A 51,704-nucleotide genomic window follows, 5' to 3' on the forward strand; every position below is an offset into this window, starting at 1 on the left:
ACAAAACAATACGTAACAACCTACGCGAGCAAAGGACTGTTTCATTCTGTATGTTATACTAGTTAATGCACAAACAATCGCTTGCTTTCTTTCAAAAATCGACGAGAAATTTTTTGAATAGAATACCACAATATTATATATGAGAAAGGCATCATTACACCACTAGGTGGATTAAAACAGGTTTTTTAATAGTTCGAACCTATTAAGAGAAATTCCATTATTTATTTTGAAGGTAAGCTTCACATTAACAACAGAATCCACGCCTTGTATTTTTGCTTCGAGTCAAAGTATTTCTATTGAAATACTGTTTCTACGAGGCGAAACAAAATTCTCTATTATCAAATCTATTCTAAAGCGAGTGTTTGTTGAGCATTTGTTCAGTGCACAAAAAAAAACATTTTTTTATAACTTGACCAAATCGTTTCGCTAGAATATTATTTATCGGCTTTTGATGGACATACTGAATTATAGTTAAAACATTCAAATCAATCGTGTTAAACTGCTCAAATCATCAAATTCAGTCCAAATCACCAATTAATTGAGTTTTTTAGACTCACTCTCTGACTAAATTCGTTTCAAATTATTTCACCAACCATATACAAACTTTTTTATCTATCTAAATATTTCTTGAGCTTCATTAACGTAAACTCATAACAAATGAGATATTTAGTTATTTTAAACGAGAAATGATCAATATTTTTTATGTAAAACCGGTGAAAATATGATTTCTCGTGTAGAGAGATTTAGTAGATCCGAACAGTTAAGTAATTAGTCTACCAATCTAGGACTATTATTGATTTCGAGACAAAAGTATTACTTGCACATTACCATAGTTATAACAAGGTTTCAGGCACGATTTTCAAACGATGTTATTGAAAGTGTTAATAGCTATAACCGAATATAAAAAATCATTACATAGCATACACGTTCGATGCGCGTTGTATTTTTTTTCAAAGATGGCGACCTATTTGTGATTTTTGTACCTAAAATTTTTTTTGACACTTTAAGTGATTAATCTAAAAACGTCCGGCTGGTTGGAGCATTCTGAAATAGTTCTTTATCTTTTGGATGGTGGCCCTTAAAAGGGCCGTTTGTATGACAGTATCGGGTTTGATAATTTAACCGCCGAAACCGTACAGAGTGCGTCCTTGGCGTTTCAGCGCATAGACGACATCCATCGCCGTAACGGTCTTCCGCTTGGCGTGTTCAGTGTAAGTAACAGCATCCCGGATAACATTTTCTAGGAACACTTTCAGCACACCGCGGGTTTCTTCGTAGATCAAACCGGAGATACGCTTCACTCCTCCACGACGGGCGAGACGACGAATGGCTGGTTTGGTGATTCCCTGGATGTTATCACGGAGAACCTTTCGATGACGCTTGGCGCCTCCTTTGCCGAGTCCTTTACCTCCTTTGCCGCGGCCAGTCATTTTCGTACAGTAGATTGATGAGTAGTTGCTCGTAGAGTGCAAATCGAAAACTGAGATGTGGATTGCCTACAAGCGAATGTTTTTATATGTTTTTCGTTGGTAGCAACCTCACTAATACTCATACATCTGCAATCTACACTTAGACATTCCACACACTCGTCCCCTTCTATATACTTTATGCAACAAACAGCAGATGTTAGAATATTGAAAAGGGCGCGAAATTCCAGGTATCAGTTCGCCTTCGTTTTGGGTATAAAAGGGATCAAGCTGGAAAAAAATCGTTAGTTTGAATTTACACTTATCGCAAGGATAACAGAAAAAAATACTACAATGGCTCGTACCAAGCAGACCGCTCGTAAGTCCACCGGAGGAAAGGCTCCTCGTAAGCAGCTGGCTACGAAAGCCGCTCGCAAGAGTGCGCCAGCCACCGGAGGCGTTAAGAAGCCACATCGCTAACGGCCAGGAACCGTCGCTCTGCGTGAAATCCGTCGTTACCAAAAATCCACGGAATTGTTGATTCGAAAATTACCATTCCAGCGTTTGGTTCGTGAAATTGCTCAGGACTTCAAAACCGATCTGCGATTCCAGAGCTCAGCCGTTATGGCCCTGCAAGAAGCCAGCGAGGCTTATTTGGTGGGTCTGTTCGAAGATACCAATCTGTGTGCCATCCACGCCAAGCGAGTGACCATCATGCCGAAGGATATTCAGTTGGCACGCCGCATCCGCGGAGAACGTGCTTAATTTTAACATTCAACTGACATCAAACATATCAACGGTCCTTTTCAGGACCACTGCATAGTTTAATGAGAGGTTTTGCTCGATATTTCCATTTTTAGTGTGATTGATAAAAATCAATGGAGTTTTGTTGATTTAGAAAGCCATTCCACATCAAAGCTGTCCATGATGTTGTCCGTAGAGTGACTATAATCAGAGTGGCGACAGCTGTTCGTTTGGAATGACAGCTACCAGTTCCAAACGAGCAAACGACCTGTCAATTCAATGTAAATCTAATGGAATGTTTTTAATTGTTGCCAGCATTACGGATGAGATGTCGTCACTCTGGTTATAGGCACTCTAGTTGTCCGTATTGAAAAAGTGACGGTAAGTTATAAACAAAGTTTAATTTTAGGAAGGAAGGAAGTGCAGTTGTTTTTGTTTGATATTTCATCTGCAAAACTGTTATGTTTACGCTACATATTTATGCGTTTCAAAAATAGTTTTGGTGTTTTGTTACTTTTGAAAATCAAGTATAAAAGACGTGGCAGATTGCGTTTCACCATCACTATATTTGAAGCATTTGAAAGTACAGTACAACAACTGAGATGGCACCGAAAGCTAGTGAAAAGGCCGTTAAGAAATCCGGCAAAGCTCAGAAGAACATTGTGAAGGGAGACAAGAAGAAGCGCAAGCAACGCCGTAAGGAAAGCTACGCTATCTACATCTATAAGGTGTTGAAGCAAGTTCATCCGGACACCGGAGTCTCGTCGAAGGCTATGAGCATCATGAACAGTTTTGTCAACGATATCTTCGAACGTATTGCTGCCGAAGCTTCTCGTCTGGCTCAGTACAACAAGCGTTCTACGATCACTTCTCGCGAAATTCAAACAGCCGTTCGTCTGCTGCTGCCAGGAGAGTTGGCAAAACATGCCGTATCGGAAGGTACCAAGGCTGTTACCAAGTATACAAGCTCCAAGTAAACCAACTCAATCGTATTCCTTACAAAATCGGCCCTTTTCAGGGCCAACAATCATTTTAAAAGAATTGAGTTGAATTTTCTTAATTTTCAAAAGTAAATTTGATTTGTGATAGAAATTAGGTTTCACCGATTCCAACGACATGAAAATCATTCGAATGCATAAGTTCTTACATTAGTCAATTATGCTGATGTTAAAGCTTGAGTTTTAGTCAGTCTTTCGTCAGTTTCTATGAAGCGAGAGAAATAAAACTGTGAAGTTCGGAAATCATCGTTAATGTCGTTGACGTGTCCAATCTTAAACAGGATCATTATAAATTCTTATAATTTCACCTTAACGGAAGGCAAAATATTTGAGAAGTTAAGCTAGATTTCAAATTACCGATTGAAAATTTCCTTGTACAATCCATGCTGAAATCCTCCCGAGAATACGGCTGGAAGTGCCAATTTACTGCCAAGAACACGAGCCCGACTGTTGTAACTATTAAGTTGCGGCTTCGATTCATTAGTGCGAGTAAGTTCAACTTGAATCACAATCATCAAAACTATAGTCCTTACACTTTGCCAAAATCGTAAAAATTCTTCTTGACTGAGCATATTTCGCAAATGACCAATCCATTCATCAACTGTACTGTTCTCGATGACGTTCGTGTGAAGAATGCTTATGAAGCATGACTCCGCCTTTCCATGCTCGAAGTTACATGAACTTCCCAAACAAAACAAAATTTGTTATCTTTCATTTTAGTTGTATACCACATACTAACTATAACGATGCAAACGGTTAGTACGACGCGTCAATGCTAGTAATTATTTAATCACTTAAATCAATTACCTAATCGCGCCCCTGTAGCTTTTGCCTGTTAACAATTTCGGAAACGAAGCATTCCGCTCACAGTTCTTTTCTAAATTTATGGTGGTCCTGAAAAGGACCGATTATTAATTGCAAATAATGTCAAATTTAAGCACGTTCTCCACGGATGCGACGGGCCAGCTGGATGTCCTTTGGCATAATTGTCACACGCTTGGCGTGGATGGCGCATAGATTTGTGTCTTCGAACAGACCGACCAAATAAGCCTCACTAGCTTCCTGCAGAGCCATGACGGCTGAGCTCTGGAAACGCAGATCGGTTTTGAAATCCTGAGCGATTTCACGAACCAGACGCTGGAATGGCAGCTTGCGGATCAACAATTCGGTGGATTTCTGGTAACGACGAATTTCACGCAAGGCCACTGTTCCTGGCCGATAACGATGAGGCTTCTTAACGCCTCCGGTGGCTGGTGCACTCTTGCGAGCAGCTTTGGTAGCGAGCTGTTTACGAGGAGCCTTTCCTCCGGTGGACTTACGAGCGGTTTGTTTTGTACGAGCCATTGCTAGCCAGTAGGTAGATTGTTCGACCTTTTCGATAGAGGGATGAACGAGAAATGACGAGAAATTTTCAGAATCAATTCTTTTATAGCAGAAAAAGGGACGCTACCTGGATTTAGCCGCTTATTCCAAACACCAATCTATGCTATGCACCAAAGAGTGGGGAATAAACATGATGTGCAGAAAAATGCAGCATAATAGAATGAAGAAATATGAAAAAGCCATGCTCGGAGGGGAAATTGAAGTCGTTTGAAAATAGTATAAAACAGTCACGTCACAGGCAAACGTCATCTCAGTGTTTGAATTCTGTTTCAAAGTGTAACTGTTACTCATAAATTCTGAAAAATGACTGGTCGTGGTAAAGGAGGTAAAGGACTCGGAAAAGGAGGCGCCAAACGTCATCGTAAGGTTCTTCGTGATAACATCCAGGGAATCACCAAACCAGCCATCCGTCGTCTGGCTCGTCGTGGAGGAGTGAAGCGTATCTCCGGTCTGATCTACGAAGAAACCCGCGGTGTACTGAAAGTGTTCCTCGAAAATGTTATCCGGGATGCTGTTACTTACACTGAACACGCCAAGCGGAAGACTGTTACCGCTATGGATGTCGTCTATGCGTTGAAACGTCAAGGACGCACTCTGTACGGTTTCGGAGGCTAATGCCCCGTTTACACTTCTGCTGGCTGCCAGCATGCTGGTGTCAGTGTACTGCCCTCTTAGGAAAAAACGTTCAACTGTGGTCCAATGATCCAAAGTATTAGGCCAACGAAGGACCACCGTTGAACGTTTTTTTCCTAAGAGGGCAGTACACTGACACCAGCATGCTGGCAGCCAGCAGAAGTGTAAACGGGGCATAAAAGCCGATGAATTATCTATCAGAATGGCCCTTTTCAGGGCCAACAAACAATCAATTAAGAGTTATTCTAAGTATTTTTCCAACTTCATCATTACCATTAACATGAACGCGTTTGAATTGACTAAGAAGCCTATCTTCTGATAAAATGGCTGCAATATGAAAAAAAAAAATGATTACTTGACTTAGAAAATCGAATAGTCACAGGTAGGGTTTGCAGCAACTCTTAACAATGCAGAAGGTGTTATGCGCAGGTAGGTGTTTCACAACAAAAGCCAATGATCTTTATGTTAGTCACAACCACTAAGAACTTGTGATGTCGCACCCACTTTTGCCTAATAACGCGATTTAACTGATTTACAATTCATGGGAATTTAACCCGCACGTCATATGCATTAATAAGTAAGGTTGTGAGCTTTGAAGAAAGTCTTTCAAAAAAAATCGTATTTCATCTTCTGATCAGATAGTTTACTGCTGTCAGCATAGAGAAATGCGTCCCCAAGAAATGTGTACCAGTGTTCCATTCAATTCATGACAGTAATCATATGACAAATGTGCATTACAAACAGATCTGCCAACTAACGATCTGGTCCAAGGTCCAAGATCAATATTGAAGATAATACCATTGTGTTTATTTTATTCAAATTCATTGGATGCAATGACATGAATTCTTTTGCAAACATTGATCTCTTTCGGATTTTGAAGGGAATTCAAAATGTAATAATTCAAATGATGTAATAATGCAATGGAATTGATCAATGAATTATCCAAGGTCAGTGGTTAAGATGATATGTTGTCAACGTTTTTCATCACTTATCGTCAAAAAAACATTAAGAAACTTTTGGCAACATGTTACAAAAAAAACTGTTTAAACAGCTTTGCTCAGATATGTAAATAGACAATTCATATAATACTGAAACGGTGACGATTTTTGAAGCAAAGTTAGACGATTTTGAAGCGTAATTTGAATAAATGTGAGAAGGATAATTAAACATTTTTAATACTCGAAGACGCGCATATGAACTAACATAACACAGCCTATCATCCATCATCAAACGTCATTATATTCTTGCGCGTACCAAAAAACCTATTATCACAGATAACAGATATACAGGCTCAAACAAAAATTTTCAAAATCCTGTGTAAATTTCAAATTTGCTATACGTTGGAAACACTACTGCCACCTACTCGACTATTCGCCGCGATCTTTCAAAACGTTCCACTTCGTTCCGGAACAATAACAAAATCCTCCTGCCTGTTACATAAATATTCGAACTATAACAATTTGAACACTTATCACACGATTTACCTAAGTGTTAGCGACAAATTTATTCCCATGTCGCATTAATCACACGATAATTCGTTCGAAATAAAACAAAAATAAACTTAACATTTGACATTTTAACCAACAGCAAAACAAAAATCTAGCATGAAGTGAATGTTGAGCAAATTTTACACACAGTTCATATGTGAGCCTGTATATCTGTTATCTGTGGTTCATATGTGAGCCTGTATATCTGTTATCTGTGTTCAAACGCTTGGTTTTATCGAAAAATGCGGACTCAAGATACCAAGTCAATCGGATTGACGGTACTGACAATACTTTGGATTGACAATAATATTGTCACGTGTAAGGGCCGCTTTAGTATGTTTTTTTGGCACCAGAGTTGCATTTTAAAATTTGTATTTCAACTTGAAAAATCTGTTTACCATCTGTGTTGCATATTTTCGATCGTTATCTGTGAAAGTCTGTAAAAAACATTTTGAAAATCTCCAAATTTTTTTTGTGAATTTTGATAAAATCTGTTTTCTGTGGCACAGAATCCGTGTGGCAAAATAGTCAAAAAACCTGTGGTTTTACCTTGGGTTTTACCGACGACGTTTCACACTAGGACAGGACCAGACAACTGGCTTCTTTTTCCAGAAAAATATTTCTCTTCTTATTCCGGTTGCTCCCTGCTGTAAATAATAAATGCCTCGGGATCACTGTTGCCAGTAGAGATAATTATTCATTCTGAAAACTTTCTCCCCTTATAACATGCAATTATTTATCATTTGAAAACACTTAGACAAATGTTATATCGGTCAAAAATATAGCTCTGGATTCATTTTGATCAGATGTTTGTTTTGAAGAAAACGTTTAGTTGAAACAGCTTAATAAAATTTTTCTAAAACACTCAATTTTGGGTAATTAATGTTTGCAGCTTTATTAACTAAAGTATTCAACATATTCTATTTGAGAAAAATAATAACATACAGAAGTATCCAAAGATTCGGTGCTATTCTCAACCAACATAATCAATATTCTCGTCCATATCACACTTCGTGATTTCAGGCTTTCTCTTTGTATCATCCAGTGATTGTTAAATGTACTCGTATATTTTCCGCATTGACAGGACTTAAAAACAAATTGAACTTAAATCCTATTAAAATTAATGATTTTGAAAAGATGACCCGAAAAATAAAATATCCAATATCAAGCTACATTGTTACCGACGATACTGACAACACTTTTTCTACCACCCTGCAATAATATTGATTTCAACAACTTGTACTTGCTTATGTCAATTTCAACCAATCACGAGCTGGTCCGAAATTGGTCCTAAATGTGGATTAACAATTGTCAGGTCCTGTCCTAGGTTTTACAGAAAAATCTGTGAATATGGTAACTCTGCTTGGCATCCCTGAGTTACCAATCGGTAGTAACATGCAGGGATGCCAGGTTCACAGATTAATCTGTGTTTCACAGATTTTCAATTTTGTGCACAGATTTTAAAAATGACACAGATTTTCACAGATTTCTGAAAATGATCACAGATTTTCACAGATTCTGGAATAAATCACAGATTTTTACAGATTTTTGAAATCGAGCACAGTTTAGCACCAAAAAGTACAGAGCGGTTGAGGGAAAAGATACAGAGCGTGTTGGTAGTGAGACCTTTTTTTGCTCACCAAATTGATTTTGATCTGCTATTATCACAGACTAACAGACATGACAGTATGAGTAAATTCTAATAAAAATTATTTTTCGTGATGCACTAGTTCCACCTATATTGTACTGCGCGAACTATTTACTATCTGTACACCCCTTGTGTTATGTAAAAGTTTTTTTACTAGTTGGTTTCCCCTCGTTTGTCAACACCGATCAGCTGCTTGCAGGGATGCCTGATTTCATCAAAATATTTGAAAATGAATCGTCACAATGATTTATTGGATTACGTTGATAATATATTTAACTTTTTCTTGATGTTGGAGGGTAACCATTTATTCGACTCAAATTTGTTCATCTAGACTATTTTTTATTGTGTTGGTAGTTTTCACCCGAAATTAAGTGGCGGCAGACCAGAAGCAAGTAAATATTGTAACAAAACGGGTTCGATTTTTTATTGAGTTGGAGGATGAGAAGTAGGCGCAATTATGTATATAGTTTAGGCAATATCAAAGATAAACTCAAGATAGAGTAGTCTGCGATTTCTTAGGTATCATTTGAATAGGACCCCTCGAGTATTTTGAAGCAAAACAACAAGTGTCTGATCACTAGATGCGTCGTAACTATGACAATGATTGTTTATGTTTGGAAAAATATCAAGTTACAGTATGAACGATATTGAGAAATTTCGCTTTATATCAGTGATTCTTAGAATAAGAAAGTGAAAACTACTAGTTGTCTAGAATTTATTTAGTTTGTTATAGCCTCATCCCATGAAGCATCAGTTGTGGCAAGAAATCATTATATGCTGAATGTAAACATATGTGTGCTTCCTTTCTAACTTGTATTGTTTCCATGGCATTTTGTCGGAACTAGTCGACGCTTGTTAACGGGGGGTCAATAAAATTACATTATTACTGAACCAACTGGTTCACGATTACTGACCCAACATTTTTCAATGAAACGTATGGAACATTGTAATCTTCAGTTTATCTTTGGCAATATGTATTAAATCTGTATCCTGCATGAAATTCGCATGGACGTATACAAATCAATACATTACAGGTAATTCTGTATGAATGGCAACTCTGTTGGTAAATGAAAAAAATAAAGACAGTCTAGATGACAGACATGATGTTTTTGATAGGGTAACGTGGCGCCATCATGACACATGTGAGTACTGTCCCAAATAATGGAATATTCGAAATGACCGTTAAAATGATTGAAGAATCAAATTTGAGTGTCCTGTCTGTTAGTCTGTGCTATTATGGTGAGGAAAACGGGCACAGATTTTCACAGACAGGTTTTTGGCTGATCACAGATTTTTGAAAAAATGACCTGGCATCCCTGGTAACATGTGATTAGGTCATATCGCACGTTAGGCCCTTGCGAATGTTACAAAATATAATGCTCATTGCTCGGCTCTACAACCACAGACTAACAGACATGACAGTATGAGTAAATTCTTATAAAAAAAATTTTTCGTTATGCACTAGCTCCACCTATATTGTACTGCGCGAACTATTTACTATTTGTACACCCCTTGTGTTATGTAAAAGTTTTTTTACTAGTTGGTTTCCCCTCGTTTGTCAACACCGATCAGCTGCTTGCAGTGATGCCTGATTTCATCAAAATATTTGATAATGAATCGTTACAATAAATTATTGGATTACGTTGATAATATATTTAACTTTTTCGCGATGTTGGAAGGTAACCATTTATTTGACTCAACGTTGTTCATCTAGACTATTTTTTATTGTGTTGGTAGTTATCACCCGAAATTAAGTGGCGGCAGACCAGAAGCAAGTAAATATTGTAACAAAACGGGTTCGATTTTGTCTTGCGTTGGAGGATGAGAAGTAGGCACAATTATGTATATAGTTTTGGCAATATGTATTAAATCTGTATCCTGCATGAAATTCGCATGGACGTATACAAATCAATACATTATAGGTAATTCTGTATGAATGGCAACTCTGTTGGTAAATGAAAAAATAAACACAGTCTAGATGACAGACAGGATGTTTTTGATAGGGTAACGTGGCGCCATCATGACACATGTGAGTACTGTCCCAAATAAAGGAATATTCGAAATGACCGTTAAAATGATTGAAGAATCTAATTTGAGTGTCCTGTCTGTTAGTCTGTGCTACAACCTTCATTAACACAATAATCGATATAATCTCGTAGATAGAAGCCCAATCTACGAAATATGCTTGAATTGCATGTTTAAAATTTGAGTAATGAGCATTATTTTTTGTAACTTTCAAAAGGGTATATCGCACGATATGCCCTAATCACTAACTCAGAAAAATAAGATGGTAACAGCTACCATATGGGAGGATAGTTTAACCGACGACACGACCAGACACTCTGAATAAATATTGAAATTAAAAGTGTTTCTTAACGGATCACCATCGGTTACCGAATATTGAATGAACCCGTGTTAATGAACAAAAATAATTTCTCGAGCAACACTGTTTTGGTTGCTATACAAAGTGATCGTCAGGTTACCACAGCAAAACAAACAAACAGATCCATTGGTATATCAATTAAAATACGGAATTTATTTTAATAATTTCGCTAGATTAAGAAGTATTTAAAATAAATAACAGAAAAAACCGCTAAAAGGAATGAAGAATCATTCGTCAAGTAGTTTGGAATAATTCTTGTAACACTTTTTTTTTTGTTTTTGTTTCGATTATAGAGGTTTTAACATTAATGTCATTCGCCTCTTCGGGCCAGAAAAACTTTCTGACCCTATGTGCGGGGTTGGGAATCGAACCCAGGCGGGCTGCGTGAAAGGCATCGACTTACCCATCACGCTATACCCGTCCCCGCTTGTAATACTTATTTGTCTTTACAACAAAACCATAGTGTTCCTGATATTCAGGTACCATGATGGTTCTTGGTATCAATTCACCATGGATGATACTTTTGAGTTTTTGGATAAAGGTAAGCTTGTTGGATTCTCATAATATGGAACGGTAAAAATACACTTCAATTACTGATTGTTGCTGACTTTGATATACGATTTAAATATCACAGAAAAATTTCTCTGGAAGCGTTTTGTGGTCTGCTGTCCAAAACAACCCATTCTGACAATGAAAATATCAAATCACCCCAGGTTATCACGGCTTCTAATGGCTTGTAGGGAAAGTTACATCGCAGATATTATTACGATGATGCCCACTATCTGCCGCATGGTAATGTGGTAAGCAATATCGTCTAACAAACAGCGTTCAAGAATGATTTTCTTACAAAAACTACCTGCAGCCGTACGAACACAACGAAAGTAGTTTTCATCAATCTATATTCCTGCATATAATTAGGATTAACAAATGAAATTGAAAATTATATTGCTTGTTAACATAACTCCCCCGGAAATGCATAATCGATTAGTTCCAATATTGTTTTGTTTTAAAGTTTATGAGAAACCAATAATTTATGATCTAAGGTATACAACATGTAAATAAATAGTAAAAACACAAAATATTTATGGATTCGTCTCATTTTCGAAGCAGTGACGGTTTGAATATTGTGGGAATTTCATGTATTTTAAAAGTTATAACTGTAGCGGCACACCATAAACATTCGAGGTCGGAAGCATTCACTTGAGCGTTGCGACGAGAGACCACGAGATTTTTCTGCCCACTGAGTATCACACCGTATCCTGTTTAAGAGGTCGTACGCAGAGATGGCATTTCACCAGAGTGATAAACGCTAGAGTCAGATTTCTGCCACACCGAGGATGAAAAAAACGAAGCACCGCACAAAGAGGAAAGCGCACTTCTTCTCAGTGTCGAATAGACAGCATTTGAGTGTGTGCTTGTGGTTAAAGCAGCTGGCGCGAGTGAAACACATTCTCTTCGCATGAATCGCTCACACGCGCTCTCGTCTAAATACACCCAAGTGACCACTGGCGCGTGATGCTGAGCGAACACTTCTGTGAACTTCAATTAATAGAGAGTAGATCTGGCCTTGCTATGAAAAATTTGCAAGGAAAACCGAAAATTTTACGATAAATTGTTTTATTTTGCTGATTTTGCGTGTCCACGCTTCATCTACGAAAACCATACAGCAGAGTGCTCACCGGCGTGTACACCTCTGTGAAAGTATCTGCATCCACCTCAGAGAATTTATTAGCTAATGCTCTAGCACTTCGGTGCGATTCAGTGGAAGAGGTAAAAGGAAATAAACAAACGCACTCATGATGCGTGCACACTTACACAACAGTGGTGTATAAATGTGAAAGAGAAGAGCTCTCGTTGAAGTTGTCAGTGCGAGGGGAGAAATTTTGCTTGCTCTTCGTCACACAGAGGAGATAGACATCTCTGGTCGTACGCGATATGGAGAGATGCTTTGACAGGCTGAGGAACAACGTAATGTACATCGAAGCAATATTCAGCGTTGAATCGAGCAAAGCTGCAACAGCAGGTCGGCCAATCACCATTAGGACCTAGAACGACTGTTCTTTACCGGTAACAAGATAAATAAATGTAACTAGGGTTACGGAGCTGTTGTTCCGAAAACAACAATTCCTCAGACTGCGTTGCCAGTTTATACCATTTTTAAAAGATTTCATTTTGACATTTCTAGTTACTGAGGGGTAGTAAAATTTACGATGCAGTTTTGAATAGCGAGTGGCACGTCGTGTCGTCGGTTTAACCATACAAGTATAGTTGTTTTCAGCACAACAATAAAATCAGATGATGTTAACAATATGCAACCCTACTTTTACTATGAATGGTTTTAGCTATAGAATAGTAATATCACAGACTAACAGACAGGACACTCAAATTAGATTCTACAATCATTTTAACGGTCATTTCGAATATTCCTTTATTTGGGACAGTACTCACATGTGTCATGATGGCGCCACGTTACCCTATCAAAAACATCTTGTCTGTCATCTATACTGTGTTTATATTTTTTCATTTACCAACAGAGTTGCCATTCATGCAGAATTACCTGTAATGTATTGATTTGTATACGTCCATGCGAATTTCATGCAGGATACAGATTTAATAAATATTGCCAAAACTACATACATAATTGTGCCTACTTCTCATCCTCCAACGCAATACAAAATCGAACCCGTTTTGTTACAATATTTACTTGCTTCTGGTCTGCCGCCACTTAATTTCGGGTGAAGACTACCAACAGAATAAAAAATAGTCTAGATGAACAACGTTGAGTCAAATAAATGGTAAACCTTCCAACATCGGGAAAAAGTTAAATATATTATCAACGTAATCCAATAATTTATTGTGACGATTCACTTCCAAATATTTTAATGAAATCAGGCATCCCTGCAGGCAGCTGATCGGTGTTGACAAACGAGGGGAAACCAACTAGTAAAAAAAACTTTTACATAACACAAGGGGTGTACCGATAGTAAATAGTTCGCGCAGTACAATATAGGTGGAACTAGTGCATCACGAAAAATTATGTTTATAAGAATTTACTCATACTGTCATGTCTGTTAGTCTGTGGTAATATCACAGATAACAGATATACAGGCTCACATATAAACTGTGTGTAAAATTTGCTCAACCAGCGTAGCGAACACTTGCAGATGTCACCACGATCGACACGAGATGCCACCACGATTTGGGTGCCGCTTTCACATGAGCCACAATTTTGGGTGCAACATTCACTTCATGCTAGATTTTTGTTTTGCTGTTGGTTAAAATGTCAAATGTTAAGTTTATATTTGTTTTATGTTAAGTTTTTTTTGTTTTATTTCGAACGAATTATCGTGTGATTAATGCGACATGGGAATAAATTTGTCGCTAACACTTAGGTAAATCGTGTGATAAGTGTTCAAATTGTTATAGTTCGAATATTTATGTAACAGGCAGGAGGATTTTGTTATCGTTCCGGAACGTAGTGGAACGTTTTGAAAGATTGCAGCGAACAGTCGAGTAGGTGGCAGTAGTGTTTCCAACGTATAGCAAATTTGAAATTTACACAGGATTTTGAAAATTTTTGTTTGAGCCTGTATATCTGTTATCTGTGGTTTGAAGTTTCAAATATTGCAACTGAACATTGAAACATTGAGAGAAGAGTTCATTGCACATATTTGACAGTTTCCTCGCTGAAGAAAAAGTATTGTCGGATTGATGAGCAGTTTTGATTTTTTGACAATATTTTCGTCAATCTAATGAGGTTTCCATTACACGATCAAAAGTATTGTCAATACTCCTTGTATTGACAATAATATTGTCTCGTGTCAGGGCCGCTTGACATATCGTCTTCGACTCATTAGTGAATTAAGATCTTGTGCAAAGCAACTGAAAGCTTCACACAGACGTACACACTTAAAACCGATTCTCGAGCTCGGCATAATGAAATGCCGAATTATATCGACAACACTTAATTTTACTGACTATTCAGTAATTAACATGCTCTTTTCCGAAAATCGTTAAAGTTCTATGCTGATATCTCGGTAAAGTGAGTTCTTTTGCTGAAGTTTGGCAAAATATTATGCTGAACGTGTCAGTAAACAACAAATATACCGAGATCAGCAAAACCGTTTGCCGAGATTTCGAACAGCGACTTAGCTTTTACTGAAACTCGGTTAGACACTTGTCATTTAATGTTTCCTTTAGATTTTACAAGCATCACGTCGCCATTACTCGTGGAACTGGAAAACATCTAAACTGGATGAAGGAAGAAGATTTGTATATTTTATTAAAAGATAAGTAAAATCGAAAACTATCTAATTTGCATATATATTTATATCCGCTTATTTACAGGTGAGGTGAGGAGCACTAGAAACAATTGTCTTTAGCCTTGATGTTTTCGTTTGGTGTTTGCGCTTTTGTGGTTTGCTGAATTGAAATGAACATCAATAAAATATTCCTTTCACCAACACTAGCTATTGCTGTTATTAATTTCATGCAAAAATAAAAAAATATCTTTCCTTTTTTCGATTACTGATGACTCGGCAATTCATGATTCCTTCCTGATAACTTTTGCCGAGCAGACAGCAAAACTTCTGCTGACAAGTTCGGCAATAATTGACAGTTGACAAATTTTGGATTGCCGAGATTCTCAGTAATTATACATTTTGCCGAGACGATAACCGAGCACTCGGCTGTGCAAATCTCGGCATTTTTTTGCCGAGATTCAGCAAGAAATTTTAAGTGTGTAAAATTTAACTCTACTTAAGCTACTACTCTACTTTGTAATTATACTCTAGTGCCTTTATAGGCATTTATGTTCGTTGTTTTCTACTTATCAGACAATTTTGAACCATTTGCTAGAAAAAAAACATCTACAAAATCTGGCAAAAGATCTGATTTGTTGAAGGGTCTGTCGAAAAGAGATAAATCTGGAGCATTGGCAACTCTGTTTGTCAGTAATTTAGTTTTAACCAGAGATGCCATTTATACAGATTTATCTGTATTATACAGATTTTTACATCCTCATACAGATCTAATACAAAATACAGATATTATACAGATTCCCTAAATTTAATACAGATTTATACAGATTTCACAAGAAGTAATAAAGAAAAACTGTTTCCGTCTGAGCTATCTTTGGTATTTGATTGCAGTGACGAGATGAAAGTTTATTAATCAACGGACAAATCACAAATTAAGGTGAAATGTAGCGTCATAAAATGCGCGCAAAATTTTATCCGCTTCAGTTGAACGAACCATCGCACAAAGCGTACCAAGAAAAACGGACACATAGAAACAAGTACTTTTTTCAATGATTGAGCGCAGTGGGCTTACCTCTCGTTATATTGGCTTGTAAAAAGACTGCACGTAATGGATTTTTGAATTCTTCACACTTTGAATGTATGCTAATTCAATCATTATTGTTAGTGATTACTCTTACTCTAGAGCTACAAATCATGAGTAATTATGAATGATTAACATGAGGTTATATGTATATGTATTGACTAACTTGCTAACCATGTATATGCCTGAGTTTAGTAGCAAGCATGGATTCTCCTTCAAAAGATAAAATTTACGTAAAAGTTTTCACCGTTAACTTTTTTTCGGAAGCGACTTTCGGAATTATATAGCATGATGAATCTAGAAATGTCTGTTTCAACGATAACGAACCGAAGACCAAACAGCCTCTGGCCTCCGGTGCCAGAAATCATCAATAGTTTAATAATTTCTTAGATTACATTATTGGAATACATTCCAATTATTACTAATAGTTCATCATACCATGCAGTTAAAATTATTTAGTGAATCTGTGAAGCTGACCCTCAATGTTTATCACTTTGTTTGTATATCAGGTTAATGAACGATAATACTTGGCTTGTATTCATTTCATTCAGTAGCTTGTCAATGTTGAAGTTTTAGTTTTGCTAAAAAAATTGCTACAATCTAAAATAATACCTGTTTTACGATATTACACAACCAAGCATTATTGCTTCAGCAACATCAATGCATTGAACACAACAGAATTGGACATTATTAGCATTATAAATTACAGCTACTTAGAAAATAAACGATTTCTTACAATACTCATTTTATTGTATTCAACTCGTTTTTATTTCAACACAAAACCCAATACTGCATAAATTCGCGTCATTATTTGATATGTAATTTTTGCTCACGATATAATGCCACCGTGCCCACCGTGCATTTCTCACACCACCTCAATACGAAACAGCAGCGCGCAAGCAATAAAAAAAATGCGAAAAAGTTTATGTAAACTTTTTCAAATTTCGGTTGTTTTAGCTAAAGTTTTATAATTTTGAGTTGCATTTTCAGATTCTTTGTTAAATTCTGCTACAAACACTACTTTTCAGTTCTAAAATCATCCCCGTGGAACGGAACAGTTACCGTTTATACATTTCAAAAACCAATTACGGCTCGGCAACGCAAAATTTCAAAATTCTAAGAATACTTAGTTATGATAAATTTGATTTCGAAAACTTAAGTGTTTTTGGTTTTTCGAAAGTCGGTCTAGTTTTTGAATAATTGATCAAAAACGCGATTTTCGCATTCCGCTACTTTTCACCTCAAAGTAAAAATTTGTGTGCATATGTTTGATGATCAACACAAAAAAAAACATTTATATTACAATTTGAAGCTTTATTGTTAGGCTAAGGCCGCAGACAGAGTGAGCACGAGAAAGCAGAGCCAAACTTGATACTGACCAAAGTGAGTAATGTACTCACAGAAAATTAATTGTCAGAGGGAAAGCTGAGCAAATTTATCGCTTTATTCTGTCTGCGGCCTGAGAATTGTATGACCTGACTAGAAGTTGCATATTAAGTCAACTTTTAAATCTAGAAAAGTATATGGAATTGAAATTAAATTGTGATTGAAAAAACATTCATATTAAATTTCGTCTTTACATATGTTTGTGAACTACGAAGATATGAAAATTAAATGCTCATTGAAACTCTCATTCTATAACCATAATCTGTTGAGATAGCGTTCAACGTCATTTCATTGCAGAAATCTCATTTTATTAGTGAATACAGATAAATACAGATTTTTCATACAGGGTAATACAGATTTTCTCTGAAAATATCTGGCATCTCTGGTTTTAACTCAGAGGCAGCGTTGCCAGGTTATTTTTTTTTTTCAAAAATTGTCAAAACTGAAATTTATCTGAATTTGTCTGGGTCTACCATATATGTACAAGGAAATTTTCACCAGGATTCATTTTCAGTGAGCAAAAAAAAGGTCCACCACCTATCGTATAGAGGCCAAAACGGTAAAGATCTAGTGAGATCTGACAAAATCTGGGAAAATTTAGAAAATCTGCTTAGTTAGAGTTTCTGGCGAAGCGAGAAAAATATGACAATCTGGCAACACTGCTCAGTGGAATTCGGAATTTAGGTTTCTGCTGTTGCATTGAAGTTCGAAGATTTAGACTTTCAGTAGTCCAAACAATATATTTATCATGACTGACAGTAGCTTTGATGTAGAGAAGTATAAAACCTTTTACGAATGTGACGAGCACTGGGAATTGCGAAAAATGTTCATGGAACGACACAAGGATCGGTTCCCGGAAGATGAACTAGTTTGTCTGGCTCAAGTTTTCACTAATGTGGAATTCCTAGGTTGCCGATACCCAGCAGAAACCATGACATTGATAGCGGAATTATCCAAAGACGTTGCTGCAGAGTTTCGACAATCGAGGGAGAACAAACTGAAACGGACTTTCGTGGCCGCATCGGATGCTGCTGCTGCTAGATATGCTAAGAAGTAGATCAGACAAGGAAACATTTTATAGGATATCGAATAATGTGTTTGATAAAACGGCGATTTATTTTAAATACTGCACATTTATTTTTAATCATTAAATTCAATGATTCTAGGATAATTTAATGACATATTTTGTATATAAGTTGTTTTTTGAAATAAAAATAGGTAGAGGAGCAAAAAGTTGTTTTACTAATGCTAAACTTGCCTTTTATTCTTCAAACTAAATTGCTTCGTTCTACAGCCCAGCGTGTCTGGAAAGTTGTAATTTAAAATAATGCTTAGGTCACATTTAATTTAAATAATTTTTCGTGTGCTGTTAAATGTTCTAGTACAAGGAAATATATGTGTATATTTCAGAATTTAAAAAAAATTTTCTCCATCGGAACAAAAGAAATCAAGAAAATTTTTTTGCTGCATAGTAGCAGACAGTTTACGAACATCAGATTTTCCTGACACGTTAATGGGCAAACATAATTTCTGCTTTTTTTTACCAAAGGCAATCTAAAGATTTAAAAAGTTGCTCTAACAAAAACATACGGACAGTGCTACCCAGCCATTAGTTAAAGTTAGTGAACATGCGACTCTTACATTCTACTCAAAATCCGACAGTATGGTACAGTTGGGTCGCGCTAATTTAAAATTACGCACACCTTCCGCTGTAACTGAAGTTCCGGTGACGTCCAGCAACTTCAGGTTCGGTGCAGCCGATTCCAGGTGATCAAGCGAAGTGTCGGTCACCAGTTTGTAGTTTCGCACGAACAACCGCTCTAGACTGGTCATGTTGGGCCTAAAGTACTCACGAATAAACGCCACCCCACCGAGCTCTTGTCGGGACACACCGTACGCGCAAATACCTCGATCACTCACCAACGAGACATAGTTGGGGCCGGGTGCTCCCGGTCCTAGGTTGAGATACTGGTAGAAAGCGTTAGCCGGTCTCTGTTGGTTGTCCGCCACTTCGGCCACTGGGTTGTTGTTTTCCACACCGCGCACGATGATAACGTGGGGCATTATTCTCGGGTGGTTGTTCTGGAAGGCACCGTGGAGAATGACTCGGACTGGAATACACAAACATTCGTTGAATTAGAAATATAAAGTTGTTAGAATGCATGATTGTATTAATGGCTAGTAGGAATATCATATCAAAATACTTGCCATTCATATCTTCTTGTGGGTGTGGTTCCTGCTCCTCAGCTCCAGCAGGTGCCGGTTCCCCTTCGCCGTTCATGACATTCCCGTTTGCGTTAGCATTCACACCATTATTAGCATCTTCGGCAACACCGTTCACCGGTCTTTCTTGTACTTGTTGCTGTTCTTCATCCGCGGGAGCCCCCTGACCAGCAGCAGGTTCTGCGAATGGACCATTTTCTATGCGATCCCTGTTGCCCGCCTCGAAAATTTGCTGATAGGCTGCTTCAACCGGGCGTGGCATAACCTGAGGGAACGGCATTTCGTTGTTGTTATCCTCGTCATTATTGTTTCGTTCCAGATGATTGATAATGCGTATGATGTTGCGCCGATTGTTATAAACTATGCGCACGTGACGTTGTCGTATTTCTGGATTCTCTGGTAATGGTGGCAGTGGCGCTTGATGAGCTGCTACTACTGCTGCTGCTGGTGGTGGTGGTGGTGGTGGTGGTGCTGGCCGCTGTAGTTGTTCTTCGTTCACCGGAGGAAGCGGTGGTGGTGGCGGTGGATTGTTGGCCGGCTGCTGTTCCGCTTGCTCTTCCGGAGGGTCCATTTCAACACGATTAATGATACGGATTAGATTCTCACGATTTTCGTGCAAGTTCGGGAAAAAGTGACGATTAACAAAACGGAACACGTTGCGTCCCTCGCCTAGGAAGTGCGGCCGAGGTGGCCGCGGCGGGGGTGCAGGATCCGCAGCATTGTCACCTACCGGCTGTTGAGCGTTATCGGGAGGGTTAGCGCCCTCTGCGGCTTGCTCCTGACGTCTGTTGAGCGGATTTATAATATCCTGGTTGGCTATTCGTCGAAGCTGCTCAACACGTTGCCGTTCCGCTTCATTATACTCGCTCAAACCTCGCTCGGTACGCAAGTATTCCGGACATTCTAACAGCAATTCTTTTAGTGATTGAACTATATTGAAACAGCTTACGTCAGAGTCGGAGATCGGCGTATCACGAAGGTCTAGGATCTGTGAAGGAATCGATTAGTATCGGAATAAAATTGTATAGAAAGCAGCAACGTACCTCCAGTTTTTTGAATCCAAATCTTGTGGCGATGCTAGCATACGGAACACTATCTTTCATGTTAGCGCAACCTTTGAGGCTGAGATAACGCAAATGGGGAACTTTCGACAAGGCCATGAAGTCGTGCGTATCAAACCAACTACAGTATTCTATAGTAAGTTCCTAGAGAACAACATAAGGTCGAAAATGTCAGTCGAAGAAGAATCGCATAAGTTGAATGTTTGAAAATTACCTCTAATTTTTGCAATGTTCTATCAATTTTGGACAGGAAACCCATTCGTATTTCAGACGCCATTGAACGATCTGCTTCGCATTTTCTGAAAACCAGCGTCTGAATACTGGGCGGAAAGGAAATGATTGCCATATTGTTTGTGTCCATGTAGCCTTCGGTGATTTCAAAATGTTCCAACTGGGGACAGCGTTTGTTGATTTGTGCTAGTAAATTAGCAGTCAACGTAGGAGTTTTCCATTTATCCAGCGGGTACAAACTGGTCAAGCCACGTATTTTCAGTGAACGAGTTTCGGTTTGCAAGTGCTTTATTTTACGCAGCAGTTCCTGACCCCCCAGTTGTGACTCGCTGAAATCTGCCTTGGTCCAGAGTTTCTTATCTTTGATCAGACTGTTTAACCGAAGGCAACACTCGGACAGTGATATTAAACTGTCGCTGTCTAGATTCAGGAATATTTCCATAAGTATTTCATCACTCAGATCCATCAGTGACACCTGCAGTTCGATATCGGACAATTCCACCGAAAGGATTTTCATATTGGGCTGATCGAAGATAAACTCATCACTGGAAAGTTTCCGCTTTCTTCCGACCGTAGATGCTGCGGAAGTCGAGGGAAGCGACGGTTCCGCCTGGGTCGGTTCCATCATGACCGACTATTCTTCCGTGTTCTATGGGTGGGTTATTGATTTCCAACTATCGCGTTGATTGGATTCTGAAGAGAAAAAGAGTATGTTCATAAATTTATATCTGTTCAGAAAGTGCGAATAGATGTAGATAAGAATCACATTCTTTCCAATAATTTGAAGTTATATTTTTGTGGATTTCAAAAGTCAGCAATTCAACGAAACGAAATGTGACAAGTAACTCGATTAAGCTGAAGCGTATACGACGCCGAATGGTGACAGGTAAATTGTATAGACAAGAAATAACAGCATATTATGTTAAGATTAGAATCAGTTAACAACCATTGTACGTAAATTTTGTTTGTTCCCTATGGTTATACTGAAGAGTAGTTCACTCGCTTGCTTGAAAACAACGCTATATGTGAAGAATTGATTTCTCTGGTTATTTGTGCCTTGCCGTAACTGCTCATCATTTTCCTGATGGGAAGGAAAAAAAGGAAAGGTACCTGGAATGGAACTGTGAAGTGGATGAGGTGAGGAAACAGTAAATCGTTTTGCTTTCCCGAAAGCGTGCTGAATGATCTAAACCCAGGCATCACGCTCAACCCAGGAAGCCAAGTTTGGGGTCATACTGCCTACAATTGGCATGAAGACGAAAATTTTGGTTCTTTGGTTTTCAAATTATCCGTGGTACAGAGTATATTATAACGTGCTTCGATTATATTCATATTTCTTATTTAATGTAAAAAATCGTTAACTATTGATTTCTCTGTTACGGATTCTACGTAAACAATTCCAAACAGGCCTAAATGCCATTGACGGATTCTTTTTGTTCACTTTCTTTTTCGACTATATCTGCGTTATTACACAAATGTTCGTTGCACATCTGGTACTATTAGAGAAACGGAAATATTATCATTCATTCTACACGAATATTTTGTAAGTAAACGTGAAAACTAAGGAGGTATTAACAGAAAAGAAGAAAGTAAAATAAGAGAAACTCTCGTTGGCTTATGTGACCTAATGAGGATTGAGAAACTTATGATTTTCAGTATAAAATAAAGTTAATTTTCACAAACTAAAAACTTAATTTTTATCTCGGCGAAAAAGGACGCCGAAAAATTTGTAAAAAATGAGTAGCGTTCTTTGTGTTGACATAACACTTTGGGTAAACTTACAACTTGCCTAAAATTGGGGAGATGAACTTTCGTTGATTTTGGGTAGGTTTTGACATAAAATTAGGTAGCGGCTGGTAAAAGTGTAATGTATACATTGACTCATCTCATTCAGTAAAAACCATTCAAGCGAAGAGGTTGTGTTTCGATTATCCTGGCTCGTGAGTTAACAGTTGCAGGTAGTTAAAACTGCTGGTGCTAATAGCCAAGGCAATATTCGGGGCGTTTTCCGACTGGAAAGCTAGCAACGAAGGCCATCCCGTTCATACGCACAGAGGTGTAGAGACACAGAGGTGCCAGGGCATAGAAGTGACGATTAACAGTGCAAAGGCACAAAGGTCTTTAAGCAACCCAGTGCTGATCTACCAGGTACCAGAATTTGTACACTGCGTAGGATCGAAAGAGACAACATATATCGTGAGCACTGCAAGGATCACATTCGATCGCCACCAAGAGCAACAGCACTGTACCTGGGGTCAGGTACAGGCAGCACATCAAGTTCAGTGGTGACGACAACGACGGCAGAGCAGTTGAGATAACAGAAAACGACAAAAGACTGCCAATTGGAAACAGCAGAAGACAGCCAATTGGAAATCGTTGGATGAGCTTCACGTCGTTCTTTACGATAGAGGCACAGAGACAACAGCAACAAGATAGATTTCATTTAATTTATTTTTTTATATCTATCATAACTGAAATTTTACTATACATAAGTTTTCATTTTTATATTATTAATTTACAAAAAAACAGTTAATGTAATGGATGATCTAATGGAAGCTCATCCGAATCCGATTCCGGATACTAGTAAATCTTAAATTCTCCAAGGGCTAAACATTATCCAGAGGGTACCACTGGGCCATGGATAGTCTATTTTCGAAGAACAAGAAAAGGTATTAAATTTAATGCAAATTACAAAGGAATTGACATCACATTTTTCAAAAGTTGTAGAAATCTCTAAAGTTAATAGAGATAAAATTCGAGTTGTTGTTGACGATTTGAAACAGGCAAACAATATTGTAACCTATAAATTATTTGCTGTTGAATATAGAGTTTACATTCCATCGAAGGAGGTGGAAATTGGCGGTGTTGTGACTGAAGCAAGTCTGACAACTGATGATTTACTTAAAAATGGAGTTGATCGTTTAAAAAACTCCATGCTTGAGGGAGTTAAGATACTCGAGTGCAAGCAATTGTACTCAGTATCTATTTTCGATGGAATTAAGTCTTATCGTCCCTCAGATTCGTTTCGAGTAACATTTACCGGATGTGCGTTACCTAGCCATGACTATATCGATAAAATTCGTCTTCCTGATCGGCTTTTCGTACAGCTACTTATTGTAGTAATAAATCTAAATGCATAAAATGTCAAGGGCCTCATAAGGATAATCTTTGCGATAAAGATATTGAAAAATGTGTTTATTGTGGGGAGAGTCCTCATGATGATCTTTCAGTATGCGCTGCATTTAAGTTGCGTAAAGACTAAATGAAGCTTTCTTTAAAAGCACGGTCTAAGCGCACATATGTAAAAATGCTTACATCAAACATAGCCTTAAATTTTAATGACTAACATTGTACGTCTCGAAAGAGACTCTCCGTATGGCGGAGTGCTTTTAGGAATTAAGAAATGTTATTCCTTTTATAGATTAAACACTCCTTCGACTTCTAGTATAGAAGTTGTTGCTTGTCAAATAAACATTAAAGGAAAAGTCATTTGCATTGCTTCGGTATATATTCCTCCAAGAGCTCAAGTTGGACAACGACAGCTTAATGAAATGGTCGAAGCCCTCCCTGCTCCAAGATTGATTCTGGGAGATTTCAATTCGCACCGAATGATGTGGGGTTCCGTTTACAATGATAGCAGATCATCTTTAATATATAATATTTGCGACAATTTTAGCATGACGGTATTGAATATGGGTAGCATGACAGAGATCTCAAGACCTTATCTCTTTGCTCGACTTCAATCCGACTAGATTGCAACTGGAAAGTATTTCCTGATTTAAACGGTAGCGATCATTTACCAATCATCATCTCAATTAGCAGTGACAAAGGCATTGCTAATCCAGTTAATATTCCATATGATTTGACAAAAATATTGACTGGATTAAATACCAAAGTAATATTTCAAGTGTCTTAACTTCAATGGAAGAGCTCCCCCTACTTGAAGAATATGACTTCCTCGTTTGTTCGATTCTGGAGGCCGCAGAACAAGCCCAAACCAAACGATTTCTTGGCCCATCGTCTAACAGAAGGCCTCCAAACCCTTGGTGGGACAAAGAGTGCTCAGATGCTAAACACGCGAAACAAAATGCTTTCAAGATGTTTTTAAAACGAGGAGGAGGAACTCCTCAGAATTTTGAAAAATTCTTGACTTTAGAAACCAAGTATAAGAGCATACTTCGGGCCAAGAAATGTAGCAATTGAAGACATTTTGTCGAAGGTTTGTCAAGAGAAACCTCAATGAGCACTCTTTGGAATACGGCCAGACGAATGAGGAATCGTAACGTAGGAAATGAGAGTGAGGAATACTCGAATCGATGGATATTTGATTTTGCGAGGAAAGTTTGTCCAGATTCTGTTCCTACGCATAGCATTATTAGGGAGTCTTCTCCAAATGATGGTTCCATTGATAGCCCCTTTCCAATGATGGAATTTTCCATAGCACTCATGTCTTGTAACAATAACGCTCCTGGGTTGGACAGAATTAAATTCAACTTGGTGAAGAATCAGAATTAAATTCAACTTGGTGAAGAGTGTTAGTTCTGACTCCTACTGCGTCCATTAGTTCATCCAATAGTAACATTTTAATAAAACTGATGTGCTGATAAAAACAAACTCAAAATAGGTTAAGAAATCAACAACAAAATGTATAAAAATTTCAGCTTATTTTATAATTTATAGCAGTTAATCGTTTGGTTCCAATAATATGATATATAAAAAATATGTTTTATTAAACTCAAATCGGTGTGACTATATTAGTATTATATTAGGATAAGAATTATATGTAAAAGTGATGCTACGGCGAAGAAAAACTTATGTAAATTGCCTTAAGAAATAAACGTATTTATATATAAAAAAAAAGAATAAGTGTCGCCACTACGCCACTGACGTGTAACTTCATGGGTGCCACGATCCGTTAGCGCTGTAGGGAAGGGTACACAAGCATGTGGCAGGTTTACTTTGTGCACCGTTTGCCGAACGAGCGGCAACCGAATTGTTCGGAATTTGGCTCGTGGAAATAATTGCAAACTGTGTTAAAAGTTGAAGAAATGGTAACCTTCGGTTCTTTTCAGAATCCAAAGCATTTTACTACAAAGATCTAATGAGATTTTACTTGAAATGAATAATTTATTAGTAGAAAAATAAACAAACATTACAATAAACAATAAACTGAACATTACCTACTACAAGTTTTTTCGGTGAAACCAAGTTCCCAACTTTTTTTCCGGTCGCTCACCACCCTGAGTTTTTTACTCGGTTCTTTTCATCGAAAGAAGCTTTCCAAACAAAAGGATATCTATTGGAAAATAATCCTCGGAAGCGACTGAAGGAGGATCATATACGCGTGTCTCTACAAATACTACTTTGTAATTGACATTTCTCGTTGTTAGCTGCTAATTTTATTTCCTCGCACTCAGATGAGAGTTAAAAGGGAAATATGCACTATTACTTAAGTTCAAATGAAACTCACGTATCCTCTTCAGATTAAGACCATGTTATGACCCATGGTTTTAGAAATCATTTACATAAATCAGAAAGATTTACTACGCACTACTGGCCCAATGAATACTACAGTTTTTTCGAACCATTGTTATTAGAGGATAAAAGAAATTTAAGTTTGAAATCCATTGTAACGAACAGAGATTTAATGTCGCGCCGTCTATGGAAGTACTAAAAGAATTCGAACGCAGTGAACAAGTTCTTCAGAAAGTAAGAGTAAATTCGATATTTTTTATCATAGAATTTTTCAAAAATCTCATTCAAATCAACTATGTATTATGCGTACATTTCTTAGCTTCTTTAAACAGCTGCTATGAATGACAAAAACGAACCTACACCGAGAATCAGACTCAGGGTAAATACCCAAGAATAGAATTTCATTTACTCATACGGGAAAAAATCCGCCTCTGTGCAAAACTATAGCTGGTATTTATTTGTTTGTTTTGATGAACATTTACTATGCAATTATTAGTATTATCATAACTAGGATATTAGTAAAACTGTTTGCAACTTCTGATACGTAATTGTTTCATTTCTGTACGGAGCAATGAATAAGCAATAAAGCAAATACCTAGAATCCAGTAATCCCAAAATATCACGAATACATTTTCTCTGATTTTAACACATATTGTGTGTATCGAGAAGTCTCGTTCCAGTATCGATCGTATGTATTTTGTATCGTTCAGGGCTTTCTGTGCAGATCAAATATTTTAACCATTCGAAGCACAGAAAACCAGCTATCAACAAGAGAAAAATATTCTTTTCGATCCGTTTGTGATTGGCTTACTTACCTCCTACCTTTGCTGATACTCTCTTTACACCCGCACGGGACGAACAACCACACACAAACGCACTACGATTTGAACCGATAGACTTAAGGGGTCAATGATTTTTTTTACTTCAAATTCTCCGGTGTGGCAGTTTCGTTATAGGATGGCCAGGTGCGCTGGTTTATGATGTGCAATTCTTCTGGCGGGGGCTATCGCATATTAGATGCAAATCTGCTGTTTAATTTGTACAAGTTTGCGCTTATTTAGGCGTATTTTTCAATGCACTAAAACTTTTCACTTTTTCCGTACAGACTGTCATTTGCAAACAAAACGAAGAAGCATTTTGACACAATTAGCCCCACTGAGTTTGCTTTACACGAATGCCTGCTTTAAAATAAGTTTCGTCAAATATTCAAAACACTGAGAAATTCGGACTGTTTCCTGGAAAGATGAGTTTTACTTAGAATCGCGGGAATAACTTGCATGCATGAACACCGATAATTTCGGTAATTTCTTTCCAAAAGTGACAGTGATCTCGATAATTTATAGTGTTTCCAAAACGAAAATATCGGTGGATGCAAAAATACCGAGAGTTTCAGTTGTTTTGATGTTTGCCGAGCACTTAACTGTTTAAATCTCGGTATAATTCAGAAGAAAATTTAGCTTACAATCGATGTTAATCAGAGCACCTCAACCAGCTTGATGAATAAATGTCAATAATTATTGTTTTCGATACTGTCTCAAAACTCTAGATATGGATATTTTGGAATGGGTTCGACGAGAAGGTTTGAAATTTAATATTTCAAGCCACTATTAAACCCAAACTGGCGACTTCCAATTTATCGATTTATTAACCATCATATTATTTTTAGTACAGGTATGGCGAACTGATGTCAAAAAGTAATGTTTTGAGCTATTTTCAAATCTATGATGGCGATTTTCTGTGTTGTCGAGTAGGATTTGAAAATTGACGTTTTAAGGTCAGGCGATATTCGGCTTGTCGATATTCAAAAATTACACATTAGCTTTGGCCCCAATATTGATAGAGTATTGTATACCACCCTTCAGTTTTTAACTACAATGCTACAAATAACCTGCATCTTCAAGTTCCATTAGAATGTGGGAGTGGGTAAATACAAACCATTCTGCGCCACATCGACCCTTCACTATTGTTTCTGATATTACCCACCGTTAGTTTTGCTATTAAAAGTCAGAATGAAACGACTCGTTATATCTTTCGTTCAAGCAAATCTACGTAGCTTAAATATCGCTTCGAATATCGTACAGCATTAGTGATTCTAATTTCAATGTCAATCAGTATTGAATCGAAATATACCCGGAAATACAATATAAGAAAATGGATCGCCATGTACTACTTAATTCTGTTGGATAAATGCAGTTTATAAAAAAGTAGATACTGGCTTTGATTAGATTGTGCACGCTGAAAAAAACCCAACAATTGACTTAAATTCACCTAACATGAAGTAATCGAACATGTTTTTTATTGTTGGGTGAAAAGTACTGTATCGATTAAGTAGTTTTCACTCAACAGTGTAGTTTACTTCAATAAGTTGCTGTTAGGTGAAAAAAAATTTGTGTGTTGCATCGCAGAAACTATCGGTCAGATTTGAAGTGAGTGAAATTATTTTGTAAAATTGCAGGTTTTGGGAGAATAATTAAATAATTGTCATCAATCGTAGTGTGAGTAGCTTTGTATAATTTCTTTTTAAAACAATAATTACACCGCAATATCATTTCAGGCGATGGAAAATATTGAGATGCGTTCGATCGCTCAACGGTGCAGTTCCAGCAGCTCAATAGAGCAGCCTTGGCAGTTCAATGATATAGTCTGTAGATTAAATACTGTTGCAGCTCTAATTGCAAAGTACAATGAATATGAACTCCCATAAGTGTATTTTCTTCAATTTGGCATTCAAAAATTATACGATCATAATTGAATAATTCTAAATTTTAAATTTCTGTATCCTAGATAGTGTGTCACAGTGATTTGTCTATTTTTCAAATTTAAATCGTAATGATTGGTCGTGTCTCGTACACAACCCTAATTTTTTTTTGTTCAATTAACGCCTACCTTCATGGAGAGTGGATGGGTGAAATGTTCGCTTTGTCATCTGCTCGATGAATAGTATACTGTTCGGTATGCAATGCGGTGCAATTTGTGGGTGTGGCAAATATGTCAAGCATGTTCTCGTTTGTTGCGCACCGTGTTCGTATGTGCGATTGTTCACGGCACTGCAGTTCACTAGAAGACCTGAAAACGAATAAAACACTTCTGAATATCTAAAATCGTTCTCACAAGTTGGTATATTGTATGAATTGTGAAAGGTTTCTTTTTTTACTTTAAGAACTGTAACGGCGCACCTACACTAAAGTACGACGAATTAACGACACACTTACTCTAACACTTAAAATAATAAGACAGGGCAAAAAAGAGTTCTATTGTTCGATTCAAGGTTGTTCGTCTGCAGAAGTACCCGCGGTATGAATTACAATAATTTCAATGGAAGAAAGTTTTTACATTTTATACCTACTCAGTTGGTAACCCGAAAATGCAATGTCGTTCACTGCCTCAAGCCCGTCATCCAAACAGGAGAAAGGCAAACAAGTGTCATGAGTTTTTCTTTATAATACTCTTTGAGACTATAACTATAGTAAAATGTGAGAGCAGAACATCTCGATAACACGAAGTGTTTGGTGTTGTACGTAATTGCGTGTGAAAATTGATTTCACGTTTTCTTCGTTAAATTTTTGACGAATTTTAAGGAGGACACCTGTGCAACGATACCGATTTCTTGGTATTTATACCAATTTTTGACCTCTACCGCAATACAGATATGTTCTCCTAAAATACCGATAATTCTCAGATCATACAGATAAATACCGATTTTGTATTTTAGCTTCGATAGGAATGAGCAAAGATTTTCACGAGACCTTTTTTTGTTTACTTAAATGAACCCTGCTGACATTTTATTGGTATTTATGTTGCAGAGATTTCGATACCGATAAGCCGCCCTTACACGTGACAATATTATTGTCAATCCAAAGTATTGTCAATACCGTCAATCCAATTGATTTGGTAACTTGAGTCCGCATTTTTCGAGAAAATCAAGCGTTTGGAGCTTCAAATATTGCAAATGAATATTAAAATATAGAGAGAAGAGATTATTGCACATATTTAACAGTTTCTCTCTGGAGAGAAAGTATTGTTGGATTGATGAGCAGTTTTGATTTTTTTAACAATATTTTCGTCAATCCAATGAAGTTTCCATTACACGATCAAAAGTATTGTCAATACTCCTTGTATTGACAATAATATTGTCTCGTGTAAGGGTCGCTATATAGCAGCCCTTACACGTGACAATATTATTGTCAATCCAAAGTATTGTCAATACCATCAATCCAATTGACTTGGTAACTTGAGTTCGCATTTTTCGAGAAAATCAAGTGTTTGGAGCTTCAAATATTGCAAATGAATATTAAAATATAGAGAGAAAAGACTATTGCACATATTTCACAGTTTCTCTCTGGAGAGAAAGTATTGTTGGATTGATGAGCAGTTTTGATTTTTTGACAATATTTTCGTCAATCCAATGAAGTTTCCATTACACGATCAAAAGTATTGTCAATACTCCTTGTATTGACAATAATATTGTCTCGTGTAAGGGCCGCTTAAGGGCAGCTTATGGTACGCCGAATACAGATTTTTGGGAAAATGACCTGGCAACGCTGCACCTGTTTGAAAACAGTCATATTTTAATTCACCGAATATTCACTTATTGACAAATTTTATATTATAAATAAATAATAAACGTATAAGGTTGTCCATGATTTGTGTATAACGTCAGAAACCTCAGCCAAAGAGGATAATTCCAGAATGTCGACGGAAGTTCCAGCCGTAAAGCGCTATCGCCGTGATGAGAAGCAATCCGATGAAAGTGAAGTGGAAGATGATGGCCAGTATGTCCCCTACGTTCCAGTACGAGAACGTAGGAAACAACAATTGTTGAAAATGGGTAGGATTGTGCAGCTTACTGCAGAGGCCTCGAATGTGGGCAAGTCTTCTAGTGAAAATGAGCACGACGAAGAAGGAGCCGAAGAGGCATGGGGTCGTAAGTTTAACATTAGCTTACTGGATCAACATACCGAGCTGAAAAAGCTGGCAGAAGCTAAAAAGATTAGTGCAGTAGAGAAACAGCTAAAGGAGGCAAGTAAAACAATTTATTGAATATTGATATGAGTATATGAGGTTATGACTTATTCTTTTTAGGAGGAAAAAATTCTCGAGAGTGTTGCAGAAAAGAAAGCCCTCATGGGTGTTGCCGAATTGGCAAAGGGGATCCAGTATGAAGATCCAATCAAAACCAGTTGGAAGGCTCCAAGGTATATTTTAGCTCGTTCAGATGCCTCTCACGAGAAAGTAAGAGAAAAGTTAAGAATCTTGGTTGAAGGAGAAAATGTACCTCCGCCGATTTGTACCTTCCGAGAGATGAAGTTTCCGAAGCCAATATTGGCAGCTTTGGAAAAACGAAACATTCGAAAACCTTCCCCGATTCAGGTTCAAGGCATACCGGCTGTTTTGTCTGGAAGAGATTTGATTGGAATTGCCTTCACTGGATCGGGTAAAACGTTAGTATTTGTACTTCCTATTATCATGTTTTCTGTTGAGCAAGAAATTCGCTTGCCATTCATCAGCAAGGAAGGGCCATATGGATTGATAATTTGTCCATCGCGAGAATTGGCTAAACAAACATTTGACATCGTGCAATACTACTGTCAACATATGCAAGCGGCTAGTATGCCCGAAATTCGTTCTGCACTGGCCATCGGGGGTGTACCCGTGAACGAATCCTTAGCAATTATTCAACAGGGTTGTCACATCATGGTTGCCACTCCGGGACGGTTGATGGACATGTTGGATAAGAAATTGGTTAAACTAGACGTTTGTCGTTACTTATGCATGGACGAAGCGGATCGAATGATTGATATGGGATTCGAAGAGGATGTCCGAACCATTTTCTCATACTTCAAAGGGCAGCGTCAGACACTGCTATTTTCTGCCACCATGCCAAAGAAGATTCAAAACTTCGCTAAGTCAGCACTGGTGAAACCGGTCACAATCAATGTTGGTCGAGCAGGAGCTGCCTCTATGAACGTTACTCAAGATATCGAATACGTCAAGCAAGAGGCAAAAGTTGTGTATTTGCTGGATTGTCTCCAGAAGACGCCTCCGCCGGTATTAATTTTTGCCGAGAAGAAACAAGATGTTGATGCTATCCATGAGTATTTGTTACTGAAAGGTGTCGAGGCTGTTGCCATTCACGGTGGTAAAGATCAGGAGGAACGTTATCGATCGGTGGAAGGTTTCAGAAAGCAGGAGAAGGATGTTCTTGTAGCCACAGATGTTGCATCAAAAGGTCTTGATTTTCCAGATGTCCAACACGTTATCAACTATGATATGCCAGACGACATAGAAAATTATGTCCATAGGATTGGTCGTACTGGACGGTCAGGATCGAAAGGCTTAGCTACTACTTTCATCAACAAAGCTACTGAACAGTATGTTCTACTAGACTTAAAACATCTGTTAATCGAAGCAAAACAAAAGGTTCCTCCTTTTCTGGCGGAATTGTGTTCCGAGACGGAAAAGTATGCCGATCTGGGCGATGGATGCAGCTACTGTGGTGGTCTTGGTCATCGGATTACCGAGTGTCCCAAACTGGAAGCCATTCAGAGCAAACAGGCTTCCAACATCGGGCGGAGAGATTATTTGTCCAACACTGCAGCTGATTATTAGATCAATAAACATGGTAATAAAAATTGTCAAAGCATTTTCTTTCTGGCGTTCTCACATCTCACTCTTCCCCGATTAGTTTGATTTTTATAGACAGTGATCTTGTCCTTATTTTATTCGAAATGTTTCGAGTGAAATCATTGTGTTTGTGGTATATTGATTTGAAATAACATAAATAATTCTCCCTGCCCTTTTACTCAGAGAGGGGAATGGGCGCGTTGTATCAATACAGTTCGATTGGGAGTCTAGGTTTACCTGATGCTCAAAAGAGCTTGAGTTTATGGTAAACACAGACAATGAACAATCGAAGATAACGAAATGGAAACATGTACTAAAAGTAATAGCTAAACAATTGAAGAGTAAAAGTATAATTTCGTAGTACAATATCACTAAACGTTAGCTTCATGTTCACATTTCCTTATCCGTCGAACCATTCTGAATTGCAAAACATACATAATTTAAATAAAGTCCACTAACCCTTGACCTTTCCATTACACTTACTTTCATAACCCATCAACGATGGGTAGCAATGAATGAAGCAGGAGCGCTTAAAAAAACAAGTACACAGGAGAAAAAGAGAGGATGAACATAATTATTCAGTACAATCAAAAACACTTTACAAACTATATCTTAGGAATAGCAGGACCTAAACAGGAAAGAAAACCATTTAAGGTATGGATTATAACCATCTATATGATGGGTTCTACAGTGCTGGTAAGTTATATTGAGCTTGAGCTTGAGCGACCACCCCTGGTTGCTACTCCGTTACTGATCGGGATTAGCTGAAATTGTACAGGAAATTTCTAGATGATCCAACCTGGAACTGGTAAATCATCCTTCAATGTACATCTTCTGGTAACCCCAGAATTCATTGATCAGTACCGGCGCCGGCCAGGCCCGAACGTAGATCGTTTAAGGAATGGGAAGGAATGTTAGTCCAACACTTGTTGTTACTAGAGGCCGTATATACTACTGCGCACTAGAGATGGTCGGGTATCGGGTATTTTACCCGAAACCCGACCCGTACCCGTACCCGACGGGTTTTTGGTCGGGTACGGGTAAAAATTTTTATTTTCAATCGGGTACGGGTCGGGTACGGGTAAAAAATTTTACTGCTCACTCGGGTACGGGTCGGGTACGGGTAAAAAAATTTACCGCTCACTCGGGTACGGGTCGGGTACGGGTAAATTGTTTTTTCGGATCGATTACCCGACACTTCACAGAAATATGTTTACACGTTGACGAGATTTTTTCATTGCAAAACAGTTCTTCCGAAAAATAATCAATTTGATTCAAGGGGTTTTGACATTCGCGCCTAGGACCAGACCTGTCAACTGTCATCTTTTTCATTTTTTTCTTCATTTAAAAAAAGTATCAATCATAGTTACGTGAAAAGGTATGTGAATATTTCCCGCCCTACTTTGTTTATAACATATTTAATAAGACACACTGCCTTAGCTCTATGATGTTGCGGTCGGAATCTACTTTTCACGTAGGTTTTGATGGACTGCCATTTTAAAGCTGTTTAATGCACAATCCAGTAAAAATTATTTGATTCATATACTGCCCATACTCGCATATCAGTCCCATATCGATTTTCGCCAATTTTGAGTTAGCTTGAGGAATGGAGTCTTTCCTCAATATACTCTCAGAAATTGCAATTAAAGTTGAGGGTTTGTTCAGTAAAATATAAAAAAATATCAACTCATTTCTGTGTCCCATATGCTAAAGTACCCACATATCAGTCCCATTCAGTGCAAAATTTCAATAATTTCATTTGTTGCAATATTGGAACAGCAAAGGTGTATTACCGATATTTCATGTAATAATACCAAGATTTACCATTAGGGAGCAAAGCAAAGTCTTGGCATTACATTCCTTTCGTGGAATTTGGCCTTTCTGTTTCAACAGACTTCGCAGCCGAATCTTAGCGTACAGAATCATTGCATGGCTAGTACTATGGATCCTACTGACACTAAGAATCCTTCCAGGTCGGGGCTCGAACATACGACAGCTGGCTTGTAAGACCAGCGTCCTATGCATTGAACCGCCAACCCGGGACCAGCATTAGGGAGCACAATAAATAAAAAAAAAATCGGAAATAAACTTTTGATCGTCTTTTTCTCAACATGCCGATTTTCCATATGGGACTGATATGCAAGGATGGGCAGTATATAAAATGTAGTGTAGTACTCATATCACATTCAGATACCAGAAAACTGTTATTTTAAATATTGGTTGGAGATTTTCAAAATTTTCATAAAAATCATTAGGATTCTTACCATAAAAACATGAACATTTAATTCAGAAAATCTGCATAGAAGTTCTTCTTATTCTGCACTTCTGGGTGGTGTCACCTCACTTGAAATGACACCGATTGATGGCACAGCAAGTTGGGCTATATTGCTAGTTAATTTTCGTTTCTTTTCACTGGACAACAAGTGAAAATCTCGATGCGTGACAACGTGGAGTCGCAAAAGTAAGGGTGAAAATCTTTTCTCGCGAAATACTCAAATTTTCACCGTGTTCACTCGTTGAGGGTTCCACCGGTTCAATGGCTGTAAAAACCACCAGCTACCGATAACATCGTGGGTGTGGGTTTGTGAGGCTACAAAACGGGCATAGTTGACAGATTAATTTAAATCAAAATCATAATTCATTTTGCTTTGTAGTAAAAAATTGTAACCAAAAAAATTTCCTACGAATGTTCAAACTACTTACACTTGAAGGACTCACTGTTCACCATGTTCAAAATTGAATTTTTCACACCGGGAATACACGTACATTGTTTGATTCTTTGGTCAATTCAAGTAAACGAACTGATAACACACTATTCATTTTAGGGGATGTTAGCAAAACATTCATTTTCGTCACGTGTAATATTCAATTTGACATTTGGAACTATTTTACGTGATTTTTCAAGTGATTCGAATGTGAATTTTTATTTGTGTGTCAAAATAATGAGCACGCTTACTTGTGGTTCTAAAGAATTGGATCAAAAGTCGCACTGTTTCGTAAAAACTATACCTACCCAAAATTGAATACAACGGGTATTACGACATTTTGGGTGAATATACTTTTCGAAAAATTTGAGTTGATATTACTCCCTTTTGTTCATATTTGTAAATTAGTATAAAGTACCAAAGACATTGAAAATCTACAGGGTCCGCCATCTAACATTTATTTTTGAACTAGCGGTTATTTCGACATTGGTAACCTCAATGTCACTTCTGATTTGACAGAAACTTAGTTGTATCCTTCCGCTGAACGAAAATGGTTTGCATGATTAAAAAAAAGTTACATTACATTATTCATGCTTCACATTGTATTTATATGTTTAAAAGTAAACAAGCATTTTAATGTATTTTTCTTACCAACTAGAGCCTGATACGGCTCGATATCTAAAACACTTTATTTTTTCCATACTGAATTTTGGCAAAATTTTTACTACTCGTTCGGGTCGGGTACGGGTACAGGTAATTTTTAATCGGGTACGGGTCGGGTACGGGTAAAATTTTTTATTTTTTTTCGGGTACGGGTCGGGTACGGGTAATTTTTTTGTATTATTGATCGGGTACGGGTCGGGTACGGGTAATTTTTTAAATTTTTAATCGGGTACGGGTCGGGTACGGGTAATTTTTTTTGCTGATCACTCGGGTACGGGTCGGGTTCGGGTATAAGAATTTCTATACCCGACCATCTCTACTGCGCACTCCACAAGTGTCACGGGAGAAGGATATTTGTTAGTAAAAATTTCAGTATTGGTATTATTCGATCGCGACTCAGTATGTTCCGGTTTCAAGATGCTCGAATGCACCACTAAACTCACTGACTTCCCGAGTGAACGTTTCAACAATATCCTATATTTGCAAAATTTGCAATACTACCGCGTTAAGAGTAAAACTATTATTATCCCTATTTTTTATAAATGATTACGTGATACAAAATAAACAAGTTAATAGGATTAAGACAAAATAGTTGATTAATTGCATCGACATATTCTAAACAGTTGTTATAAAATCATTTTAAATCACCAAATAAAGGTCAACAGATTTCACACGCGTCTTAATTCTTTATTATTTCCGATTTATTATTTTATTTATTTATTAAAATTATTAATTGGTTGATCTGGGCAGCCGGCTACCGAGAAAAATATTAATATATTGTTTGAAATACTAATATCAACTTAACTTGTTAACTTTGTAATATCAACGGATTTGAGCAATAGTTGATTTTTATCATTCAATTTATAATCCTGAAAGATAATCACTAACATGGAAGAAGGAAACATTCCAAATAAAACTTTTCTCCGAAGCTAGACGAAAATTGATAGATTGAATGAAGAGATAATTTAGTAAAATAGAGTAATCAGAAGTGAAACATTGAAAATATCTGATAACTGAAAGAAAAAAGAAACTCCTGCAATTGTCGCCTTTTACGACATGGAAGTGTTAAATATTCACTTTGGTAGGAAATAAAATAAGTGTTATACGTCAGCAAGCAGGACTGCAAAGAACTCCTCTATCGGCAGAGATGCCAGGTCATTTTTTCAAAAATCTGTGGTCAAATCCAAAACCTGTCTGTGAAAATCTGTGACGGTTTTCCGTACCCCAATAGCAGTTCAAAATCAAATTTGGTGCAAAAAAAAAAAAGGTCTCACTACCAACACGCTGTAACTTTTTGGTGCTAAGCTGTACTCGATTTCCAAAATCTGTGAAAATCTGTGATTTATTCAAGAATCTGTGAAAATCTGTGATCATTTTCAAAAATCTGTGTCAGTTTTAAAATCTGTGCAGAAAACTCAAAATCTGTGAACCTGACATCCCTGCTCTATCGTTTATTCCGTATGTATATATATCTATTTACATTTTATTCACAGTGTTGGCAGTACTTTTATTTGTTTCGTCGGGGTGCGTTCTTAATGAGAATACACTGTAAAGAATTTCTTATATACAACAACTCCTCAACCCTTCAGTTGATTGTCTATCAGATTATAAATCTATAAATCCTTGTTTCAACACGAATACAACAGTTATTGCAAATATTCGAACATGTCTTTAATTTGAACAATGTGAAAAAATTGTATAAAATAATCCATACTAATTGATTGAATACATGATTTTATACGAATGCAAAAATTATTGCAAAAAATTGTATTACACAATTCTACCATAATTCAATAAATGCATCTATAACTTTCCATACGAATGAATTCCTTTTATTTTTGTGCTGACTCTATGCTAAAATGATCTCGACATTAATCGGAAACACTACAACCGACGACACGACCAGGCACTCAGAAGAAAAATCAGCATTAAAACTGTTCGCTAACGATTCACCGCCAGTTACCACAAATCTAGCGACCCCTTGTAAATGATAAAAATAATCTTCTCGAGCAACACTGTTTAAGTTGCTATGTACTGGTTACCAAGGAACCCCAAAACAAATAAACATGTTTTGAAAGCGGTGGAATATTAGTGTTAAACTTTGTCCAAATTTAGCAGAAATGCATTTTCGGAATTTAATCGAAACTATGGATAAAACCAACGAACGAGGACAATGATCTACTTCCAGCGATTCATCCGTACACTTCCACTGCTAGCTTTTCTGGGCAGTAGGATTTGGTGTAATATGCCGGTGTCAAAATTGTTTTGTGTCGGTTGATTGCGCAGCAGTGGAAACAGTATTTCTCCTTGTTGGCCACTATTCGAGGATTACTAGTGGAATTCCACAAAGAAATCATTTTACCGTACGTTATGCAGGTACCGCAGAGCACAAGCCTCACTCAGCTCGTTGTCGGTCATTTCCATGTCTTCTTTCTCACACAACGGTTTCAAGTCAAGACCTGAATTTTGAACTTGGCTTTATAAATGACATAACTCATACTCCAAATTTTTTACATTCCGCTCGAGTCAGGTAAATCCATTAAAATGTTCCGTAATATAATAACCGTCTGGAATTTATTTTGTTTACATTCATCTTGCCTTCGATATGCAGTAACCAAGGTTTTAGTGACTGTTATTCAAAATCAATAAATAAATCAACTTGTGCTGCCAGTTTAAAAAAATTCACTAACGTTTCCGATTTGACATTTCCAGTTACTGAGGGGTAGTTAAATTTACGATACAGTTTTGATAGACGAGTGGCAGGTCGTGTCGTCGCTACAACACTAATTGAAACATAACGACAGTGATCGAAAAAATAGTCAAGCACACTAAACATTTTTACAAATATTGAACCTGAATCATAAACTTTTTATTACGTAGGATCCATCTTATTGGTAGTAGAGTTCACGACATTGATCAGAACAATGAACGGGCAAATACATATAATAGGATGCTAAAGTACTAATACTCTGTTTTTCTTGGCAATTAACATTAGCAAATAATATGCTCCAAAAATAAATTCATCACCCCTCGGCGACCACCCGTGATATAACAGCGACAATTAATCAACTTTACAAGACAATTATTTCTTATTAACATCTTAACATTTTCAAAATGGCTTCCTACTCAAACGTCTTCGGAATAATCCGGTCACAGTTATCCTCAGTACATGGTAACGCAACAACTTTTTACCGCTTTATCACTGTCCCTCCTCGAAATTTATGAGACCTCCTGCTTCTACACCATCGTTCCTCCTTGCAAAATGTGGATCCTTCTGCTGCAGCCAAGTTTTCCTCCTTACAAAATGTGGATCCTCCAGCCGAATTTCCATGATGCACACAACTCACTTGGTTCTCCTCGTCGCCATTGTTAAATATTCACTTTGGTAGGAAATAAAATACGTGTTATACGTTAGCGAGCAGGACTGCAAAGAGCTCCTCTATCGTTTATTCCGTATGTATTTACAAGGTGAGATGAAAAAACTGCAACCAACTTCAGACTGCTGTCATTTCTAAACCGCTCGTCCCACAGCTGTCAGATTTATTCTAGTGACAGCTCATTATATTATTTACAAGCGCACAAAAGCATTTTGGTGGGAATTTTTCAGAAAAAAAGTTATTTGTGATGGAATTCAAGTGTGATAGTGTGATTGCTTTGCATTTGGCTGGAAAACCACAAGTGGCTATCGTTAGAGCCCTCCAGCATTTAAAAGTGAATAAATCTTTTGTGTCTCGTACCATCGCTCGTTACCGTGATACTGGTAGCGTAGCCCGACGTCAAGGAAGTGGACGAAAAAAAACAGCAACATCGGCAGAAATGGTTCGAAAAGTGAAGAAGCGAATTGAACGAAATCCGCGTCGCAGTGGCCGAAAAATGGCTCGTGAGCTGAACATATCGCAATATGCCATTCGGCAAATATTGAAAAATGAGCTTGGACTAAAGCCATTGAAGTTCCAAAAAGTGCAAGATCTTACTGATGCGCAAAAAAAAGTTAGACTCGAAAAAGCTAAAGAGTTGCTTCGCTTGGCCGAAAGTGGTGAACTGCCGAATTTGGTTTTCTCCGATGAGAAACCATTCGTTATCCAGCAGTTTGTAAACAAACAAAATGATCGTGTTTACTTGCCAGAGAGGTCAGCTGAAAATTTGCAACTTCGGTTGGCCACCAGAACTCAAAAACCGGCCATGGTGATGGTGTGGGCCGCCATAACAGCCGATGGTCGCTCGCCGCTCGTATTCATCGACCGTGGGGTCAAAATAAATGCGCAAATCTATCGCGAAAATATTTTGGAGGGAGTTCTGAAGCCCTGGGCACGCAAACATTTCGGCCGCAGACCTTGGACATTCCAACAGGACTCAGCACCATCGCACTCAGCACGCGCCACCCAAGAATGGTTAAGAAATGAGGTTCCTCGCTTCATTTCCACCGCACAATGGCCACCAAAATCTCCGGATGCCAATCCGTTGGACTATTGTGCCTGGGGTATTTTGGAAAGCAAGGTTGGCACTAAAAAATACCAAAGTGTCGATCATCTCAAGCAAGCGCTTCGCCGAGAATGGGACAAAATACCGCAGAGCCACTTTCGGGCAGCGTGTGATGGTTTCATTGGCCGTTTGAAGGCCATAGTTCGTGCCAAAGGTGGCCAATTCGAACAAATCTAAACCGATTCTCAAATTTGATGTTATTTCCGACATTTTTTGCTTTCATTCAATAAAATTTAAAAAAAAAATGAAAAAATTATGGCGTTTTACTTTGTTGCAGTTTTTTCATCTCACCTTGTATATCTATTTACATTTTATTCACAGTGTTGGCAGTACTTTTGTAGGAAATAAAATACTTTGGTAGGATATAAAATACGTGTTATACGTTAGCGAGCAGGACTGCAAAGAGCTCCTCTATCGTTTATTCCGTATGTATATATATCTATTTACATTTTATTCACAGTGTTGGCAGTACTTTTGTTTCGTCGGGGTGCGTTCTTAATGAGATTTCACAGAAATTTAGTATTATCCGCTTCGCCAACTGGGCTTGCAATCAGCTTGAAGAAGACGCCGTTTTTTTCAAAAAATCATCTTCTCGGATGAGGCACATTTTCATCTCGGCGGGTATGTTAATAAACAAAATTGTCGCATCTGGGGGACGGAAAAGCACGTTATCATAGAGAAGCCGATGCATCCTCAGAGAGTGACGGTTTGGTGCGCATTTTGGTCTGGCGGCATCATTGGGCATTTTTCTTCGAAAATGAGACAGGAGCCGCCGCCACGGTCAATGGCGAGCGCTACCGCACCATGATTAGCGATTGATTCTTCCCGTTACTTGTAGAGGAAGACTTGGACACCATTTGGCTCCAACAAGACGGCGCTTCGTGCCTCACACGCTACGATCGATCTTCTGCGCACAGTCTTCGAAGATCGAATTATCAGTCGAAATTCGGATGTCGTTTGGCCGCCTGGGAGCTGTGCATTGACGCCGTTAGACTATTATCTTTGGGGGGCTGTCAAAGATAAATGTTATGTGGACAAGCCAGAGACAATTCAAGCCTTGAAGGACAACATTCGTGCAGCCATAGCTGAAATAAAGCTGCATACAATCGAAAATGTACTAAAAACTGGTCCGACCGTATGGCGTACTGCAAGGTCAGCCGAGGCAGGCATTTGAAAGAAATTATATTCCACAATTAACCGGAAGGATTGTACTTTAATATGAAAAAAAATTTTTTGAAATCGGATGAACCGTTTGTGTTTTATTGCATGTTTAAAAAACAGTTACATGGCGGACCCATGTTGTCAAAACTTTTCATAATTTATTTTACTTCAGTTTTACTTCGTTGTGGAATACTTCTTGCTCATCATCTTTTATTACCATTGGCAACATCCTTTTTTGCGAACATGGCGCCCTCAGGCGAGCCACATCCCTAGCCACGTTACCCTATCAAAAACATGTATATAGTCTCTCATCAGACCCTGTCAGCTTGGAGAGAAATCAATCTTCAGTTCAGCAACGCCATCGCAAGGCATCACATTCAACATATTATGTCAATTGTATGGGTGCGCAGTGCTGCTATTTTGGCGCGCACGTGTTCGACATTTCTCTCCCCTATTTCTATGTACGAGATTCGATGCGGGCACGCCTGAGGGCGCCATGTTCGCAAAAAATGATGTTGTCAATAATTTGTTCGGGAAATGTGAGAGCTGGGTATCTTGTTAATATGATGTCTTTGTTTGTAGTCATCAATAAATGCATGCATAAAACACGATTCAGACGATTAATCAACTTCGGTCGACGTCAAGATTAATTTAATAATATTTCTAGCCGGATATTACTCAAGTGCCCGATGTCAAAATGTTCCGTAAACTTGACTTTGGGTGCCTCCATAAGAATTGCTTACAGTTTTCCGTGACCGTTCCATACCGGTGATAGTCGCTTGATGACACGTGTGAATCGCTCTAACATATTGTTTTGTTTTCATCCGGAAATATATTGGCCACTCATTTTCTACTAGGGTCGCCATTCATTTTTCACCGGGCATAGAAACCTCATTGAGAAAATATTGCGTTTGTGGAGGAAAATAACATCCAGAAATCGGTAGCTCTTGTTAATCGGGACTCGTTTACAAATATATTCTTTGGAACTGGAACAATTTCTAAAAAACGTACGCAGTGAACGCAATATGTAGAAATTGGAAATTAGGAGAATATAACGACAATTTTTTAGCGTATGAAGCTACTGAATGACTTGATACAATGTTTGTTGGTAATATAACAGAAGCTATCGATTCATCAGTTATCGAGGTGTTTGCTATTCACGAAATTGGAAATCGTTTTCTATTCAGAACAAATGAATATTTGTTTTTGTAGATAGGTGGGTACTTTTTTTACTGATAAATTCCGTGTTATGGAAAATTTAAATATATATATATATATATATATATATATATATATATATATATATATATATATATATATATATATATATATATATATATATATATATATATATATATATATATATATATATATATATATATAATCATAAGTCTACCTCACGAACTGTATAGGTATGATTTATGAAATTATTATGTCATAAGTGTTTCTTATGGATTTCAATAGCTTTTCTGCGTCCGTGTATTTAGTCAAATATAAATAGTGACTATTCTCGGTTAATTTTTCAAAAGGGCGTATAAGCAGACCCTGTCAGCTTGGAGCGAAATCAATCTTCAGTTCAACAACGCCATCGCACGGCATCACATTCAACATATCATGTCAATTGTATGGGTGCGCAGCCCTGCTATTTTGGCGCGCACGAATTTGACATTTCTCTCCCCTACTTCTATGTATGAGATTCGATGCGGACTCACCTGAGGGCGACATGCTCACAAAAAAGGATGTTGCCAATAATTTGTTCGGGAAATGTGAGAGCTGGATATCTTGTTAATATGATGTCTTTGGTATAAGCCAGTGGCAGTTTCTCTTTGTTTACTTTCTCTTCTATTAATTACCAAGCGGTTTCCACGTTTATCAGTCAACTATTTGCATGAAATGATACCCGAAACTTTCGACTTTCAAACAGAATAGTGATATCAAAGAAAATCTTTTTAAATTTAAATTCAAATTTACAGACTTTTGAAATTGCCGTGACCTTTTTTTTTTGGTCACCAAATCTGTTTTGCGCGTTTTGTGTGTCATACTTATAGTATGTTCACATTAGCGCTGATATCAAGTGATATACAGATAAATTTGATATTCGATGATATCATGTGCGATATCACTTGATATCCCATACAATTTTATGTCAACGCGTATCACCATTTTGGCATGATATCCGGGATATCATGTACGATATCATGTCGAGTTGTCAAAAATCGCTACTAGCAACACGGATAATGACATTGAACGTATTCATTTATGAACGTCACTTTGAGAGTGACAATAAACAATCATCATAATTTTAAATTTTTCAACAAATACTGGGGTTCGGAAACCATTAATTGCAAGACTCCAATTATTGATTGAATTGTAGGAGAGAAAAGCAATATTATTGATCTTACTCCTAATGGGAACATTCAATATGACAATTCGATTGTCAAACGATATCATTTCGATCATATGTGAACACTCCCACGTGATATGCATATCATCTCGGTATATCAAGTGATATAAGCGCTAATGTGAACATGGTATTAATAGAGAAATTGCTGCCAGCAAAGCATGCTTGCTTTTTAAACCCTGCCTGCAGATAATTGAAATTTTCACCTGGCATCTCTGGCTGAAAGAGATTTAAGCCGACATTGTTTTTCTTCGCACATGCTGCATTGAGTAAATTTTTAAATAATTAAAAAAATAATTCAAACGAACGTTGGACTTAAACTATAGACATAAATTATGGCTGGAATCGATTTAGAGCTAATAGTAAAGTCATTTCATTTCTCTATTATCTCTAGAGATCTATCATTACAAACTGTTTTCTATTCAGGAAGATGCGATTACCGAGTTTAATTTCAACGTTACGAAATTGAGCAAAGCACTGTCTTTTTTTGAAATTGGTCCGTGTAAAACAGCAAATCTTAATGTGGCCATCCACCAGTTAGAATCCAGTACTGTTGTTCTCTGTGACTCACTTGAAAAGGCAATTCGACTTGCCACATCCAAAATTGGTTAGGTACATGTTATTATGACCACCACAAGCTTATGCAAATATCAGTATTTTTAGAAGTAAACACGCGTAATGAAGAACTAGAAAGTTTGAGAGCGTACAAGAAAAACTCCGAATATTTATTGAAATCACAAAATGAGAAAATATTCAAACTTCAAACGAATCTCACGGAAACGCGAGAGTAAGTCAAGCTATTGATAAATTCTTCAGAACAAAATACGGATGAATCTGAGTGTAGTCATCTTTTTAGCCAGGTAGTCAGGCAGTCCGAGTCGGTTTCTTGGATTGGTTCAATAATGGGAGCGATGCTGTGGAAAACCTGCAAACAGCATGAAAGCGTTAAGGCACTTATAGGAACCGAAAGCCTGAAGGAGTTTCTGGGGATGGCTAACTGCGTTCTCAGTAGTTTTGTGATTCGACAAAGCAACAGTAATGTGCTACTTTCAGCTGAGAGCGAAGATTACAAGTTTGTTGCATCACTTTGTGGCATTTTAACGAATCTGGCTGCCTTCCCAGAAGGAAGAGCTCATTTAGCCACAGAAGCAGACGGCCTCATCTTGGCTAATAATTTACTTCATGCAATACAACTGTTCCAAATGCCCGAGGGAAGACTACTGAAACGGATGTCTCTGACTTTTGTATACAACATTTGTCTAGAACCGAGCGGGATTCGATTTGTTTTAGATGACGAAAATCGTCTGCGGAGTGTGGTCGATTGTTTAAGTCCGGTCAATTCGGAAGATGTACTGACGGTGGCCGTCAGCTTGGCAATAATGCTGATCAAAGCAGCACCGGAATTCCAAATTAAATCGATGATTGCTCATCTAATTCCCAAAGCAATCGTCAAAAACATGATCAACACAAATAATCAGCAACTCAAGGAAGCTGCAGCTCATTTGGTCGAGCTAATAGAATTTGACTGGTTAAAGGCAGCAGCAATGGCAGAAACAAAATCGGAACGCTTTTGAACAAAACATTTCTTGTTTTATTTTGAATAACGACAACGTGGTGGTATAACAGCATACTTGGCACATAAATCCGAGTGACCCTTTAAGACGCCTTCCTTGATCGCGTGCAACGTTAATTTCTTACTAATTACCAGTTGCTTCTTTTTTCCGATCATTTGCGGAAATAGCTTCAAAGAAGATGCAAGACTGAAATGAAAATACTGAATAGTTAAAAATATATGTACAATTTAGGATAAAATTTATATCTCACTCTTTCAATTTGATAACCTGATGTTTGGAAAACTGCGGGCTAAACACCAAATCGTATAGCGCATTACCACCAGCGTACTGTTTTATAGCCAGCATGAACGCTTCTATAGGAATTTTCTGAGGACTACTTCCGTCTGCTCCTAGACCGGCTTTGTTATCTTTTTTTTGAAACCCAATTGGTTCTAATATTCCATCATTAGCGCTTCCCAGAGATCCACCACTCCAGCCTTGTTTTTGCAGCATTCGAAATCCAATGTTGCCTTCGTCTAGCCGTTGATTTTTAAAACATTCAGTTTTAGACTCTTTGTTAGGTAATTTTCGGAACACATCTCTTCGAGTGTGATATTCTTTCAATCTTTTCACTGTCCAACAGTAGTATTGCAAAATTTCCACCAGCTTGTCTCGTGCCTTCGTGTGAGCTGTTTGATGATCCCCTTCAGCCTGACAAATTTCCCGATCGTTTATCAGGAAACGGAATAATCTTTCCTTTTCATCGTAATTAGTTTCCAAAAGTAAACCGGCTTGTTCGAATGTTAGCTTCAGCGAAATCTTCCCATCATTGTACATGTATGCTATCACATTGTTCAATCTTTGAATATCTCTCCTTGTAAGTGCTGGATCAATATCAGTATCAACATTTAATTCAAATTCACCAGCTTTTACGAAATTTCCATACGAGTTATGGATTTGTTCAGATAGATTAGTATACTTTCCAGGATTATCACTTTCTATCCATGCATTATGAAATTTTTGGACCATCTCTCGTCTCCAATTAACATCGGCAGAATACTTCCGTTTCATAGCACATTCGTTACAATAAATATAGTAAAATTTTAGGATGTTTGATAAAGATGATAAAGATATCAACTGTGCTCTCGATCGCTACCGTTTAAACTGTGTAATGTGCTTCTTTTATTTTGTTTTCAATTAAAACTTTAAATATCGGCTCACATCTTCAGTAATAAAATGAATAAGATCTATGAACACTTTCAATACAAAATAGCACAATTTCAATATTAGTTTTACTCATTTCGAGCCGACGTTGTCAACTAATCGTTCAAAATCAAAATTGGTGGCACGATTGTCATCTGCATATAATTGGCTTAAAGCCGAAAATTTTGGTTCTTTGGTTCGATTTCGATGGAATATAATCAAACTATAATAAACCACAATTTCTTTTCCTGATTCTAAAAGGGGTCAAATTACTTGTTTTATAGAGAATAATAGACTAGAGTTGTGCGGTGAACGACCCAAACGTGGTGAAAGCCGCTAATAAACGACAACAACAACAACAGACTAGAGTTATATTTATATTGGGTTCGAAGAAATTAACTTTTGACATCAGTGTGGTTTTATTGTATGGTATGAACAAATACAAATAATAATACGCCTAAGTTCCATACAAATATATCGCCAATGTTTGGTTCACAAAACATTCTAGTCCATCCTTCTATCAACCCTCGACAAGGCCAAGTCACCATAAATATTCCTTTCTGGCAACTTTAATTAATGTTGCTATGGTTATATTTGCTTCCATAATAAATAAAAAGATACCACCAAAGTTTCCTCGAATCCGAATTTGAATTCAAATAAATAAATTCTTTTCTGGATTCGGAAAATGATTAGTCTGCATTGTATAGGCGCATAATGAAGCAATCCAGATAGTTAGAATGAATGTACATTTGACTCAGCTGATTACTGATTGCTGACTTCAAAATCAGCTGATTGCAACGTATACAAACAATCACTAATGCAATCGTTTTATGTTTTTTTGTTTATTGCACGAAAATTAGAAATTTTTGGGTTGATTCTCTCACAATAGCTTGTCAATTTACCTAGAATACAGCAGATAGTGTTTTGGGGCATCAAGTGGATGTAATTTTAACAATTTGATAGTCACGATGATTATCAAAACATCACAGTGCTTGGGGCCCGAAATGCGAGGGCTCAACGTAATAGGTGTACTTTCAAATGGCTAACATACCGGTGTCAAATGGCTGCAAATAAACTCATACATTGAAAAAAGTCACTCACACACAAATACAAATGCAAGCGGTGCTAGAATTTTTTGTTATGTATTTCACGTTGCCAGATCTTCGATTTTTCTCTCCACTGATCTTTGGTTTTTGGATCACTAGATTTTTGGCACTCTAACAATCAGGAGTTTACTACATTAGAATTCGAAAGCAAAACAAAAGAAATTTTCACTTTCTGATATGGCGTTTTGAAATGATGACCAACAGTTTTGCATTTAGGTGCATGTCAGCACTACACATTTTCGATTCAGTTATATGAAATAGTGATCAGCCAGTAAAATGAAAATGTTCGGTAGTTCGGCAGTTCTAAACTCGTCAAAAGATTAAATAATTACCGAATGAAGTTTAGTGTGTAATGAGTAGTTCATTGGTTTTCGGTGGATATTGTCGACCCACATCGGTCTGATCATCGATCCGATTACCGCATCAATTGAGCACGATATAGGTCCGATCGTAGCGCTTCATTCGGGCCGTCATCGGAGGACAATTCTGCAACATTTGCATCAACCGCATCAACCTGAATCTTCCCGAAAAAATCGGAACCATACCTCTACGTCCACAGAAATGGTATTTCGAGGATAAATTATTGTTCCGTTCCCTTGTCTCTTATTGCTTAGAAAACGATAAACCGGCGTTTTGGGTAATCTTATTGTCTATTTCCCTTGTGGTCAGTCCCGATTTTACAATATACCGAATAGACTGTCAAGTAACGTTACCATACAAAAAAAAAACAATTTTCTCGAACAATTTTTAGCGAAAACGATAAAAGAAATGGTTTGTTTATAATCCATTTTAGCATAACTCTCGCTTTTATAATGAAACATCCCCACAATTTAAATACCACAATATATACAAATACAAATTATAATACGGAATACTTCGACAAATTTTCAAGGACACATTTTGCATCGTGCGGTACACTGTCATGATACACTGTCAGAGTGACAATGTACTTTAACGAGTTCTCTATAAAACTAGCAACACTGAAGGGTAAGAACAAGTTCACCATAGTTACTGTTTATTATAGTGAAAAATAAATAAACAAACAGTTTTTATCTGATTTAGACTTTTTGTTGCAGTTTAATACAGTAACGATAAACATAAACAAACAAGTTTGTTTTGCACCGTAGCAACTAGCATAAAGCGTTGCCAGAAACGATCTCCTTCCACATTTTCAAACTATCGCAATGAAAGGGACTAATTTGCTAGGCTTACTTGTTCAGGCTGTGAACCAAACATTGGCGGTTCGTTTGTATGGGACTTAGGGGTATTATTATTTGTATTTGGTATATATACAAGTTTGCATACGCTCTGATTTACAATTATCACTCGAACCTTTTTAGTATTGTTTTGTTATAATTCTGCAGCAAAATACTGTTCAAAACTATTCGAGCGTGCTCATTCAACTGTTTTATCGACAGTGTCAAAAGGGATAGAAAAGGATAGAAAAAAATCATTATGCATGTTTTGCGTTGATCTCGTTTCATTCATTTAACGTTGATTTCAACTCTATCGATGAATGTCAATTTAACGGATATGATTGTATCCTAGAGAAGACCTACCGCTTTATTCAATTGAGCTGCAGCTATATTCGAGTTTTTTCTCATAATATATTTTTTACATTTGTGCCACTTTACAGAAATTACAAACCTTAGTAGTTTATTGTAACGGTTTGGAGCAAGTGAAAATTTATCCTCGTGTATGATGTACAGTTGGGACATAATAATACATTGTATATATTTGATGAACTAATAATTACTAAACCGAACGTGTAGCTGTAATCCAAAAATCTGAATTGGTCAGGACTATTCATAAATTCAATAGCCATAGTGAATTCATGTCATATGGTTCAGTAGAAGTTGTTTATAATTTTTTTAATCACCTGCAATTTTTTGTTACTACTTATAAGTTAACCATGTACTATATTGCAACAACAAATCATATCAATACTTTGTAGTTGAACAAAAACCGTGTTTATCGTTGAATCAAACAAAAACAAATGAGATTATCACAACACAAGATTGTCATATAATTAAAATTATACCAGTTGACATTTTTAATTATTCGGGTTTATTCTTTTGTCTTAACGATACACAAAGTTGTGGTAGAATAGTCGAGCCACAAGAGAGAGCAGTTAATAAAAAATATATATGCCGTGAAATAAATATTATAATAATTGAATTGCTTAGTAATCCAAACTCAAATACATCTCAAATTAATCAAATAACTGACACAAAGTAATCTTAGCATATTCATAGATTGTAGTCTAAATTCTATAAAACAACGGCAATGATTGTTATACAAACTTCAATCTTAGTAGTCTGAAAGCAGAAAGACAAAAATGACAGGATTGACTCGATGAATTCCATGAGGAACAGGTGCATTTTCCACCTGCCGATTGAAAGGATGAACAAAGATAGCAGAAATGCAAGAAAAAATCACGACAAAAGTAAACTTCAATCTTGCTTGAAATGCAATCAAAACTTTCTTGCACGATGCGTGGGGTTCGGATTTACTGGGTTCTGTGCTGAGAACCTAGAGAAAACGTCTCACATCCCTATTGATGGTTTTTCAATCAGTGGGCGCAAGCCCGGTGGATGTTGTCGACCCGCATCGGCCCGATCATCGGGCCGATTATCGGACCAATTGAGCACGATATGGGGCCGATCGTAGCGCTTCGATCGGTCCGTCATCGGGCAATTCTGCACCATTTGCATCAACCGCGTCGATCTGAAAAAGCTTTATGTTTTCATTATGTATCGCTATAGAAACAGAGCGAGGGAACATCAAACAAGGCATTTTCGAGCCGACGTCTCCCCGATAGGGTGTGAAATACATTCTTTAGTTTCGATCATAGAGGCTTTGAACTTATGGTCATTCGCCTCTTAGGGCCAGAAAAACTCTGGCCCTATGTTCGGGGTTGAAAATCCAACCCCGATATATCTCATCACCTGAGTATTGGATATCCGCTCTCTGCTTTGGTATATCTTCACTCTTTTGTTCTACCGATACACTATGTAAGCTCGAAACGCAATCAAAAGCTTTCGTGCACGATGCGTCCGATGTTCGAATTTACTGGGAGTATTCGAACCCCACTTCAACGTTGCCAGGTATACCGATTTCTCGGTATTCATACAGATATTTGACCTATATACAGCAATACAGATATCACGCGTTTTTTTTCAGAACGGCCAATAAGCCATCCATCAACGTTCACTTTGAAGTGTAATTTCGAATGACTCGGCACTAGCTGGGAGTAAGTCATAATAGTAAACGGCAGAGAAAAGTTTTCTCTTTCGTCTGGTGTTAAATTTAATACACTATCTTTCATAGCTCACTTGCAATTTCTTTCGAAAGTGGAAGTTGACAGGTGGCTTATTGACCGTTTAAAAAAAATACGCGTGATATGTA

General features: G+C 37.5%; 7 protein-coding genes and 1 pseudogene across 10 annotated transcripts; 5 read left to right on the forward strand and 3 right to left on the reverse strand.

The window, feature by feature from the left end:
- Nucleotides 1–984: 984 nt before the first annotated feature.
- LOC131439560 (histone H3-like) lies at nucleotides 985–4,492 on the reverse strand. Its single transcript, XM_058610715.1, has 2 exons — nucleotides 4,157–4,492; nucleotides 985–1,439 (listed from the first exon to the last, which is right to left on the reverse strand). Exons 1-2 carry the CDS (start codon nucleotides 4,490–4,492, stop codon nucleotides 1,119–1,121), a joined length of 657 nt encoding a protein of 218 aa, XP_058466698.1. The 3' UTR covers nucleotides 985–1,118.
- Nucleotides 1,761–5,146, forward strand: LOC131439559 (histone H3-like; annotated as a pseudogene).
- On the forward strand, nucleotides 2,753–3,127 carry LOC131439564 (histone H2B-like). Its single transcript, XM_058610720.1, has one exon. The coding sequence runs from the start codon at nucleotides 2,753–2,755 to the stop codon at nucleotides 3,125–3,127; it is 375 nt and encodes a 124-aa protein (XP_058466703.1).
- A 12,934-nt stretch (nucleotides 5,147–18,080) lies between the features above and the next one.
- LOC131439554 (partner of xrn-2 protein 1-like) lies at nucleotides 18,081–18,608 on the forward strand. Its single transcript, XM_058610707.1, has one exon. It carries the CDS (start codon nucleotides 18,157–18,159, stop codon nucleotides 18,463–18,465), a length of 309 nt encoding a protein of 102 aa, XP_058466690.1. The 5' UTR covers nucleotides 18,081–18,156; the 3' UTR covers nucleotides 18,466–18,608.
- Nucleotides 18,522–27,510, reverse strand: LOC131439547 (uncharacterized). 2 transcript variants are annotated; one of them, XM_058610697.1, is made up of 5 exons: nucleotides 27,214–27,510; nucleotides 20,907–21,616; nucleotides 20,675–20,836; nucleotides 19,617–20,619; nucleotides 18,522–19,519 (listed from the first exon to the last, which is right to left on the reverse strand). In XM_058610697.1, the coding sequence occupies exons 2-5, from the start codon at nucleotides 21,549–21,551 to the stop codon at nucleotides 19,053–19,055; spliced, it is 2,277 nt and encodes a 758-aa protein (XP_058466680.1). In that variant the 5' UTR covers nucleotides 21,552–21,616; nucleotides 27,214–27,510; the 3' UTR covers nucleotides 18,522–19,052. The 2 variants fall into 2 exon arrangements, with proteins under 2 accessions (XP_058466680.1, XP_058466681.1); XM_058610698.1 differs by lacking the exon at nucleotides 27,214–27,510 and adding an exon at nucleotides 26,994–27,169.
- A 3,435-nt stretch (nucleotides 27,511–30,945) lies between these two features.
- Nucleotides 30,946–33,038, forward strand: LOC131439548 (ATP-dependent RNA helicase abstrakt). The gene is made up of 2 exons (XM_058610699.1): nucleotides 30,946–31,417; nucleotides 31,481–33,038. The coding sequence occupies exons 1-2, from the start codon at nucleotides 31,088–31,090 to the stop codon at nucleotides 33,005–33,007; spliced, it is 1,857 nt and encodes a 618-aa protein (XP_058466682.1). The 5' UTR covers nucleotides 30,946–31,087; the 3' UTR covers nucleotides 33,008–33,038.
- Nucleotides 33,039–44,693: 11,655 nt separating this feature from the next.
- Nucleotides 44,694–46,008, forward strand: LOC131439552 (uncharacterized). Of its 2 annotated transcripts, XM_058610705.1 has the most exons (4): nucleotides 44,694–44,796; nucleotides 44,861–45,041; nucleotides 45,089–45,221; nucleotides 45,279–46,008. In XM_058610705.1, the coding sequence occupies exons 1-4, from the start codon at nucleotides 44,770–44,772 to the stop codon at nucleotides 46,006–46,008; spliced, it is 1,071 nt and encodes a 356-aa protein (XP_058466688.1). In that variant the 5' UTR covers nucleotides 44,694–44,769. The 2 variants fall into 2 exon arrangements, with proteins under 2 accessions (XP_058466688.1, XP_058466687.1); XM_058610704.1 differs by having other exon boundaries at nucleotides 44,861–45,221; nucleotides 45,291–46,008.
- Nucleotides 45,977–47,175, reverse strand: LOC131439551 (NF-kappa-B-repressing factor-like). 2 transcript variants are annotated; one of them, XM_058610703.1, is made up of 3 exons: nucleotides 46,934–47,175; nucleotides 46,259–46,871; nucleotides 45,977–46,194 (listed from the first exon to the last, which is right to left on the reverse strand). In XM_058610703.1, the coding sequence occupies exons 2-3, from the start codon at nucleotides 46,822–46,824 to the stop codon at nucleotides 46,026–46,028; spliced, it is 735 nt and encodes a 244-aa protein (XP_058466686.1). In that variant the 5' UTR covers nucleotides 46,825–46,871; nucleotides 46,934–47,175; the 3' UTR covers nucleotides 45,977–46,025. The 2 variants fall into 2 exon arrangements, with proteins under 2 accessions (XP_058466686.1, XP_058466685.1); XM_058610702.1 differs by having other exon boundaries at nucleotides 46,259–47,175.
- Nucleotides 47,176–51,704: the final 4,529 nt, after the last annotated feature.

This window comes from Malaya genurostris, chromosome 3, assembly GCF_030247185.1.
Source record: "Malaya genurostris strain Urasoe2022 chromosome 3, Malgen_1.1, whole genome shotgun sequence".
Taxonomy (NCBI): Eukaryota; Metazoa; Arthropoda; class Insecta; order Diptera; family Culicidae; genus Malaya; species Malaya genurostris.

Coding starts and splice junctions, on each gene's coding strand:
- LOC131439554 (XM_058610707.1), top strand. CDS start 18,157: ATGACTGACAGTAGCTTTGATGTAGAGAAGTATAAAACCTTTTACGAA.
- LOC131439560 (XM_058610715.1), bottom strand. CDS start 4,492: ATGGCTCGTACAAAACAAACCGCTCGTAAGTCCACCGGAGGAAAGGCT. Junction 1,440..4,156: donor AAGACACAAATCTATGCGCC/ATCCACGCCAAG, acceptor TCATCAATCTAC/TGTACGAAAATGACTGGCCG.
- LOC131439547 (XM_058610697.1), bottom strand. CDS start 21,551: ATGATGGAACCGACCCAGGCGGAACCGTCGCTTCCCTCGACTTCCGCA. Junction 20,620..20,674: donor TTGGATTCAAAAAACTGGAG/GTACGTTGCTGC, acceptor ATTCCTTCACAG/ATCCTAGACCTTCGTGATAC. Junction 19,520..19,616: donor CCCACAAGAAGATATGAATG/GCAAGTATTTTG, acceptor TGTGTATTCCAG/TCCGAGTCATTCTCCACGGT.
- LOC131439548 (XM_058610699.1), top strand. CDS start 31,088: ATGTCGACGGAAGTTCCAGCCGTAAAGCGCTATCGCCGTGATGAGAAG. Junction 31,418..31,480: donor TAGAGAAACAGCTAAAGGAG/GCAAGTAAAACA, acceptor TATTCTTTTTAG/GAGGAAAAAATTCTCGAGAG.
- LOC131439564 (XM_058610720.1), top strand. CDS start 2,753: ATGGCACCGAAAGCTAGTGAAAAGGCCGTTAAGAAATCCGGCAAAGCT.
- LOC131439551 (XM_058610702.1), bottom strand. CDS start 47,058: ATGAAACGGAAGTATTCTGCCGATGTTAATTGGAGACGAGAGATGGTC. Junction 46,195..46,258: donor CAGGTTATCAAATTGAAAGA/GTGAGATATAAA, acceptor TTTTCATTTCAG/TCTTGCATCTTCTTTGAAGC.
- LOC131439552 (XM_058610705.1), top strand. CDS start 44,770: ATGGCTGGAATCGATTTAGAGCTAATA. Junction 44,797..44,860: donor GAATCGATTTAGAGCTAATA/GTAAAGTCATTT, acceptor TTTTCTATTCAG/GAAGATGCGATTACCGAGTT. Junction 45,042..45,088: donor ACTTGCCACATCCAAAATTG/GTTAGGTACATG, acceptor TGCAAATATCAG/TATTTTTAGAAGTAAACACG.